This window comes from Pinus tabuliformis, chromosome 3_2 (assembly GCF_031772625.1).
Source record: "Pinus tabuliformis cultivar Carrire ecotype Pingquan chromosome 3_2, CPIR1, whole genome shotgun sequence".
Lineage (NCBI taxonomy): Eukaryota > Viridiplantae > Streptophyta > Pinopsida > Pinales > Pinaceae > Pinus > Pinus tabuliformis.
The window spans coordinates 1,069,266,798-1,069,338,886 of NC_142302.1; the positions used below are offsets into that span (position 1 = coordinate 1,069,266,798).

At 36.2% G+C, this 72,089-nt stretch overlaps 3 pseudogenes across 1 annotated transcript; 1 reads left to right on the forward strand and 2 right to left on the reverse strand.

Annotated features, from left to right (window-relative positions):
• Positions 1 to 24,625: 24,625 nt before the first annotated feature.
• Positions 24,626 to 25,543, reverse strand: LOC149184369 (mitochondrial carnitine/acylcarnitine carrier-like protein pseudogene; annotated as a pseudogene).
• A 4,579-nt stretch (positions 25,544 to 30,122) lies between these two features.
• Positions 30,123 to 31,016, reverse strand: LOC149184370 (putative pentatricopeptide repeat-containing protein At3g23330 pseudogene; annotated as a pseudogene).
• An 8,063-nt stretch (positions 31,017 to 39,079) lies between these two features.
• On the forward strand, positions 39,080 to 40,423 carry LOC149184371 (glucan endo-1,3-beta-glucosidase-like; annotated as a pseudogene). The gene is made up of 2 exons (XR_016257777.1): positions 39,080 to 39,200; positions 39,327 to 40,423. The product of XR_016257777.1 is annotated as a glucan endo-1,3-beta-glucosidase-like (transcript).
• The last annotated feature ends 31,666 nt before the right edge of the window (positions 40,424 to 72,089 follow it).

Below are 72,089 nucleotides of genomic sequence, written 5' to 3' on the forward strand. Positions count from 1 at the left end.
GACCACATTTCATAAATTTTCACACTGGATCCACCTGAACTAAAACATCAAATATGTATGCCATGTTTCATCAAAATTTCAGACTGGACCCACTACCATCATTTAAGCCCGATACCAAATATCAAAAATGAAATTGATCACTGCAATAAATTATTCAATCTTCGAACTAACTAAATCAACTAATCATTGAACCGACTGAAAGCCCTGATAAATAAAATGTTAGAATATATACGCTACTTTACTTTAGCAAATCTGCATGTATATGCAACTTCCTTGAGTCATACCTGCATACAAATATCAAAACAGTGAACCCTAAAACGTAATCACTGTTGTTCTGAAACAGACGTTGAGTTACGCCTTGAACCACTAAATTACTCCAAAATAATCACAGAACCATCACATATCTTCAATCACATACAGCTAGTAGCATCATCACTCTTCAATCAATTATTTCAACTTCAACCATCAATGTTAAACCCAAATCATCAAGTAAGACTTCATTGACAAACAACAAAAACACAACAATACTAATTATATTGATCAAACATCTTATTCAGAAAAATCCTAGCTTATATATAAGATTTCCAAAAAACATTTTCACGTGTATACGCACTTTTTAGGAATCAAACCCGCATACAGATCTGTCCAAATTGAAACATAGTTACCAACATTAAACCTACATGTGTACGTGCCATTCATGTTATCAAACCTGCGTATAGATCTGCAACTATTAACTTATAGCTTCATTGTACATCAAGCCTTCAGAATAAACCCATCTCTCGATATACATAATAAAAAAAGTGTCAGACAAAAACATTATAGATAAAATAAATCCATTATAAATATAGTCATTTCATATCTGTTGGATCTGATCCATCATCAAATTATCAGGTGCATACCTAGTTTCATATTAAACTATTCATTAATAACCCATTATATGCACGCTTGTTTCAGATATAACTACGAAATCTTCATTACTTGCACACACAAACACTTTGATCTTCATCTCCTTATATAGCTTAGCCCTTAGCTAATACCACAGGTAAAAACCACACTAATGTCAATGGTATTCTTTGATGGGATCAAATATTTGTTGTTGGGCTCAGTACTATGGGATCATACCATGGTAAAGACCAGTGGTATTTAGAATACCATGGTTCAGAAACTGTACGCACCTTTCTTTCTTCATACCCACATGTGTATGGGGCTTTGCTTCACAAAACCTACATGTATTTATCAAAACATTACATTCATCATTCTTCTGTATCTGGACTACTATGCCTTTGTCCAAACTCTATGTCACATGTGTCGTATCTTGTAAGAACATCGTGTTAGCATCATTATCAAGTAGCTTACCATCAAAAGACAACTTATCAAGTAGGTTTCCATCAATGACAACACATTATTCATAATGTGAACAATATCCCCCTTTGGAATTGATGGCAACCACTTTCGTGTTTGGTCACCACAACCTATAAGTAGTTGGAAAACACATCAAGATAAGCACCAAACTTTTCAAACACCAACTTACTCTCCCCATTTGAAATCAAGGGAAAAGGGCTAACAATGTTTAATGAAAGCTTCAATCCCTTTATTCACATAAGCGTTATAGATTTGATCTACTGAGAATGAATTTTGAGTGCTGAGCATGCTCCCCTTGAGCACATGTTCAATTTTCTGAAGATATACAAATAACTACATGACTTTATGACTCAACCAAACATGACCTTTCCTATCACCAGTGACTCATGCTTACATTGATCACCAAACACAGTGGGGTTATAAACTACATTTCATGACCAAAAAGATGAAATTACATGACTTGACCAACATAGTCCATACATGAATGAATTTTATAATGATTTATAACATAGGTCTTTACATGACCTTAACATCAAGAGACACATATGAAATTTATAACAAAAAAAAAAACTCAAAGAGTGAGGTAACAAGACCAAGATAGTCTTCAACAAACATCATATACTATGTAGGATATGCACCATAGATAACAACAAAAATAACTCATCATCAATATGCAAGATAAGACAATTTAGCTTGAATATCATCAACTCGTGACCAAGTATGTAGCATCAACATCATAATATGTTTCCATTGAGATCAACTATCAACTCATCCTCTTGACCTTATCAAGGTCAACTTTCTCTTTCCCTTTGTAAGAATAGCCTCAATCAATGTTCATCAAAGCAATATATATTTTCATGCATCAACCAAGAATATGCCATCAATAATCATACCTTCACGAAACCATTTGCATCATATCACGTACATGTAGCTCCTGTAACCACCATAGGCATCATCCATGAAAACACCATCATCATCAAATAATCATAGCAAGGTCTACATGTTCTTTCCACAACAATCCCCAACATATCATACATGTATCATCACTAACAAATTTCCTATCATCTCACATCTGATAAGAATAAACCGTAATTAGAAACTCATGCATCATTATCCAATAATTTCAGTGACATAAGCAACATCACCATTTATAAGCATAATTATATACGAAGGAATTCTAAAGCAAACATAATGCCAACAATGCATTATTAGAAGCATAGAAAATGCTCCCTCTGAACCTGTGCCAATTGTTCACTGTTAGATCTAATCATATAATCTCATATATTAGTAAGGATATCAAAGTATCATCACCAATCAGTTATCCATCAAGCCATCAACAACTTATAAAATCCAAAACCACTTCTAAATAGAATCAACATATTGTAACCATCAATCAATAGAACAAGAGAGCAAAATAATAATTGTATGAAGCATATCAGAGTCTTTTCCTAAGTATGTCCAACTATTTCTTCATCATAGAAAAATATACACGACTGTTTAGATCAAAACTCATGTATATACACGACTTGTCTTCATAGTATATGCGTACAGAAAGTAAAATATTGAAACTTCATAACGACATCACTCCCTTAACTTATATTGTTTGTACCTATTCATTGTTACTATATTAGATGCACTTTCTTTAATGTAACCAATATGAATATCAAAACAAACATAAGAGTCATCATCAAGACAATGTATGTATTACTCCCCCTGAGATTACACATCACTGATCCTGAGGACCTGATAATTATCTTCTGTTCTCATGAGGTCATGTACCTCACATCACTTCTGCATTCACTGTTAGAAGTATTCTTTTAAGAATAATGGACTGCAATGGGCACCAACTTCTTTTACTCTGAGTCTGAATCCTCCTCATATCTACGAGAATTTAGTTCTTTAAGGACATATAATTTGTTTGGGTTTCTATATCCTCCTGCTATGATCTTTCCAGATTCTTCATCTATAACTTTGCATTTGGTTGATGTAAACACAATTATGTTTCTCATATCTTCCACTTGACCTACGCTTAGAATATGTTTCTTTAGCCCTTAAACTAATAAAGTATCAATTGCTCCTCTATGTTTATTAATTCTCGCTCTACCTTTTCCCAGAACTTTTGGTGGAGCATTATTTCTAGGAATAACATTACCATATTGGTTTTTCTTTAAAGACTCCATCTTACTCTTATATCAAGTCATGTGATGAGAGCATCCGCTATCTATGAACCATTCATCTTGTTCTTCAAATGATAAGAGAGCAAGACCACACATTATATGTTCTTCTTATTTCTGCTTATTATGAGAAATGTTGGCAGATCCATCTTTTTTAGGTCTTTTGACATGAATATTCTTATCTGGTTTCTTTCCACCTTGTCTAAGGCAGTCCATAGGTTTGTTCCTGCATTATTTTGCTACATGCCCAAACTTGTTATAACCATAACATCTTATATGAGCAGAGGAATCATAATATTTTTGTTTCATATTCCTTCTATTTCAATCAATGGCTTTGTGACCAAATATATTCCAAGCAAAACAATATCCCTTAAATAAGCCCGAGTACCTAGAAGTTGATGATCTTTCTGTGAAGAAGTTATTTGCTTGTGATTGAAACAATCTACTTCTGCAATTAGCTGCAACTTGTCAATAATTATGGCCTATAAAAAGTTCAACATCATTACTCAGAGGAGAGAATCGATTAACATTTCTATGGTTAGGAGTAAATGATTTTGTTTGAACATTCACTTCCCTTGATTGTTGATCAATTTTCCTTCTTATCTCCTTGTTAATCATCTCAAGTTTTTCATTATTACCCTTTAAATTCCTTGCATCAGTTGGTGAACTAGATTCTCTTTGAATAGTTTCATGAAAACCAAGACCAAATTTGATGGTAAGAGACCTTTGACTACTAAGAATATTAGCTAAAATCTTTGTACTATTTTGAAATCTCAAATGTTTATCTTTTTCTTCTAATTTACCTTTTGGAATGTTTACCTAAACCTTCATTTTTTTATATTTCTTTTCCTTTTGTAGATTCTTCTTCTTCATACCTTCTTCAACCCTTCTTCCTTCTTCCACTTGGTCCTTTTACTTGAGAATCTCTTCTTTCAACCTATTTTTTTGTTCTTAAAATGCTTGAAGTAGCTCTTCATTCCACTTATCTGATTTTTCAAGATCTGCTCTTAGAGAGACGATCTCAACTTCAAGACCTTCACAATATGTTTTAGAGTCCACATCAACATTTATTGATTTAATATGATCCTTGTTATCATAAGCCTGCAACTTATCTTTAAGATTAACAATCTTTCTAAAAGAAAGATCAAGTTTGTTCTAAGATAAAAAAAATCTTCTAAATCAACAACTCCATCTGACATAACAAAGGTATTTTTTTTATCATGTTTGTTGTTAGGGATAAGATTACCTTGCAGTTCCCTTGATGAGGAATCTTCCTGTGGGATTTCTTCATGGATTTCTTATAGCTTATCCCACATTTGCTTTGCAGTTGTATAATGCATAACCTTATTTAATGTTAAATTAGGTATGATATAAAATATGTCACTCAAAGCCTTACTATTGTTTGGCACTTCTTCATATGATGGAGGAATCTTGGTGTAGCCATTGCATACTAGATACCAAACATCAAGATTCATTAGATTCGACTTCATCTTTTCTTTCCATTATTTTTTACTTACCTTGATCTTATGCTTCTAGAGACACTATTTTTTAATATGTTTTCTCTTTAGAGTGCTTAATTTCACTTTTACCCATAGATATGGAAATAGAACATAGTTAGAACAAAAGCCCATACCTAATAATTATATATTACTCTCTTCTTCATTCTTGATCAATAGAAAGCAGGGTGCTCCCAAACATGAATATTTGCTAACATATGTAACTATCATTGGATCTGATATGTCACTATCATAGTTTTTTGAGACCCTCCTTCGACCTATCTTCTTGTTTCCCATCATAATTATAGATCTCCTTCAAGCGATCAAGGTTCTTCTCAAGGACCTACTCTGATACCAATTATTGGGTAAAATGCTAAGGGGTAGGGAGGGGTGAATCACTATTTAAAACTCACTTATTTTTTTTTATTACTCATATTTATGTACGTGACTTGATTGAAAGAAACATATGTATGTACATGATTGTTATGTAGATAATTAGTGTATATCCAGTTAACTTAACTTTTCAGTTAATTCATCATGTGTTTAACTTGAACCAGTGCATCAATACTTCTTTAGAGATTAATTAAATAGTAACCATGTGCAGTAACAAAAAAATAAACTATCACACATAAGAAACACATTAACACACATGAAACAACAAGATTTTTAGGTAGAAACCCAATGTGAAAAAAAACCACTACTGTTGTCATCTATGTCTTCATATTTTATTATAATGAAAAAAATCTTACAATATCGTACTAGCACAGACTCATACCAGCATGTAGGAACCCACTTGCAGAAGGCTACAACCTACTCTCATTTTCCAGCACCCACTAGAAGGGAGCTTCAACCCCTTGAACCTATTTATCAACACCCATTGGAAGGGATCTCCAACCCCCTTATTGGATTTACCAACTACCACTGGAAGGAAGCTTCGACTTCCTCACTGAAGGCTCTAATGCTCAACACTTCTGTAGACCACGTTTTGTAAAATTTCACACTGGATCCACCAGAACCAAAACATCAAATATGTAGGACATATTTCATCAAATTTTCATCCCGGACCCACTACCATCATTTAATCCCAATACCAAATATTAAAACTAAAACTGATCACCACAATAAATCACTCAATAATTGAACCACTGAATCAACCAATCATTAAATCAACTGAAAACCTTGATCAACAAAATGTCAAAATATATACACTACTCAACTTTAGCGAATTCCCATGTATACGAGACTTCCTTGAAATATACATGCATACAGATCTTAAAACATTGAACCCTGTAACTAAATCGTTGTTGTTCTGAAACAGATACCTAGTTACACCCTTAACCATTGAATTACTCTAAAATAATCACAAAACCATCACAGATATTCAAGCACATACATCTAGCAACATCATCACTCTTCAATCAATCAATTCAACTTCAATCGTCACTGTTAAAGCCAGATCATCAAGTAAGACTTCATTGACAAACAATAGAAACACAACAATACTGATTAGACTGATCAAACATCTTATTCAGCAAAACCCTATATTATATACGTGCTTTCCACACAAAAAATCCATGTGTATACATGCTTTTTAGGAATCAAACTTGTGTATAGATCTGTCCAAAAGGATATGAAACTTAATAGCATTAAACCCGCATATGTACATCCCATTCAAGTTAGCAAACCCACATATAAATCTGCAACTATTAACTTATAGCTCTGATGTATATCAGACCTTCAAAACAAGCCCATCTCTCAACATACACAAAAAAAAAAATGTCAGACATAAATATTAGAGATCAAATCAATCCATTATTAATATAGTCATTTCAAATCTATTGGATCTTATCCATCATCAAATTCTCGGGTGCATGATTAGTTTGAGATGAAACTATTCATTAATAGCCCATTACATGCAAACTTGCTTTAGATCTAACTATGAGATCTTCATTACTTGCACACACAAACACTTTGATATTCATCCCCTTATATAACTTATCCCTTAGCCAATACCACAGGTAAAAACCACACTAATGTCGATGGTATTCTTTGACGAGATCAAATATCTGTCGTTAGGTTCAATACTATCGGTAAATACTATGGTAAAGACCATTGGTATTTAGAATACAATGGTGTGGAAACTATATGTGAATTTTCTTCTTCATATTCACGTGTGTACACAGCTTTGCTACAGAGAGCCCACATATATTTATCAAAAATTCACCTTCATCATTTTTCTCTCTCTAGACTGCTATGCCTTTATACAAACTCTTTATCACATGTGTACTCTCTTGTAAGAACATCCTATTAGCATCATTACTAAGTAGGTTTCCATGAATATAGAACCCAACAAGTAGATTGCCATCAAGGATAACACATTAGTCATAATGCCAACACCATTTTTGTATCTCGAGCTGCAAAACAAAACCCAAAAGGAGAAAAGGCAGTCTAAGAAGGTGCTAGAGGTGAGGCTTAGCCAATTCAACCCAAATCTTCCCCCAAAGCATGACTTCTCCAGGATTCAACTCACTCAAATGTTTCTACTTACTTGTCCCTTTGTTTTTCTAGTTTCTCTAGTTTTTGCAATGTTTATTCTGATTTTTGCTACCCCATGGTATATGTATTGCACTTGAACTCTTTGTGAGGCCATTTGATATCCCATTATTGGGAAAATAAATCTGCCTTCCGCTTTACTAAGTTTTTTTTGTATCTATGTTTACATTTAAACTCCAAGTTTTATGAGAGACCATTTTGTTTTCCTGTCATTGATAGAGGACCTCCACCTGGTTCCAATGTTCACATTTTGATGTTTCACAAATAGAACTCTAGTTTTTCAAGCCTGTAATCTATCTACATTCTTGATAATATAAAAAAAAATCTTACTTTCCTACAAAATAATAATAATGATAATAATAATAATATACTTAAATTTTACAATTTTTTTAATCTTGGCAATGTGAGATGTATCACGAGGGAAGTGTTTTAATGTCTATAATGCACCATTTAATTTATATAGGTGCACTAGTTTTAGTAATAAATAGGAATAAAGAGTTGAGATTTATCTCAAAGGTAGTTATACCCTTTTCTTTTTCAATTTAATATAATATATATGTTTTATATATATATATATATATATATATATGTTGGAATTTAGAAGCACAGCAAATCAATTAAACACACAACAAAAAATATCAAGCACATAAACACAGTTTTTAACGTGGTTCACCCAACCAATCTGGGCTACGTCCACCAAACATAGGCATCAGGAATTTATTAATCAAATTGGAGATTACATCAAGAAATCCTCACACTCTCTTAGCAAATATCCGAATGGTTGCCTGTTATATAGCCTAGAGAATCTAACAGCCTCATTAATTCCCTCACATCAAATATAGGAGGCATTAACTCCCTCCCAACAACCTGGAGTTAATCTAGGACCTGAATTCCTATTGTTGTCACCAGCTGAGATTTTTCCTATTTCATTACCAACAGAAAATCTCAACAATCTCCACCTTGACAACAATTCGCCTGATGCCCTGTTATTATTATTTTATCTTTTCTGCAAGCCAAGAGAAGCCAAACACCAGCGTAGCTTCTCCAACAAAACTGGTTTCGTGAACATGTCTGCACAGTTCTCCTTTGTATGCACCTTTTCAAGAGAAACTCCCCTTTCAGTGATAACCTGTCTTACAAAATGATACTTGATTGGAATATGCTTTGATTTACTATGATAGGCCGGATTCTTAGCCAAATGTATTGCACTTTGACTATCACAAAGTAACCTGATGTTGTCCTGTAACCTACCAAACTCACCAAGCAAACCTTTCAACCAAACCGCCTCTTTGCAAGCATGCGAAGCAGCAATGTATTCTGCTTCAGTAGTGGATAAAGCAACAATATTCTGTAGCTTTGACATCCAGCTTATAGCTCCACCTGCAAGAGTAAAGACGTACCCTGAAGTTGATCTTCTCTTATCCAAATCACCTGCAAAATCGGAATCAACATATCCGCAAACAAATTCACTACTCTTATTGTAAGAAATACAATAACTACTTGTGCCTCTCAAGTACCGAAGCACCCATTTTACTGTTGACCAGTGCTCTTTACCCGAATTTGCCATGTACCTGCTGACAACCCCAACTGCATGTGAAATATCTGGTTGCGTACACACCATCGCATACATCAAACATCCTACTACATTGGCATAAGGAATTTGAGACATATAATCCTTTTCTTCATCTGTATTAGGACATAAACTCGAAGAAAGCTTAAAATGGGAAGCTAAAGGGACTGACACGGGCTTCACATTATTCATACCAAACCTCAAAAGTATTTTCTCAACATACTTCTGTTGTGATAGCCACAGCTTACCATTACTCCTGTCTCTGAAAATCTCCATGCCCAAAATCTGTCTTGCGGCTCCTAGATCTTTCATATCAAACGTCCTTGCCATCTGAGTCTTCAACCTGTTGAGTTCTTCAATGCTTTTGCTTGCTAAAAGCATATCATCAACATATAACACTAAGATAATTAACATGCCATTATTTAACTGCTTAAAATAAACACAATGATCATATTCACTTCTTACATATTTCTGACTCAACATGAAAGAATCAAACTTCTTATACCACTGCCGAGGCGACTGCTTCAGGCCATATAATGACTTCTTGAGCCTGCAGACAAATTTCGCATTGCGATGTTGAACAAACCCTTCTGGTTGTTCCATATATATTTCCTCATCTAAATCACCATGTAGAAATGCAGTCTTAACATCTAACTACTGCAACTCCAAATCAAACAAAGCCACTAATGCTAACACAATTCTAATTGAAACAATTTTAACCACTGGTGAAAATATCTCATGAAAGTCTATGCCAGCTTTGTGAGAAAACCCTTTTGCAACCAGCCGAGCTTTGTACCTGTCTTCCGTATCATTCACACCCCGTTTCAGCTTGAAGACCCATTTGCATCGCACAGTTTTCCTGCCTTTGGGAAGTTCAACCAGATCCCACGTACCATTCTTACCTAAGGCCATCATTTCTTCCTTCATGGCTGCTTTCCATTTGTCACTATTCGAACCTTCTACAGCTTCTTGATAACACAAAGGTCCATCATCATTAGCGATCAAAGCAACTGAAGTAACATGATCATCATACCTTCTCGGAGGGCGTTTGATCCTTGTAGACCTCCTTAAGAATGTTTCTGGTGCTTCCACAATTGGTTGTCTATCAACTGTAGGAATTTCTTCATGATCGCCATCTGAGACCTGTTCATAACCTCCATCTGAACCCTGTTCATAATCTGATTCTGAAACCTGTTCATGACTAGAATCTGAACTATGGTCGTTATGACTATCATTAGAAATGCTGTCAAACTGAATATGCTGGAAATCAGATACATCATCCTGTTTCAATCTACTATTTACATCTAACTGTACAAGAGAGGATTCATCAAACTTTACATCTCTGTTGATGATGATTTTGCGGGTAGAAGGATCCTACAATCTATATCCCTTTGTTCCATCACCATACCCAACAAAGACATACCTTTTCGATTTCAGATCTAATTTAGTTCACTGATGTTTAGGCACTAGAGCATATGCATCACAACCAAACACTCTGAGTTTAGAATAGTCACAAGGGTGTCCTTTCCATACCTCTTGCGGAATCTTGCAGCCTATCGCCATTGATGGAGATCGGTTTATCACATAACAAGCTGTTGCCATCGCTTCCGTCCACAACTCCTTTTGCAGCCCGGCGTTACTCAGCATACACCTTGCTCTCTCTAGAAGAGTCCTGTTCATGCGTTCAGCAACTCCATTCTGCTGAGGAGTATAAACCGTGGTCTTATGTCTCTCGATCCCTGCATCCTTGCAATAGCTGTCAAACTCCTTGGAGGAAAACTCACCACCATTGTCAGTTCTTAAACATTTTATAGTTCTACCAGTGTTGTTTTCTACCAATGCTCTAAACTGCTTGAAAACTGTAAAAACATCAGACTTCTTTTTCAACATGTAGACCCATACTTTCCGAGAAAAGTCATCAATAAACGATACAAAATACGACGAGCCACCATATGACGCTGTAGGGGCTGGACCCCAAACATCTGAATGGATATAATCAAGTATGCCTTTACTAGTATGTTTGCCTGTTTTAAACTTTTGTTTACTTTGTTTACCAAACAGACAATGTTTACAGAAATCCAATTTTCCAGATCTTAGATTAGGAAGTAACTTTCGGTCAGCCAAAATTTTCAATCCTCTTTCACTCATATGCCCCAATCTTTGATGCCATAAGTGAATGGAACTACTGTCATGTTCAGACACTAACACATGATCTGACCCAGTTCTACCTTCTAACTGAAATAGATTTCCTACTTTCTTAGCCTTCATCACTAGTAAAATACCTTTATAGATTTTCATAACTCCACCTTGAATTACAGTTTTATATCCATTTGAATCAAGTGCTCCTAATGAAATCAAATTTTTTCTTAAATCTGGTACATGCCTCACATCAGTTAATATTTTTGTTGTCCCATCAAACATTTGCAGTTGTATGCTCCCAATTCCCACAATATTACATGTTACATCATTACCCATGTACATAACACCATCATCAATTGATCTATATGTTTTCAACCAATCTTTATGAATACACATGTGGTTAGATGCCCCGGAATCTAACAACCAATGTTGATCATGTTTTGAAATATTAACTAACAATACCTCATCACTCATACCTGAACCAGATACTGAACCTGTATCTGTGGTGTTGGCTTCCTTATTTTCTGTCGAAGAGCCTTCTTTAGCAGCCTGCTTTCGCTTCCAGCAATCCTTTTTCAGATGTCCAGCCTTGCCACAATGCCAGCACTTCACCTTGGGCTTCTTTCCTTTGGACTTCGAACGAGAGTCGCTATGCTTTCCCCCGGAGTGTCTCTCTCGTGAGCGACCTCTGGCCATCATTACCTCTGATGTAGAGGTGTCTGCATTCGACCTCTTCCTCGTCTCCTCAGCCAACAAGGCTCCAACAACATCGTCAAACTCAAGGACATCTGATGTACTAAAGCTTATGGAAGTAACAAAGTGATCCCAGGATTCAGGCAATGAACACAATAGAGTGATTGCCTTATCCTCTGAATCAAATTTCACATCTAGACTGTCTAATTGCACCAATAAGGTATTAAAAACATTCAGATGATCAGCAATTGAGGTACCTTCTTTCATTCGCAAACCGTAAAGCTGCCGTTTCAGGAGAATCCGATTTGTCAAAGATTTCGTCATATAGAGCTTCTCAAGCTTTGACCACAAGCCTGTGGCGGATTTCTCTGACACAATGTTGAACAGAACATCGTCCGCCAGACATAACCGAATTGCACTCAGAGCTCTATCGTCCATCTCATCCCATTCATCCTCCGTCATGGAAGGAGGCCTTTTGTTTTTCCCCAACAGTGCTTTTGCCACACCTTGTTGAACCAGTAGATCGTGCATCTTCACCTTCCAGATCTCAAAATTATTCTTGCCATTAAACTTCTCAATTTCAAAACGGGCACTTTGAGTTTTCGCCATTTGTATCAACAAAAAACACATTAATCTCCAATATCAACGTTTTAAATACCAGCAATTAAAAAAAAAATTGCCTATGCCTTTAAAACAAAATATCTTCCCTTCACACAAAAAAATTGTCTGCCAATGTCTTTGTACCTTTGCCTTTAAAAATTTTTATTTGCTGGGCAAGTTACATTTATTTCAGATCACCGCCAAAAAATAAAAACCAACAAACAAAATGTTTTGTTTTCTTAGCTTCTGGCTCACACAAATATTCATGCGCACAGGTAGAATGTTATCTTTGCTACAGCGTGCACCTACACCAGCGTAGTCAGCACGCAGGCGGTCTCCAAATTTCCTTGTTTAGAGAATAGATATTCTTTGATAAGGTTTATAAAACTTCCTCTGTAGATATATGCGCCCTGGACTTTTAATGCTGATCAGATTTAACACTTAACCCGTGAGGTTCAATGCCACTCACGCAGAAATTGGGTGGTTTTGTTAAAACGATAGTCCTCGGTTGCAATCAAAAGGACAATTCAATGAGTTACTCGATCCACTGAAAATTTTAACATTGCTAATTGTTCTTTGCCTGGCAGATATATAGACTAACGTTCAGTATTCATATGAATGACATTTGGGCTTTTTTTAAAAACACGCGCAGTACCAATATATATATCAAATCCGTTGGCTTTTAAAAAAACACGCGCAATACCAATATATATATCAAATCCGTTTTTCAATATATATCCATGTATATTCACACCGTCTCTGCACGATTTGGAAAAAACAATGCACCACAAAGTTTATAAAAAACATACCAGCAATCTATTTTCAAATGAATTTTCTGATTTTAATGAAGGGATGTTCACTTCCCTCACCAATTCCCTCTGGCTGCGGCTCCTATCATTTATAAACAACAGCCAAACGCCTTTAAGCCAATGCTCAGCCACGATATGCCTCCAACACAGCAATCAACAGCACCAGCGATGTTCATTTCAACGCTCCAGCAGGACCACGTTATGCAGAACCTCCTCCGCTGCGCCAGGCCTCCAACATGCTCTGATACCAATTGTTGGAATTCAGAAGCACAACAAATCAATTAAACACACAGCAAAATATCAAGCACATAAACACAGTTTTTAACGTGGTTCACCCAACCAATCTGGGCTACGTCCACCAAACATAGGCATCAGGAATTTATTAATCAAATTGGAGATTACATCAAGAAATCCTCACACTCTCTTAGCAAACATCCGAATGGTTGCCTGTTATATAGCCTAGAGAATCTAACAGCCTCATTAATTCCCTCACATCAAATATAGGAGGCATTAACTCCCTCCCAACAACCTGGAGTTAATCTAGGACCTGAATTCCTATTGTTGTCACCAGCTGAGATTTTTCCTATTTCATTACCAACAGAAAATCTCAACAATATATAAACTATAAAATTAGCTATATTTTTTTGGGGATGCATTATTAAAAATTCAGAATATTGTAACAAAGCCTATTTACAAATTAAAAATCTCTATGGTTAATAATCTTGTTACATATATTTTTAAAAGTTTATATGTTTAACATTTATATTACTTTTTTTTTAATTAATAATAGAAACAATTATTTAAAATAAACTTATAATTTAGTTAATTTGTGTCATTCTCTTAAATCTTGAAAATGTGTGATGTATCATGAAGTAAATGTACTCTTAAATATTATAAATTTATATTTATTTTTAATATATATATACACACATTGAATATTGAGTATGACATAATATTTCTTAAATGTAATCACCACCTTAAATCACAACTCCAAAAATCCTTTAAATGTTTAGAGTGTTATATACCATTAACAAAAAATAAAAAAAATAAAACCTACACTAAAAAAATCTTAATTGTTATTCACTACAAATCTCATATTTATGAGAAAAATAAAATAATTTAAATACATTCATGTAAAAAGTAAAATAGCTAAACCTAAGACATACTTAAAAGCCAAACAGAAGCTTAAAAAAAATACATATTTAATACAAATATTTAAAATAATATAAAAGAACAAACTTAGAAAAAAAAAAAACCAACAATAACAACATTGCCCGCAAAAGAAACAAACAACGCAACCTGAAACAAATTGAAAACATTGATTACAATATCTTTATTCGTCCTAAATAAATAGAACCTCACAAATATCCTCTTCATTTCGACTAATCTTGAAACAATACAGTCCTAAAATACCTCATCACATTAGAGTTTAAATAAATATTTTTCAAATCTATTTCTTAAAAACACAAAATATTTTATATAAAAAAGAATAATGGTATAATTTTTTTTGTTTATAAAGTGGTGTGAGTTTATTAGAGATTACATTAGTCTTGATTTGTGGCTTGAGAAACCATTTCAGAAACTATTTGAGAAACGACAACTAGGGTATCTAATTCGTCTAAATCACCACGGGATCACGCCTCGCTTGAGCCACACCAATCCTAAACATGACTATATTTTTTCCCATGAAGTTTCAAATCAGTGACGTTCACATCACGAAGTAACTTAACACTACCGCCAATCACTATCTATTCTACACCTCATGGGTCACAGATTTATATACTTATATAAATACTTAAGTGAAAGTCCCATGACAACTCAAAAAGACCTCGTTAATAATGTTATAATTGTAAAATGGATAATGAATAAATAATTATAATTGTAAATAAATAATGGATTAATATAGTTATTGTAAATATATAAATAACGTTATTTATTTTTATTATATTAAAAAAAATAAAAATATTATTTAAATTTGATTCAATAACTATTATTTTTTTAAATAAAAGTAGAACATTTGTTATCGAATATAAATAGAATTTAATTAACCAATTATATTTATAAGGTAAAAGAAATAAATTTTCATTCTTTCTTTAAACAAAATTGAATAAAATTAAAATTTGTTTATATATTACTGAGGAAATAAGATTAAATGAACAAATTATTCATATATGAACAAGAAGATATAAATGTGAAGTCGAAGATATTTTACAACTTCATCCTACATCGCAAAACTCACCATAATTTTCATAGCGATGATGAAGGGTCTGAGGAAGGTTTCAATTTCCTACCCTATCAAGGGTTTCAACCATTTTAGAGAACCCATGCCTCCCCGCACTGTGAAGAAGGCCACAGGAATAGTAGTTCCCAAAAAAGGTTGTGAAGAAGAGCCCAAAGAAGACTACTCAAATTTCCAAAATTACTCTGCTGCTGAAATGTGAGATTGAACTTGCTCAAAATGTTGAGATGATAGAACAAGCCACTCCTATTAAAGACACTAAGCCTCCCTCGATTTTAGTATAAGAGGAGAAAAATATTGAAGTTGTGAAGTTGAAAGAGCAGTCTTCCAAATATGCCACAATTGTAGAGGAGCCAATCCCTATGAGTGAATCTCAGCCTAAGAAAGGGGAAGTTTTTGGTGAGAAGGTCAAGCCTTCACGCATCTAATCTCATAAGTCCTTTTTTTATCTTGATCATATCAATTTTCAGGCATTCACTGCATTTTTGGGTGAGATCAATGGATTTGGTAAAATACTGAAAACTCTCACTATAACTCAAAACATGGATATCCTCTGGTTTTCATCATCTTCTTCTATAAGGTAATAAACTCAAAGATCTCTCTCCTCTCTTTGTTTATAATATATGTAGGGATGTCACAGGTTTCTTAGCACTTTGATTCCGTGGGTGAGCTTTGGGAAAAACCTTCCTCTTCCCAAGCCTTCTCTTATAAAGACGCGATCTAAAATGGATTCCCCCGAAGTGTAATGTCGCCTCAAGCATGTCACCAACCATCCGGCAAGGCGAATGAGGCCAAGGTTGCTCGAGGATCCTTTTTAGTAGACAAAGCTGAGGAAGTTCCTTTACTCAAAATCACTCATCTAGATCTAGAAGCAGTCTATGAGGTATTTACAAGAAATCGCCTCATCTTCCATTTCAATGGGTTGTGCCCATGCACAACAAACCTTTACCAATGGATTCATTCAACTTCTTGGACCAAGGACCGCAGGGTACTCTTCTGTTCCAAGGTTTTTTGCATCATTGTGTTTATCAATGACGAGGATGATCATAATGTTCTATACAAGGGGCGTTGATTCTAGGGAAACGTTGGGCTCTTCCTGACCCATTGGTTCCTAGATTTTAACCCCTCCACAACACTAATGGCATTCTTGAGTGTTTCAAGGTATCTGAAACACCTTGGGTCGTTTTCTCATCACATATCTCTCCCAAGGCCAGTGTGAGTCTACACCTATTACATGATTTTTGTAGAACTCGACATCATCAAAAGCTTGCATGAAAAAATCAATCTAAAAATAGGTGATTTTCACTAGACTCAGCTGCTAGATTATGAGAACACTGCTTTCTGATGTCGACTTTGCCATAAAACACGCCATACTCATAATTCTTGTTCCCAAAAAGCGATTCAAATGACAATCCAGGTCTAAGGCATGGAAACCTTGCAGCCTGCTTCTTTGAGAAGACAAGGATTCTTCTTCCCCACATCTGGAAAACGTTGAGTCTGATGATGGCATGCTCTCATCGGATGAGGCCCAAGCTTTAGATCTTCAAAGTTCCTGTGAAGAAGGTAAGTAGATCCATGTTTCGCCAATTAAGAGAGGATATGTTGTTAATAATGTGCCACCAAACACCATGAAACACGCCCATGAATAAACAACTCTTGTAAGGAAGCCTCCTTAGTTTTTGAGAACAATCTTCAAATAGCTTTGGTAGCCCCACCTTCAGAAGGTTGTGATAAAGTAGAAAAAAAGAAATGAAAGAAAAGATGCATCAATGATATGCCCCAAGTTGGGTGATCTCAATGTTTTTGTCTATCGGTTTCTTTTGTTCTTGTTAATAATGTGCCACCAAGCACCATGAAACAGACCCATGAATCAACGACTCTTGCAAGGATGCCTCCTTAGTTTCTGAGAACAATCTTGAAGTAGCATTGGTAACCCCACCTCAGGAAGCTTGTGACAAAGTAGAAGAAAACAAATGAAAAAAAAGCATGTGATGTGCTCCAAATTGGGTGATTTCAATGTTTTTGTTTTTCAATTTCTTTTGTTTTCTCTAAATAAACAAAATGGCTAGATACATACTCACTATAAAACTTAACTTTTTTAATAGAAATCTTTTGAACTAACTTTAAGAAAAAAGAAAATATAAATAAAGATTAAATAAACCATTCAAATACTATTAAAAATCTATTTAACTATTAGTATTTCTTTATTTAAATCAAGAAAATATAAATAAAGATTAGAGACCATTCAAATACTATTAAAAATCTATTTAAATATTCATATTTTTTATTTAAACCATGAAAACTATGGTAGGAAAAAAAACCATCAACTCTAAGCTATCATTCTTCTTTATTAAAACCATCAAAATTATTGTATGAAAATAAAAACCATCAAATTTAGCCTAATCTTTCATTACCAAATTTCCAATCCTGATTTACAAATAACTACGGAAAAATTTGTCATCCTTTGTTTAAACTATCAAATCGTCTATAAACAGCCAAAATCGTTAGATTTGAAATGCTCTTTCTTGTCAAATTCGAACCATGATTTACAAAGAAATATAAACTAGAATTTGCACCTTATGTTTCAAAGGAAACGTCGTAAGGCATAGAGTGGTGAAGAATAGGGACATGTATAGAGTGGGGAAGAATAGCATAGAGTGGGGAATAATAGGGACATGGGAATGGACATTGTTGAAAGCAAGGGTGGATGATAATGAGTTACAATTGCAATAGTTAGTTATGTGTATTCTGGAAATGGATATTTTGTAAATAATAATTGTTTGTGAAAGAATAGCGACATGTGAATGGACATTGTTGAAAGAAAGGGTGGATGATAATTTAGTTAGAGTTGAAAGTATTAGTTATGTGTATTTTGAATATGGACATTTTGTAAATAATAGTAGTGTGTGGAAAAATAGCAACATGTGAATGGACATTGTTGAAAGCTAGGGTGGATGATAATGAGTTATACCTGAAATGATTAGTTATGTGTATTCGAATATAGCTATTTGGTAAATAATAGTAATGTCATGTAGAGGTTATCCATTATCCATGTAGTTGTTTTTGTTTATGTGAACATGTTTTTGTACATTATTTTAAAGGTTTTTGTTTTCTTTTTTTTTTTTTGCGCGACAAGATTTAATTTTTCCATATCCTACCTATTTATGGTGTTATTAGAAAATACTATTATATTGTAATGGAAGAGGTGAAAGAAACAATACGACATTGTGAACAACATCATGGTCGTCGTTCCATATTTGAAAATGCATGAAAATTTGTTGGAGCCATCGTGATTAAAATGTTATAGAATGTTTAAGGTTTAGGGGTTTAAAATGTTACAAAACACTTGCTAAATTGTAATAAAATGCTTAGGGTTTAGGGTTTATAACAATCTAGTAAATTATTTAAATAAACACTTCAAAAAAAAGTTACAAATGCTTGTTAAAATGTTATAAAATACTTAGGGTTAAAATGACGCAAGCATAAAAGTTCAATGCAGTACTGCAAGCCCCCTGGTCTGGTTGAACTCATTATGTCAATTTGTGATTCTTATATAACATATAGTCTTTAAGGAAGCAACCAAGAAAACTTTAGTACAATCCCATAAGCCTCCAGCTTTAGTTGACATTCCATTCATTTACATTCCAAGGAAAATTGTAAAGTTATAACTAAAATTGTAAGTTGTTTTGGATGGCCTAAGACTTGACATATCGAATCAACAAAGGTAATTACTAAAATTCAGGTTATAAAGTCCCAAAGCCGTTGGCATTGCTCCACTATGAAAATTATTGATCTTAGTGAAACCGCATATTTATGATACAAAGAAAGTGTAGATACAATATGATCTTTGGATGATAAGCCTTCACCTAAAGGCTAAAGTGTCAACACATCCTTAACCTCAGATATCTCTAAATAGAATGGACACAATAAGCTTTAGAACATGACATTCACTAAACTCGTACTTTGAAACCAATTTCAAAGTATTCTCAGTTATTAACTTGCATATCTACAAGCTTACAATGCAACAGGGTAAGTATAAATAGGGCAGACCACAACAAAAAAGGTTTGCAGCTAATGCAGCTTCTCCTGGTTACAGAGCCTCTCTTCACTTTGTCCGTTGTATGATAAGTACATCTAGAAAAGCTGGAAGTCGAATAGTTTTGCTGGCACATCCTGGCACCCCAAGATGATGCTTGACCCACATCTCTAACATTAGCTATCTGCTTTAAATTGTATAGCTGGTCTTCCCATCTTGATCTCCATTCTTCTTTTGCAAGTTCCTTCCAGAGGACAAGTAAAATAGTCAAAACAAAATAGCAAGCATTGTATGTGTTAGCCACACATTTATCATGCTAAAGCAACCCCTAGTTAGCACATTATACGAGTCATGGATCACAACACAATACCAAACGACACCCACATCATGACATGCATAAAAAGAGGTGAATGAAGTTTTCTAGTCATTATTTATAATACAAACCTAACATAAGATAGTTCCAGATTTTGAGATCCAAAGATACACAAATTCAACATCAAACTAAGCCTCACCTGACAAATATTTCAAATGCAATCCAGCATACCATTACATTTCCTCGAAGAGCTATTTAATCATAATCCACATACAAAACCATTAACAACTCACAACCAATGCAACATAAATGTCTGCCAAATCATGGAAATACATGTAAACAAAGAAAACTACTATGCTAGGCATACTAAGCAACCTGATAGCCCCGTACATTTTCTTTAAAGTAAAAGAAAAAATGAAGTCCCGTCAATGACAAAAAGTTGACAACAATCTTTTGTAACATAGTGTGACATGCTGCTAGACGATGCTTAACAATATGAATTCCAATCAGTGTCCTAGACCTCCTCAAAATTTCAACGAGCATACAAATTTCAACACTTGTGCCATCAAATCTAGGAAGTTCCCTATCTTTGATTTCATCAGGTCCCATGAATAACATGACAAAATCGTGACAGTGTGTCCCTCAAAGAGGTATTCCAAATCATTTCCCAACATCAACATTGTTGATTGCATCAAATCCTTCTAGGTAACAATATTTTGATGCATTGATCACTCCAACAGGGCCCTGAACACGGTGGAGTCAAGAAAAAAAGCATAGAATTCCGAAGCAAGAAACCTATGCCTTACGGCATATGTAGAAACCAATGATGGATAATTGATCAAATTCACAAATGGTGTTTCCAATAATTGTAAAACTGCAATTGAGCCATCGACTCTCTGAAGCGGTATCTTAGGAAAAACAATGGAACTCTATAGTATTGCATATATCTCAATGTCTAAACAATTAGGTTCTCACAGATAACTAAAGAATTTGTCCTCACATGTGGGAAAGAATGTGTGTAGGAGATCAATTTCCTCCTCTTTAAATTTGAAAATTGCATCGAGACGTATATGCTCTTCTAATCCAACAAAGACAATGTTCCTCCTCTTTAAATTTGAAAATTGCAACGAGACGTATATGCTCTTCTAATCCAACAAAGACAGTGTACTCCCCACCTAGGCGCACTCCATTGGGGTGGGCTTTGAATATCTAGTCGAAAGCCTGACAAATCTCTAGTTGTCTTCCAACATATATAAAAATCAGCTTTCTGAGGTGACTTGATTCTGGTATGATTTCAACAATTGTTTTGTTGATAAGTGACTGAAGGCGTGGGATGCATGACTTAATTATAGTTTCAAGATGCTTCCATTTCAAGTCATTTTGAAAAACAACCTTGTTGATAGTGTGTAATATGTTGCAATTGATTATATCCCATAGTTCAACAATATGTCCAACTGGAGCAAGATGTAGAGTGTTTTTTATTCTTCTGCCATAAGCTCTTTGGAAAGATGTCTCATGGTGGAAAAGAGAACCCATTTACCAAATTCTTCACCATCCTCTTCACTGGTAATCTTTGTTATGTCAAATAATTCTTCCAAAATGTCACATATATTTCCAACACTTTTGTCATGTTTTAGATCAATTGCACCTTGGTCTATTCTTTTTTCACTCATATATTTTCTTCTTATACTCAACTTGATTGTATGAAATGGTGTTCATGCATCTGTAGAGACACTTTGTAGAGAATCAGACACAAGCCCTGCATGATTGTTTTTCAAAGCAATGCTAACATGTTCATTTTGCTGACTAATTTCTTTTTTCCATAACTTACTCATTCGATGGAATGGATTAGAACATTAATCAAGTCTTTTTAGAGATTATCCTTCTCACTCATCTACAAGGAGAAAAAGTGTGTGGAAAATATCCTATCTAAGGATGGACGTTGTGGATTATTGCGTATGATTAATTACTCTGCTTTTGATAATGAAACATTTCAAAGATCAGAAGTATAAAAATCTAAAGGATCTTCGTAGACAATTTCTATAAACAACTGTTTTATATTGTTGATACTTAAAAAGATTATTTTCTCTTTTTGTGAAGAAAACTTTTAGATATTTTAAATAGGATCAACCAAGGTAAGATAGATTAGGAAGATCAATAAAGATGGAAAGGTAGATCTTTTGAATTTATATATTATTTATATGTAATGATGAAATAAGATATAATTTTGAGGGGCATAATAAAGGGATCAAAGATGTATGGGGATGACATAAAAAATATTGAATATGTAACTAATTTTTGATAATGAAAATATGTGGGTTTTTTCTTATTGGAAAAAAAAAAGATGCACTCAGCAGCTCTAAAACCTGTGAATCAGCAATGTAGTTCACAAATCAACCCTATAAATTCAATAAACAACACATTGCACTAATGGGGTGTTGGATTCTAGGTGTGGTTTCAGCAAAACAGATTTATCAGTAGTCATATAGGCCACATTTATCTCTCAGGTTATGTTCTTGTGGAGACTACTGGTAATATTGAGTGAAGAGGATTAAGAATCACTGGAAAGAAAAAAATTGAAATGATGAGTGCATGTGACATAATTTAGTGGCCCTAGAATCTTCTTTCTTGTCATCCCCTAGAAGATATTTTCTTAGAAATGTATTTATCAAAACATCCAATTTATGGTGAAGTTTGAATATGAATGGTTGCAACTTCATCATTTCTCTTAATCCTCCACGAAAGATGGCTTGAACTCATGCATAAATTTGTTTTGGTCAATATCTCCAGAGATAAATTTATCCATTGATCCAATTATTGTTACTGAAATGTAACAACCAAGCTTTTCCCATGATATCTCATGTAACACATCTGAAGCAATTTTTGGACTATTTAGAAAAAGCTCGACTAGTCTTGGATGTTGTGAAATATCAACAATATTTTTCCAGTGGAAGGATGTCTTGGAACCCCTGATTAAATTGCCACAATATGAAAATCACTATCATGTGTATTTTTGTCTTTAATGGTAAGGAAAATTCCTTCAAAAGTAGTCTCAGTCGCATTATAGAATGCATCCACACGAACCTTATCATGTCATGCCTTTAAAGCCTTGATCCATCTCGAGTCTGAAATACAATTGATATTCCAAGGACAAAAATTCCAAAGCATTTACCATAGAATATTAACTTTGGTTCCTTGTGTTCCAAACTTTTATTTGAATTTATTTAAGGATTTTTCCTTTTTCACCCTCCTAGATAGTAAATTGGATTTTTTTAATTACATAATAATGGTTGAGAATTGGATTTTTTTCAATTATATATATATATTCTTGTTAGACTACTAATTTTTTTCCATATTGAATTTAATTTGAATTTGACTTGAAACTCACTTTGATTTCATAATTATGAAATAAAACAAAGTGTCTCATTCAAACCCAAACTCCTACCTACCTATAAAATAAAGCATAATGTCTTCTCCATCTAGCATGCACTATCGTGGGAGTCCAATGGTCATCACAGTTACTTAATTTACTTAATTTTGTAAAGGTCTTATTTTCAAGTAGTTGAGTATGAAAATTTAAGGTAGCACTATGTTTTAAAGTTTTGATAATTAAACAAAATTGTAATATCATTAAATTTCTTCATAAATATATGAGATATATGACTTCGGAATAATTGGTGAAATTTTGAACAAATAATAAAAATAAGAAAATGAAGTTGTTTATATAAAGCATTTAGACTATCCAATTTTATCTATTTTGTATATAGTTTTATTAAAAATAAATAAAAAAACATCACACACTTTTCACAACCCAACTTCAATTAAAGAAGTGAGCCTCTAAGTGTATCCTATATTCATGAATATTTTATTTTTGTTATTTTATTTTATTTTATTTTTATTTTTTAATAAAAAGAAATTATTGCATTACAATTTTGACATCCCAGTATTAGAGTACATAACTTGTAAAGAAATGATGGTGTATGCATTTGCATTTTCCATTAAATTGTCCAATTACAAGCTATAATATCTAGCCACACGGTAAAGTGATCTATTCTAACTTGTAGCCACACAGGAAAGTGAACTATTCTAACTTGTAGCTACGTGGGAAAGTGAACTATTCTAACTTGTAAAGAAGAAATGATGTCGCATGTGTTTGCATTTTCCATTAAATTGTCCAATTACAAGCTACTATATCTAACCACCTGGGAAAATGAACTTGCAAATATATAATAGATTATACTAATTCAAAGAGAAAAGCGAGCGATCTTATGGATACATACTTGATTAACCAGATGAACTTCGCTCTCAGAATTCCTCGCTTTTGAGAAGAAGGCCCCTCATGCTTTTTATTTTCGATTCAATCGTGTATAAACCGAATAGAGGTACGACTGTAAATTGTTCAGAGGCACCAAAGAGAACATTGAACGTCTAGCTATTATGCCTGATGAGAGAGGAAGATGGAAACCCGTTAGAAATTTACGCAGCAGAATAAAATCAAAGACGGCAGAGCTCACCCAAACCAAGAATGGAGAATCAAAAATGAGCCTTAAACAACTTTCAAATAAAGAACATGCCATTTCCCAATTTGCTTTGTTTCTTTTGAACTCCTGTAACTAGATGCAAGTTGACTTGAAGTTCCCATCATCCCAAGCTCGACCTGGTAATCTCATAAGCAAGGAAGCAGGCGACATTGGCAGGAACACTTCTGGCCATGGCTTTGACCAAGCCTTTTAGACAAGCCTTTAAGCCCTTCTAAAGCAACAAGTTTCTTGATGACATTAATTGTACCAACATAATTTGGATGGTGAAATTCATCAATCTAAATGACACTCTTCAACTCTTCAAAGCATCAGTTGGATATACAAGTGTCCAGCTAGAAGCGCTAGAAATTCCACCAGAAACAAGCAAGGTACCCATGCCCAATTGAGATGCATCATGTTGTCGTGCCATGAATGGCTTTAGAGCCTTATACACGCCATATGCAATGCCATTTACAGATACATCCCTTAATAAAGTAGGATAAAGCCCTTAAACAATTCTCTGGCTCCTTCGGATCTTAAGACATGCTTAGCTACATCAACTAGGCCATTGTGTTTAATAGAAGTTGTCACTCTTGTTACCCCTAAAGTTGCAACTGAAGCAGTAGCCAAAGCACTCTGAGCTTGCAATCTACATCTGACAAGCTTAGTTGGGTAAGTCAAGAAAGATAAGCAATCCCTGGCCCTTCTCCACACACCACCTGCTGCCCTATAGTGGCAAACCAGGCTCAACCCTAAATAGGGCTTCCATCTGACCTCTTGCACTAAGCACAACTGCATTGCAAGCTACGACAGTGGACAAAGGGGCTCCCATTCCTTTGTACATCCCTGTGAGGCCTTCTTTGGCAATGGTCTGCTTGACAACATCCATTGCACCGACATAGCGAAGATGCTAGCCAGGAAGAAGCAATGGTTGACTTTGGGGCTTCACCTCAATTGTGTCAAAGGGATGCCCAGATATCAGTTGTGTTGTTCCCCCAACAGTGCTAGAAATTAGATCCTTTGCTACAACAATTACCATAATTGGAAGCGACTAATCCTAAAACCTAATATCTACAACACACGGCTTTACTTTATGTGGAACTCTATCTGACATTTAATATCGATAAAATCTAGCCTTTTATTTAGTTTTCAATAAACAGAAGTATTCTAAATGCAGAAAGCTTCCTTAAAATGGGTGTTCAAGGTCACTCAAATTGTACATAGAACCTTAAAATGGGTGTTCAGGTCCACTCAAATTGTACAAAGAAGGCGGATGAATTGCTCACTTGATCATCATGCCTTGTCCAACAGTAAAAACAACTTAATGTAACCTAGCAGAAAACCTACAAGCAGAACCCTGCATGAGATGGACCAAGATTCAATAACTTGGAAGCAGCAGAACTTGGAAGTCAGTTGTTGCTTGGGGCACTCATCCTCAATAGCATTTGCGGCAAATAAAGTTGAGCTTAGAAGGAGTTGAGTACCCACCTATACAAATATCAAATCCATTAAAAACCCATATTAAGCTTAGAGGAATTAGAGGTTAGCAAATCGGAAAGGGCATTGAATTATGCCAGAGGACAACTTTCTCACCTGTGGTGGCTTGGAAACACAAGGCTTGACCTGCCATAACAGGAAAAATATTAGTTACCGTAAGTAGGCACAATGGACCTCTGTACATGTATAGAAATGGAAAGAAAAACCATTAGAAAGAACAAAAAAATATATATATACTCGCTCCTTAGTATTATTTTCGAATGCAGATAAGACAATACTTCTTTGGACATTTGGAACAATAGACCACTCTGCCTTTGTCATTTCTTTTACAGTGATGGAAATTCGTATTCACAGTGTTCTGTGATGTTGCCTTCATTTTATTCCCCTATGCTAGAATATTGTGATGTTGCCTTCATTTTATTCTCCTATGCTGGAATATACTATCCACCCCCATCTACATTTTTCTGACAAAATTCTTGGTATTCTTAACCTTGAAAACATCAGGAGTTGGGGTAATATTTAACCCCTCGTTGTTTAAATTCAGTGGTGCAGGTCATTTAGGCTCTGTCTTCGAAACCGATGCACTATACTCCAAGAAGCCATTGGTTGCTTCCTTATTGTGATCCTCGTCAATTAACATCATCTTCGTTACCCGCATTCATTAATTTCGAAACCCCAAATTCTCCCCCAATTTCTTCCTGCTCCTCTTTGACCTTGCGTTTCCGCCCTCTCTTCTTCACACCACCATCAATGCCCTCATGTAACACAGTCCGGGGCCTCCTGCCCCGCTTCTTACCCTGGCCTCTGGTGCTCGCAGTGGCCTTGGACTCTTGTTGCTACTGCATTTGATGTTTCTTGCATTCCAACATTGGTACATTAGTGGGTTTAAGCACTGCAATTCCACAGGCCACAGTGCGGGGCTTCCTGCCCCGCTTTCTGCCTTGGCATCTGGAGCTCCCAGTGGCCTTGGGTTGTTGCTGCAGCAATTTTCTTGCAATCCCCAGTCCTCGGCATGCCCCGCTTCCTACCCTGGCCTCTGATGCTCGCAGTGGCCTTGGACTGTTGTTGTTGCTGAAACTGATGTCTCTGGCATTCTGACATTGGTGGTTTGAAGCTCTGCAACACCACAGCCCTGGGCCTGCTCCCATTGACCTTAGGCCGCTAGCGCCACATTGCTCTGAGCTCCTTTCACTACAATTCTCTCCTTGTGAGCATTCTAGTGTCGTCATTGTTCATCGCCATAACCTCCATGAAGAATTCAAACGGAATCTACTTGGAACTCCTGTGTAAAAAGCGCACAGATGTGGAGCAGAGAGCATTGTTCATTGCCATAAACTCCACTAAGAATTCAAATGGACTGTACCTGTAACTCCTCTGTAAAAAGCGCACAGATGTCGAGCGGAGTTTTTTTAAGGGTATTTTAATGTTTTAAAACATTTTTTATTAAATTAGACGGCTAATTTTTGTTCAATCGTCTAACAAAAGATCTAACGGCTACGATTAAGATAGAAGGGCATTTGGAGGAGTTCATTTCAGATGGAAACGCCTTACGGCGTATATATATATAAAATAAGTTTTTATTTAATATAATAATAAAAATTTTATAAAATAAAAAATATTAAACATAAATTTTAAGAATGATTTATGAACTCCTTTGCACTATGTCCCTCAGTTTTGTGCATATGACTGATAATTCGAGTTGTATTCAAATATATTTGCATCCACATTCAAATATATTCAGTATTATATATTATATATTCAACTTACATAATATGTTCCTCGGTTTTGTGCAAATGACTGATAATTCAAATATATTTGCATCCACATTCAAATATATTCAGTATTATATATTTTGTATTATGCTTACATATTATTTTTTTGGTTATTTTTAGAGTAAATTTATTTATATTTTGTCTATTTTACAAATCAGAAAATTATAGTTTTATGATATAAATTTACAAAAAAGACACTAAATTCATTTTAGGATTAAAACATACAATTTAAATAAAAGCCCATCATTGTCTCATGAAAAAAATCACATCGCCAAATTACAAAGGGAAAAAAAAAACAAAATGTTTCTGCGTCCATCTTCTATCTATCAAAACATCAATTACCTACCAATATGGAAAGGTCAAACACACAATTCACGTTTTTACTTAGACAGACCCTGACATCTTGTAGATGAGGGTTGGTGTGGGCCTCTTAATCAACGAAAAGACTGTCCCACAAAGTGAAAGTTCCACCAAATGTATTGTAATGATGTACTCAACAACAATGAACATCTTATCTTTTTGGGTTTCCTGTGAACTAATGTACTTGATGATGTTCAATGAAACCAACCACTCAAATCAATAGAAATTACAAGTATATCAAGGTAAAATCGTTTATTAATCTCATCTATCGGGCTCCATAGACAACTTGTAGTTGGCCTTTCAGAGGGATGACATGGATTTACCATGGTGTATTGGTAGTCTGGTAAAGGTGCCCTCTAAGCAACAGAGTACTGCAATGATGTAATATTAATCTCCAACTTAGTTTGTGGAGGTTATCTCTGGAGCTAATCAAGTTATCGACAACAAATCATCTTTTTGGATCCCATCAACTAATATAATTGATGAGATCTAACGAAGCCAACACCTCATCAATAGAAATTACAAATTTGCCTCGGAGGGTCACAGGCAAAATTGTTTACTAATCTCGCCTATCGATTTCTATATACAACTTGTACATGGCCACTGTGGCCTCTCATAGGTGCTAGCGAAATGGTGCACGGGTTGGATTAATCCATGGTGTATTGCTAAATGCTTGTAAATGATTAAGAGAGGTTAAAAGTACTCAGGGGTTGATATTTCACATTTGCATAAACAAGCCCATACTTTGAAAGCATACTCAATATTTATTACAAGTACACTACAATGAATTCGTACCAATTTTAGAGATTTTAATTCATATTGATTCATTTACAGTAATTATTGAAGATAAATCTCATCTTGGTTGCAACTTTTCATTCTTCTCCAAGGGCTTCACTCTGAAGTTACAAAAGGAAAAAGTATTTAGATTCTTCTGAATAGCGCATCATTTATAATGCCATCTAATAGGAGTTAGAAAAGGGAAAAAATTCTTAGATTCTAGCGAATAGCACATCACTTAAAGTACATACATGGCAAAAATTTCCTAGCCTTTTGATTACTGCTTGTTATTTTGAATGCCCTTTAGTTCAAAAAGATATCATCCATGCTAAAAATGGTGGCCATCTTTTGCACGCAATGAACAATTTCATCTGTAGTGCAAATAAGGGAGCTCTCTTCCTTATTAGATCCCCAACATCATGTCCCCAAGTGTTGTTAGTTAAAACCCAGATATGCTTAAATCTCGCTGCAAAAAGAATTTGTTGATTTAGCTCCTCGAGGATTGAATTTGAAGACTTCAATAACCTCCAACTATCATTTCGCTCTTCATAGATCAATCATGAATATTTCCCCTCCATTAGAAAAGCTGCATTTGAATTTTACTCCAATTGGTAGGAGATATTGGTTTGATTTTCACTTTTTGGACCGTAAGTATTATTATTGATTTTTGGAGTTAACAGGTTAACTTCTTCCCAATGGCAAAGCCTTTTCCATAAAAAGGAATACCCTGCCCTTTAAACTTCATCTCTGATTCTCCACAGCATGTTGGACAAATCATGCTGCAATGATCTGCTTAAAATTATTTTGTGACCATGGATTAGTTCTAGCTTTTTATGTTATAGCGGGTGCAACCCATTTCGTGCAAGGAAAGCATGCACCTGCTTGTTGACTTCAATCCAACTGCATCCAGCCGTGGTTTAATCCCCCTATCTTTCATGGTTTTTCTCAGCTTTTCAATACCATCGCACCGGCCCACTGAAGCATAGATATTTGAGAGCACAACATAAGTTGCTGCATTTTTCCAATCCAACTCAAAAAGGTGTTTTGCAGCATATTCTCCTAACTCTGTATTTTTATGTATGACACAGGCACCAAGCAAACACCCCGAGACTGTAGCATCAGGGGTTATTGGCATTTTGCTTATCAAGTCTTTAACCTCTTCCAGGTGCCGAGCACGGCTAACAAGGTCAGCCATGCAGCCATAGTGTTCTATCACAGGTGTGATCTGTAACATTGACTCATAGAATTAAAGTACTTTTGGCCCTCATCCACTAGACCTGCATCATAGCATGCCAACAACACATTGACGAAGGTAACACTGTCCGGTTTCATACCAGATTGTTGCATTTCTTGAAATAGTTTCAGGGCCTCCTTTCCACATCCATGCATTGCATATCCTGCCATCATTGAATTCCATGAAACCACATTTTTTCCATGTATGTTGTCGAAAACTTCATTTGCCTTGTCTATGCTTCCACATTTTGCATACATGTCCAGAAGCGCATTACATAGAAATACATTGCACTTAAAACCACTTCTAATTATTTCTTCATGGATTTCCATTCCCTGTTCCAGAGCTGCCAAATTAGCGCATGCTGGGAGAACACTGGCAAATGTTTTCGAATCTGGCTGCACTGCTGCTTGTTGCATCTGCCGAAAAATCTCCAGAGCTTCCATGTTGTGCCCATTCTGTGCATAACCTGCAATAATGGCGGTCCAGGATGCAGCATTTTGTTGAGGCATTTTGTCAAACACTTTGCGTGCAATGTCTATTCTCTCACATTTTCCATACATGTCTACAAGGGCAGTTCCCACAAAGACATTAGATTCCAACCCACTTCTGATTACTTCTCCATGTATCTCTATACCCTGCTGCATAGTTCCCAAGTTCGCACACACTGGGAGAACACTGGCAAAAGTTTTTGCGTCCCGCTCAATGCCTGCCAGATGCATTTGCCTAAACATCTCCATGGCTTCCAAACTGAGTCCATTCTGCACATACCCAACAATCGTCACAGTCCAGGAGACTACATTACGTTGGGGTATTTCTCTGAAAATCTTCAATGCCTCATCTATGTATCCATTGTGCAGGTATCCCGTAATCATGGCGTTCCAGGAAACAATATTTCGTTCAGGCATTTATCGCGTGCTTTCTCAATAATACCACATTTTGCATACATGTCCAAGAGGGCAGTGCCTACAAAAACATCATACTGAAACCCTCGTCTGCTTATGGCCTCATGAACTTCCTTGAGGGTTTCCAAGGTGTTACATGCAGGAAGAACACCAATAAAGGTGAATTGATCGGTTTGAATTTCACTCTGTTTTTTCATTTGACGAAACAGAACCAAAGCTTCCTGGGAAAATCCATGTCTAGCATATGCTGAAATCATGGCATTCCATGAAAAAGCGTCTCGTGTTGTCATCTGGTCGAACACTCGCCGAGAATCCTCCGGGCTCCCGCACGTAGCATACATAGTGATAAGAGTGTTAAGTTAGAATCTATCTCCGACAAAACCCCTCTGATGCATTTGGGCATGGAATATTTTGCCGCCCAATAAGACCTTAAGCTTAACGCAGCCCTGCGGGAGAGAAACACATGCACTTCTATCTACAACGTTGTCGGTAGCATGCAAGAAGCCGAGGGCGTCTTTTAGCAGGCCCACTTCATGCAGTGTTACCCCATTCTGTACAGACGAAGTGTTTGTGTTTGCTCCTGTTTCAAGTACAGCAATGGCAGACTGCCTAACTTGAAGATTAATCACAAACCCAATGAGCATTACCGTCTTCTTCTTTTTCGGGTTTCTTAATGGCTGTCTCCTTAGCAACCTGTTCATCTAAATATGTTAAAGTTCAAATCTATGGCATCCCTGATCCATAAATTTGCCGAATATAGGCGGATTTATTTCAAATTCGAGAACGACGAAAACGACACTGATCAAATGAAAAATATGTTACTGTTGCGTAAAAAGCACACAGATGTGGAGCGGAGAGCATGGTGTTAAATGTGTAATTTCAACGCAGCCGAAAACCACCAAACAAAACCATCTATCTTGTTCGCACCGCCTTTTGGCAAAGGCTGTTTTTCCTTGGAGCCCTCCGAACACATTCACTTGCCGCCACGCGTCCCATGTACGAATGCCCAAAAACCACTTTCCTCGGACAGTAAAGTTCGTTTGAGTTGTGCGAGGTTGGTGTGCGAACCTCGTTGGATCAGCCAAGTGATCTGGGCACGAAATCTTCACCGTCGATCTCCGGAAAGTGCACAGGCCCACGTCAAATCGATTTTTACGTGGAGTAAAAAGTTTATGGGTTGACCGCCGCAGGAGGAATTCAATGTTTTTAATGTGTCTTCGTAGATATTAGGTGGAGGCGTTAATTTTAGTCATGGGCATAAGTCCCATATATCTTTTATATATGTTTTATATAGATTTAGGTGAGGCCCATTTAATATTGTTATGGGCATGTATTTAATATAGTTTTTTATATATGTTTTATGTATGTCGTAAAAATAGGTTTACGTGCAGTAGTTTTATTGTTGTTGTGACTGCGCACAGCAGTGTGTAAAAAAATATATGAACAGGTTGTAATGTTTTTTTTGGCTATTGTAAAACTGAGGTATAGCAAAAACCATGTGTGGTTTTGCACAGCAGTGCATAAAGGAAATGGTGGAGCGATTTTTGTAAGTCTGTGTGAATTTTGTTTACAGCAGTAAACTTATGTAAACTTTTATTACAACAGTAAGTTGTTTTTCACAGGCAGTGAATGTTAAAAAGATTTTACAGTGGTAAATCCCTCTTAGTAACAGAGGATGAATATGTATGAGGCAATATATTTTTGAATAGAAATGCTTTGTGTCAGTTTAATGGTGTCATCTGAGTCATTTTGTTTCTAAGAGGTTTTCTGTCAAAAGATCCTGGACAGAGTAAACAGAGCATTGTCTCTGTAGTGGTTATTTTATTTGGTTTTGGTATTTCTCCATTTAAAAATACCCAACAGTGGTATCAGAGCAAGGCTTAGGCTCTTTGTAGGAGACAAAGAAGCTGAAGGGAGAAGGTTGTTGCTGCAGCAAAACCTCTCAGGCAGACAGAAGACTCAGACAGCGAAGGATTCAGGTATTCCCCAAAAGCATTTCTCTTGTTATTGCTGAAGACAGTCAGTTTTTAAAAAAAATCACAGTCAAGGATTTAAAACCATAGTTCAAGATGCAAGGAATGGCAAGCACAAGCATGGGTATGTTCAACACCCAGCTCCCACACTTTAATGGGAAGAACTATGACTACTGGTCTATAACCATGAGAGCTTTGTTCATCGCTCAAGATATATGGGAACTAGTAGAATATGGGTTTGAGGAACCAGCAGATGAAATTGAGTTCAATGCATTAACTCAGGGAGAGAAGGATCAGCTGAAGCTCAATAGGAAGAAGGATGCAAAGGCCATTGTCTTGTTGTATCAAGCAGTGGACCAGAGTATATTCCCAAGGATAGCAGCAGCTACAACATCACATGAAGCATGGCAAACTCTCAAGACAGCCTATCAAGGCATGGAGAGAGTGAAGACAGCAAAATTGCAAATGCTGAGAAAGGATTTTGAAAACTTGAACATGAAGGAGTCAGATAACATTGACTCATTCTTCACTCATGTGATTGGTGTAATCACACAAATGAGAACTCATGGAGAAACAATTGAAGATAGAAGAATAGTGGAGAAAATATTGAGGGTCTTACCCTCAAGGTTCGATGCCATAGTCACCACCATTGAAGAGACAAAGGATCTCTCAAAATATTTAGTTGATGAGCTACATGCATCACTGATAACTCATGAGCAAAGGTTGAGTAGGAATGAAAACTCATCCCTTGAGCAAGCCTTCAAGACCCAGATGTCTTTTGGAAGAGGAAGAGGTCAAGGAAGAGGAAACCGAAGAGGAAGAGGCAGAAGCCAGAACAGAGGTGGAATGAACAGCCCAGCAAATGCACAAGGAAGAGGCAGCAATACAAATCAGAACCAAGGCCAAGGCAGCAGCCAACAAAGAGAAAAATATCGTGCTCAAGGACAAAGGTATGATAAATCTAATGTTCAATGCTATTATTGCAAAAAGTATGGACATTATGCTAGTGATTGTAGAAAGAAACAGCATGATATGAACAGCAGACAAAATGCAAATGTTACAAGAGAAAACAACAGTCAAGAAAATGTCCTGTTAGCTTGTAACATGGCTGAAACACATAGTGAAGACATATGGTTTTTAGACTCAGGTTGCAGCAACCATATGACAGGGAATATAGCCCTCTTTTCAGCCTTAAATCAGAATTTGAAATCAGAGGTCACACTAGGAACTGATAGTAAAGTGTCTGTTATGGGAAAAGGGGAGGTAAAAATACTTACAAAGCAGGGAGAAAGGAAAACCATAGCAGATGTCTACTATGTCCCCGGAATGAGATGTAACCTATTGAGTGTTGGACAGCTTATCCAAAAGGGTTACAATGTTTACTTTGTAAATGATGTGTGCACCATCATGGACATATCACCTAGCAAAAGATGCATTGCTGAAGTGAAGATGACAAGGAACAGAATGTTCCCTCTTAGAATAAGAGCAGACATGAAGAACAAAAGAGAAATGGCAGCAGTCACCCAAGAGGCCTTCCAAAGCGTGCCAAAGGATGAGAACTGGTTATGGCACTTGAGATTCGGGCATCTAAATTTTGGAGGTCTAAATTTGTTGAGCAGAAAAGGAATGGTAAAGGGATTACCATTGATAGAGAAGCCGGATAGCCTTTGTGAAGGCTGTATATTGGGCAAACAACATAGAGAGAGTTTTCCATCAGGGAAAAGCATAAGGGCAAAGGCACCCTTAGAGATTATCCACTCAGATTTGTGTGGACCAATGCAAGCTCCATCATTAGCTGGCAGCCTATATTTCTTGACATTCATTGATGATTTTACAAGAAAGACTTGGATATATTTCCTCAAGAACAAAAGTGAAGTCTTTGAGAAATTCCAAAACTTCAAAGCACTTGTCGAGAACCAAAGCGGGCTGCACATAAAAGTATTGAGAACTGATAGAGGAGGTGAGTATATCTCCAATGAATTCCTAAAGTTTTGTAGAGAAAATGGAATACATAAACAGTTCACAACTCGGTACACCCCACAGCAAAATGGAGTTGCTGAAAGGAAGAACAGAACCATCATGGAGATGGCAAGGAGCATGTTGAAGGCAAAGCATTTGCCAAATGAGTATTGGGCTGAAGCTGTACATTGTGCAGTGTATATTCTGAACAGGTGTCCTACAAAGGCAGTCATGAACAAAGTGCCAGAAGAGGCATGGAGTGGGAGAAAGCAAGTAGTCACCCACATGAGAGTTTTTGGGTGTGTGGCCTATGCACACATTCCAGATAAACTAAGGAGGAAGTTGGACAGCAAAGGGGAGAAATGCATCTTCATTGGATACAGTGAGGAATCCAAAGCCTACAGGCTGTACATTCCATCTACCAAGAAGTTCTTTGTCAGCAGGGATGTTCAATTCATTGAAGAGGAAGCTTGGAATGGAAGCATAGAGAAAATAGTGAACATTAAAAGCTGTTTGCCTCATGATGAAGATGAAGAGGAGGTGGCTGAAATGAATCCCCAAACAGCAGCACCAACACAAGAACAGCAAGGTACACCATTGAGGATCAATGAGAGTGCTTCTCCAAGCACACCACAAGGAGGAAACTCAAGTGCATCTTCAAGCACTTGCACACCAAGTGAAAGAGGTAAGAAGTTTAGAAATCTAAGTGAAATTTATGAAGAAGGAATGAATTCCTTATTTGCCTTGTTTTGTCATGTTGATGATCCTATCCATTTTGAAGAAGCTATTAAAGATAGGAAATGGATAGAAGCTATGGATGAGGAGATGAATGCCATAGAGAGAAACAAAACATGGGATTTGGTTGAATTACCAAAAGGCAAAGAAGTCATTGGTGTGAAATGGGTCTACAAGACCAAGAGCAATGCTGAAGGCAAGATTGAAAGGCATAAAGCAAGGCTGGTTGTCAAAGGGTACAAGCAGCAGTATGGGAGAGATTATGAAGAGACTTTTGCCCCGGTTGCAAGAATGGAAACCGTGAGAGCAGTGCTGTCCATAGCAGCTCAAAACAAATGGAAAGTCTACCAAATGGATGTGAAATCAGCATTCCTAAATGGAGTGTTAATGGAAGAGGTCTATGTGGAACAGCCTCTCGGATATGAGAAGAAAGGAGAAGAGCACAAAGTGTGCAAATTGAAGAAAGCTCTTTATGGGCTGAAGCAAGCGCCAAGAGCATGGTACAGCAGGATAGATTCATATCTATTGGAGAATGAATTTGACAAATGTGAAGGAGAACCCACAGTGTACATCAAGGAAAAGGATGGTAAAATTTTAATTGTTGTCTTGTATGTAGATGATGTTATTTTCACTGGAAATGATATGTATCTTATTGAGAATTTTAAATCAATCATGAAGAATGAATTTGAAATGACTGACATGGGTTTGTTGAGATACTTCTTAGGCATAGAAGTAGATCAAAATGAAAAAGGAAATTTTATATCTCAAGCAAGATATGTAAATCAAGTTTTGAGCAGATTTAAGATGGAAGAATGCAAGGCAGCAATCACTCCCACAGTGATGGGATTAAAACTCAGCAGAGAGGACAGCAGCAAGGATTTTGATCCTAGCTTGTATAAAAGCATTGTGGGCAGCCTTATGTATTTAACAGCAACTAGGCCTGATTTAATGTATGCTGTTAGTTTGATTTCCAGGTTCATGGAGAGGCCAAAGGAGGCACATTGGCAAGCAGCAAAGAGAATTTTGAGGTATGTCAAAGGCACTAAAATGTTTGGAATTTTATATCATGCCTCAGAACATTCAGATTTGGTTGGGTACACAGATAGTGATTGGGCTGGAAGTGTAGATGATCGGAAGAGCACTTCCGGTTATGTTTTTAACATGGGTTCAGGAGCCATTTCATGGGCTTCTAAGAAGCAGTCCATTGTAGCATTATCTACAGCAGAGGCAGAGTATGTGGCAGCGACAGCAGCAGCATGTCAGGCAGTATGGATGAGAAGGATGTTGAGAAGCTTAGGCCAAGAGCAGGCAAAAGCGACAGTGGTCTTTTGTGACAATAGCTCAGCTATTGCTTTGTCAAAGAATTCAGTGTTTCATAAGAGAACGAAACACATTGACACAAGGTTTCACTACATCAGAGAATTGGTGAGCAATGGAGAAATTGTCTTAGAACATTGCAGGACTCAGGAACAGGTAGCAGACATTTTGACAAAGCCACTGGACCAGAAAAGCTTTGAATTTTTGAGGAAGTGTCTGGGTATGACAGAATGCCCAGCTGTTGAAATTAAAGGGGAGTGTTAAATGTGTAATTTCAACGCAGCCGAAAACCACCAAACAAAACCATCTATCTTGTTCGCACCGCCTTTTGGCAAAGGCTGTTTTTCCTTGGAGCCCTCCGAACACATTCACTTGCCGCCACGCGTCCCATGTACGAACGCCCAAAAACCACTTTCCCCGGACAGTAAAGTTCGTTTGAGTTGTGCGAGGTTGGTGTGCGAACCTCGTTGGATCAGCCAAGTGATCTGGGCACGAAATCTTCACCGTCGATCTCCGGAAAGTGCACAGGCCCACGTCAAATCGATTTTTACGTGGAGTAAAAGGTTTATGGGTTGACCGCCGCAGGAGGAATTCAATGTTTTTAATGTGTCTTCGTAGATATTAGGTGGAGGCGTTAATTTTAGTCATGGGCATAAGTCCCATATATCTTTTATATATGTTTTATATAGATTTAGGTGAGGCCCATTTAATATTGTTATGGGCATGTATTTAATATAGTTTTTTATATATGTTTTATGTATGTCGTAAAAATAGGTTTACGTGCAGTAGTTTTATTGTTGTGGTGACTGCGCACAGCAGTGTGTAAAAAAATATATGAACAGGTTGTAATGTTTTAGTTTTTGGCTATTTTAAAACTGAGGTATAGCAAAAACCATGTGTGGTTTTGCACAGCAGTGCATAAAGGAAATGGTGGAGCGATTTTTGTAAGTCTGTGTGAATTTTGTTTACAGCAGTAAACTTATGTAAACTTTTATTACAATAGTAAGTTTTTTTTTTTCACAGGCAGTGAATGTTAAAAAGATTTTACAGTGGTAAATCCCTCTTAGTAACAGAGGATGAATATGTATGAGGCAATATATTTTTGAATAGAAATGCTTTGTGTCAGTTTAATGGTGTCATCTGAGTCATTTTGTTTCTAAGAGGTTTTCTGTCAAAAGATCCTGGACAGAGTAAACAGAGCATTGTCTCTGTAGTGGTTATTTTATTTGGTTTTGGTATTTCTCCATTTAAAAATACCCAACACATGGTTCATTGCCATAAACTCTACTAAGAATTCAAATGGACTCTACCTGTAACTCCTCTGTAAAAAGGGCAACACAGATGTCGAGCCGAGTTTTTTTAAGGGTATTTTAATGTTTTAAACATTTTTTTATTAAATTAGATGGCTGATTTTTGTTCAATCGTCTAACAAAAGATCTAACGGCTAGATTAGGACAGAAAAACATTTGGGGAGTTCATTTCAGAGGGAAACGCTTTATAGCCTAAAAATGTTTATGTTGCACGACACTGCGATAAAAGTCAAATAAAAAAGCCTTTAAAATGGTATGTAAGATATGTGAATTTTTTTTTTTTTTTACCTAGGTGGAAAAACCTATCAACTCAGGTGTCAAAACCAACAGTGAGGACAGCCATCTCTGGCTGCTACCGCGAATGTCGGTTTGACTCATCACAGTTAGATAGGAAAATGTCAGGTTGGAGTTTAATATTCATCAAATTGATGACAGTTTTTTTAATTGAAAAATAAATGAGTATATTGTGCATTCAACTCATTAATGAAACTCAGGTCAATGGAATGACAATATAGTACGAAAACTTCGATGGGTGGCTGCTGTATCAATGTGTTAAAAGCAATAAAATATATTCTATAGTCTGGTGGCAAAAACAAAGAGTTATACGATTCACCTGTTTATGTAATCATCCTCGTGGTCCTTAGTTGGACGGAGCCGTTACGCATTTGCTTTCCTTCTCTAAACACTGCACGGAATCTATCATTTCTCCTATATATACTGTAGAAAGGATCTTTCTCTCACAGTATCCCATAATCTCTAGCAATCCGTTTCAGGCCATAACTATCATTTTTAGTACGCCACTCTTCTTTTATTTGGAAGTAAATATACAGCCAACCGAGGAATGGCATCCAGCAACAGAGGTATCAAACATGATTCCTTTTAAGTTTCTAGGTTATTATCCAAATGTGAGTGTGTAATAATCATGAATGGTTTTTGGAATTGAAGGTCTGTGATAATCTGACTGAATTGTAAGAATATTATTGCAGTTGGAGTATGCTATGGAATGGTTGCAGACAATTTGCCACTTCCAGATCAGCTGGCAAATCTGATGAGGTCTCGCAACATCGGCAAAGTCAGGCTTCTTCAAGCACAGCACGAAGCCCTTCGAGCCTTGCAAAACAGCGAGGGAATCGAAGTGATTGTGTGAGTTGGGAATGACGAGCTCCAGAAGATCGCATCCGATGAGGCTGCAGCAAACGGGTGGGTCAACGACAACATTCGCCAATTCTATCCGGCCACCAACATCAAATACATCGCAGTCGGCAACGAAGTTTTGGCGATAGAAAATCGGCAGCATCTTCCCTGTCTCGTCGCTGCGATGATAAACATTCAAACCGCAGTGCGGGGTGCCAATCTGCAGAACTCTATCAAGGTTTCCACCACCCACGCCACGTCTGTTCTGGGAAAATCGTATCCTCCTTCTCAGGGAGAATTCGCTGATGAATTGAAGAGCAGCATGAGCGATGTACTCAACTTTCTGGCAGAGAATGAGTCTCCTTTCATGGCTAATGTGTATCCCTACTTTAGTTACAATTACAACAAGGCCCAGATCTCGTTAGACTATGCTCTGTTTAGATCCGCGGATCCGGTGGTGAATGATGGAGGTCGTCTCTATAAAAGCTTGTTCGATGCGCTGGTGGATTCTCTGGTTTCGGCTGTGGAGAAATCGGGACATCCCGATATTCCCATCGTCATAACTGAGAGCGGGTGGCCTTCGGCGGGCAATGAGGCGGCTACTGTTGAGAATGCGCAGACTTACAACAACAATCTCATCAAACATGTGCTTTCAAATGCTGGAACGCCAAAAAGACCTGGACAACATATTGATACATACATTTTCGCTCTTTTCAACGAGAATTTGAAGGGCGGGGACGAGCCAGAAAGACATTTTGGACTTTTCTATCCTGATCAAAACCTTGTTTACCCTGTCAACTTTTCTCCTTAATTGATCTGTCTTTACCATTCGAATATACAATACTATCCATTTTCTCACAATAAAATGAAGGCCTGAAATATTTGATTTCTTTCGCCTTCTACAAATGTAACGCCATGCATAGATTGAACCTGTACCTTGACATCCTTGTGCACACTTGGTTAATACCAGAATAATAAGAATATTATGATATGTTGAGAATATCTCATTCTTGTCACCTGCATTCTAAAAATGCCAAAATACGAGCACTCAAACCAACCAAATCAATAAGTCATTTTAATATCCATTTTGCATTTTGCATCCAATGAATTTGAATTTGACCGCAATAAATTATTTTAAAATCCACTTGACGTATCCTATCCATGGGAGATTTTGCTGACCTATAGCATATGCCATTTCAAATAATCATGTTTATAGTTCGATTAACTGGATGGACCATCTCTTAGTTTTTATATTCTAGTTTAATTTTCACTAAAAATATATTGATTTATTATTACTAGCATATATCAGCCTTAAATGCATATTGATCTAATATTATAGGGATTCAATTTTTTTAACTGTAAAGTTTTTTTAGTGGATATTATTTCAATATTTTGTATAGTTTTTTTTTTTCGAGTTTTATTTTTTATTTTTTATTTTATTTTAGTATTTATCAATAAAATTTCAATTTTGATGACAAACAGAGATCTTTACACATCATACTAAACTATAGAATAAGCCTCTGCAATCCAGTACAATGTGTAAATAAATTTTAAAATATATATATATATATCTATATATATATATATATATATTAAATTTTTATTAAATATATTTTTGAGTTATATTAATTAAAATCTGATTCATATTTTAATATAAAATTATTATTTTATATGTGTATCATTAAATTTTAATTTATATATATACAGATATAAAAGGGTTTAAAAAAATTATATATAATGGTTTAAAAAAAAATGCATACCTAATATTTTTAATTAAAAATCAAAATACACCTCCTATATGCTATGATTTCTCATTTTAAAATAAAAATAAATAATATTTTATTATTAAATTATATTCATAATTTATTTTAAAATCCTGCATATCACTACCACTGCAATCTTGTCATTACACTATCATGGGTGTCCTATTGCTAGTGATTCCCTTGTGGCACTATCACTGCGATGTGGTAACATTATCACTGCGTTGTCCTGTGGCACTATCACTGCGATGTGGTGACACTATCACTGTGATGTCGTGTGGCACTATCACTGCATTCACCTATGGCAGTTACCGTTTGCGATCCTGTGTCACTTCAACGATCTCATCATCTCTATGTGGGTTAATGTCACCTCTATGATCTTGTAGAATCGTTCAAGCAAGCAATCTCATGGCACCCTTCACTTTGGGATCTGGTTAAACACCTCCTTTGCGATGCCCCCCTCAGGTGGAAAATTATGTTTCTTTCTCATGTGGATCAACCGAACCTGGAATCAAAATAACAGACCAATTATTTTCACATCTTATTCCATCGGTAGTGCCCAGATGCCAAGATATGGCATTGTCATTTATTAATAAAAAAATAGGAAACCTGAACCAAAACTCCAAGATTTGTGTCAATTCATGAAATTGACTTTGGAATGCCAAGGCACAATGACGTTTGAACGGCCATAATCACTCGATGACATATCATCAAATGATTTTTGTGAAAGGCTGGTAGTGATTCTTCCAGATTTTTGTCATACTCATAAAATTGTAAATAAATAAAAGTATGTCAAAACTCCATGATATGTATCAATTCAACAAATTCCTTTTTGGAATGATGTTTGAACACACAATCACTATATGAAAAATCGTGTTGCTCACAATTTTTTAGGATTTTGGTTTTTTTTTTTTCTTAATAAAATTGTAAATAAATAAAAAATATCAGAGGACCCTTCTAATATGAAATGAAGGCCACTTCAATGTATATAGTTGACAAAATTTTAATAGAAATTAAGTAATATTAGTTATTTTATTTGACATGATATCAAAGCCAAGTTTAGGTACTTTTGCCACATTCAATCTAGCTTATTTTACCATTTACTTTGTATTTATTCTATATTTTACTATTTACTAGCTTCCTTCATAGTTATGAAGACCCTTTAGGTCACTATAATATCTAGTGTGATTTGACTTAATGAAAAATCTCTTACTCATTCTTTCTAAAATGATATTTCTACTTTGAAGGAGGCAATCTATAGTTTTTATGCGTGAGTTTTGGTAAAAATATACTTTCAATCTCAAGAGTCTCATTTCCAGTTGTGTCATTCCCAAGTACATGGACCTCATTTATTTATTAATAATTATTAATCTAAAAAAATATTCCAATACTTTTCATGGATTTTCCATGGATTTTCCAGACATTTTTTCTAACGTAGCTCATTCTAATCATTCTAACCATAATAGTATACAGTATTATAGAGATGAAGAAATATTACATTCTCCCCCATTTTATTCACACCATCCTCAGTATTCGTTATCTTCGTTATCTTGTTTCGTTTCCCTAAACCATGCTACATAACTTTTCTTCCTTGGATCATTTTGTTCTCACATAATTTCGTCAAAGGTAAGGTCTTCATTGTGCTTTTATCTCAAGCGAAGACTCGATTCCAGGACCGGATCTTATTCCGGTATAAGTTGCACAAGGTTCTGCCAGATTTTCTACCACAATATTTCATGTAGCTGTTTTCAATAAATTAGATGAAATCCATATGCACCTATTTCCTAAGTACGATATATGGAAAACATTAGAAACTAGAAATTACTAATTGATGTGCTAGAGCTCTAATTGTACTCGTCTGGTGCAACTTTAATATGTTGCAAAACCATTTATATTTTCTGAGAAATTTCATCTTCCTTATGACAGAGGGGAAAATGCTTCCTATATTTCACATTTTCAGCGTCATCCTTTTATCCCATTTGATATGATGGTGGCTCAACTCAGAAGCACACATACTCTTGCATTTATTCTTTTTTTTCTAACACGTGTGTACACTGAATATATTTTTTGTGACCTCCACCTACATTCAACATACTATGCACATGCATCTATGAAGGTCAGCAGTGTTAACATATCTTTATATCGGGAAAGGTAGCTATGCCTACCAATATGATTATTGTTTATTTATAAACATTAATATACAAAATTGTAAATGTCTTTCTCACATTTCTCTTATAGAAATAAAATAGTCAAGTGATTGTTCATAAAATTCTATTTTATAGTACAAATTTGAATACCATATATTATTTTAGCCATTCTCATAGTTGCTAAGTTATAATTAACACAAACTTCATGTGCACTTACCCATGTCTTTCTTGACTATTTTCTTATCTTTTCACAGCCACTTAAACTAGTTCACAAGTTTTTTATGAGTGAACCAACAGAATGTACTTCACAATGTTTTACACGGTTATTTCACTTCTTTGAGTTTTTTTATTTTTTTATTGCTGATTTCATCCCATGGTAGACTTAAGTAAGTACATTTTTATAATGTTGCCACCTAATTTCTTATGTACTTTTCCATGGAATAAACTTCTTACTCCTATTAACATGGGTATTCAGACATTCAAATTTATAATGTTACCTCACAAGGAATTATTCTCTAACTTCCCTAATTGACGCAATCACCTTGTTTCACTTGTACACTTTCTTAGTAACACATTCCATTTCATTAGAATCTTTATTAGTTGTTCAAAACCACTATATTCAAACATCCTTGGAAGTTTAATTCTTAACCTTAAAGGTGTAATATTTATAATGCTTATGCTTTAGCAATTATATTCCTTATTACCAATATTTTTGGTTGGATCCTTAAAAATACTAGCTAAGCCCAAGGACATCTATTTTCCATTTATGTTTATATACATCATCTCAACTCTGTATTTTACCACTACACTCTCTGCTCCTTTTTCTCTTACTCAAATTTTTCAACAAATTATTGGGTATTGTCCACTTCTAAATTAGGTTCTTACTTTATTTCACTGTGAGAACCTATAGTAGGTTTCTTGTGCTACACATAATCAAGCAAAATTTCTTATATACGATTATTATTTTCCATTTCCATTTATTATCTTGCTTTAGGTTCTCAGTGTTAAATACTATAGTTCATATCTACCTCTTCTTATAATTAATGATGGTTCATATATCTGGTGGAATTATTATGCATCCACAACCTATTCCAACTGTTGTTTCTTCTGCAAAAATGTATCCAATGCACTTTTCTCTTTAGCATATAGTTTCTCTGTAGCACGCATTGTTGTTTGAGTGACTTTATCCACTCTTCAACATTGTGTGCCTCATATTACTTGTCTCATCTGATCGTCTCAACACTACTCAAGGCTGCAGGTGTTAATACATTTAGCATTTCGCATATCCTTTTTGTCATTTTAGATCAAAATCCAGTAATTTATAATTACATGAACAGTGACACACAAATCCCTTAGCCTTAATACCTGGTAATAATGTTTCAATCATTGCTAGATCACCCTTTTTCACATGAGAAGTAGACCATATCATCATATTAGACACCTCATTAGTCAGGTCACAAAGATTAATGGTTATCCCCTTTGGGTTTTATATAAGACAATAAGAATTTGTTGTGACACCTCCCCAACTAATTCTATCAATTTGAGACATGTGTGAATCATCTTTCTCTCAAGTCTAACATGTATCTCCCTTTTGATTGTAGTTATATTCATATATTTTCAAATTTACCCCTATGAACCTCCTAAAAGATTCCATCTATCGATTTTCATCTAACTTTTGAGCTAAAACTAGCTTATTTCCTATAATATCTTTGGATCCTTAGTTACCTTTTCCTTCTAATAATGACATATAATAGTCAACGTGTAGTGAAAACATCCATACTTTGTGTAAATCTAGATTATCATTTTGTACCTTTTATACTTATTGTAATCATACAACATAAGGGGAGTACAAGTGATACTATGCATATGAGAAGAGCAATTTGGAAATAAAAGTATTATAGGTTCATGTCGTCTTTTATCATAATATATATATATATACATATATATATATATATATATATATATATATATATATATATATATATACATATATATATATATATACATATATATATATATATATACATATATATATATATATATATATATATATATATATATATATATATATATATATATATATATATAGATATATATATACGATTTACATTTTCAACTTCAATATTTCGATATAATTTTAAAGCCTTACACATAGGAGCGGTAATAATCTTGTAGGTTGTCATATCCACTTCTATAGAGGCTCAACCTACTTATAGAAATTTATATTCTTTGTTGTGTTTCCTTGGTCTAAATGTGGAATATTAGTTTTCTATGGTAAGATCCTCATCAAAATAAAAAAATGTGCTTGAGGTTTGTACTAAAAATAAAAAGTAAAAACATGAGCTTTTATGTGTGTTTTCTTATGTTAATTACATGAAAAAATTTAAACATGAAATTAAAACATTGAATGGAAGCATGCATCAATCAGTGGTACACCAGCCATTGTTAAAGGTGTTCACAATTCCTGGGGTACATCTCCTTGGATTAGCTCTAATGGCATGACCCCTTCTCATTATGCTCAATGTCTAGAAAAAGAAGAGTACATAGAGTGTTAAGAAATGGAATGGTTAGTTTCTCCTTCAAAGAAACAAACTTCTACAATAGTTATCACTCCATATACATGTAAACTTACAATCAAACATGTAAAATTTCAACAAACAAAGGCATGTTACAGCAAGACCCCATACACCAACTTCATAGAGCATCGACAGTACTACAATCCACTTGAAGTAAAAAAACAATTATCTTCTCCAAAACACATAGAGAAAACATGAATAAAAGCTACAACACTAATGTAATAGTTGTTGCGGAAAGTACGTGGAGGCTAGAAAACCCCTACAAGGTCATCAACATCTTTGAACTCCTCCATAAAATGATTCAACACTCTAGTTCACCATGACACCCATAGACTTCAACCTAGAAAAAGCCTATCTAGAAGTGCTCCTATGATTCTGAAACCTACTCCTATGGGTCCAGAATCTCCAAAAATGGCTACCTAACCTCCATTTTCACCCAATTTGGTCAAAAACTAGAGAAGTTATGACCTTTCCTAGTTTCTCCACTATTTTCTCTACAAATTAAACGAAATTGGGCATCAATGCTACAATTTCACCCCAAAAAGCGCTAACTGAGTGAAAATTTCACCGCACAGTCATAAAAAATGCTAATTAACCTTACTCACATGCGGTGGTTAGGCTAATGAGGCTCCAAGTGGTGGAATAAAATGGTTAAGTCTAGTGGCTTATCACTATTCACATGGGGTGGTTAGCCCTCGTGATTATAGGGAGGCAGTAGGCACTGGCGGTTAATGTTGGTCGTCACATAACTGTTGCCGAATGTGTTCACATGGGAGGTGGTTAAGTCCACTTGACCTCTCCAACTTTATCGTATGAACCTTAAATATATGCGGCACCCTTAGAGGTTAATTTCCGCGGTCATGTTGTGTTGGTAGAGTCTTTTTGTTAGCATGGGGATGTCACAGGTTCGATCCTTGCTGCCTCCGCCCTGTCTTCCATAACAATTTTTACCATGGCATGAGGAGGATATGTGGTGGCCTTACGCTTAGCCATGTGTCACCTCCTCGTTGGCCCCAAACAAAACACATGGACCAATAGAGTGATGCCAGCGAGCCTAAAGAATATTCCAAAAGAATATGATCGAGGAATATACCACAAGAATATACCAATAATATTCCTTTTTTTTACTAGACTTTACGGATGCCCAGTCAGCATCCTTATCAGCACCTGTATAAATCTTACCTGTTTGAGCAAACGATCAACACATGATATCTTGAGCATATGATATGAATTTTCTATGAAACGAGTTGCACTGGAATCAGGACGACAAGGTCTACGCGGTATTTTTGGTTCCACAAAATTATGACAACTTTGAAGTTTTGGCAAATTTTGAGTTCCGGGTCACTCTTTCCCACAGAAAAATTTTGGTTGCCAAAAGTTCACTTTCAATTGTTTAGGATTTGAAGGTACATTTCCTTCACTTTTATAAACTTGATTGAGTCAATGACTGTAGTGCCCTGAGTTGTAGTTGTCTTACCTCTCTCTCGGGATGAACTTGAAATATAACCCGACCAAAGAATTAAAGTTCAATGTTCTTCTCAGCTTGTCCATGTCGCTATGACAATCCAATGCAACATCCTTCCCAAGAATAATTCCCATGGAGATCTTCTGCAAAATCCTTATTAAGGATAAGATCCCTAAAAGACTTTGAAAAATGAACCAAAAAAAGTTTCACGTACTGAATACTTGTATAACTAAGTGCTTAACACATTTGTAATACACTAAATGTGTTGCAACTACTCATACAATAGTTTTAAAGTGCTTTCTCAAACTACAAATAGAAATGCATTTTACAAGATGGAATAAACTGGACTCCCAAATTTTCCATTCAAATTGACTATGAACAAGCCAAACTAGCATAACAATGCCAAACAAAACACTGTTGCATATAAGTGATTTGTTTTTGAACATCACTTTTACAAATTTCCCAACTATGGGGATATGAAACTAGTGCAAAACATATATTTACAAACTTCAGGTGGATAAATAGTCTACCAATTTCTTACCCTACCAGGTAAATGAACCCTCTATTTCAACTTTTTCTTCTTTTGGAGTTGCTTCAAGGATGGTCACATCTTGCAACACTTTTTCTTTTGTCTCTTCCTCTTCTGGTGCTTGCATAATTTTCTTTCCCTTGCTAGGATGAAGTTGTGGGAACAATTTCCAATAGTTCTCGACCAAATGCACACTAACATTGCAGTGAGCACAAAATTTCTTTTGAGCTTCTCTTGGCTCACATGTCTTTAACCTTGGATGAGATTTTCTGTTTGTAGTCTCAATTCCATTAGACATAAACATCATCTTGATGATTTCTTTCCTTTTATATCACTTATCTACATAATTGTTAAATGAAAAGTAAAAGGTGCATGGAATCACATTCCTCAACATGTTATTCAAATCAACTTGTTGTTCTCCATTATGAAAAGAATTTTACTTAATAGGACGATTATACCTCTTTTTGTTTTCCTTTGTCTTGCACTTCTTGTGTGAGGAACTTGCATAGCAAGAAAAACTTAGCTTCATTTATTATTCAACTTGCTCATCTCTCTTTAGAAATGTTTATCACTTCAAGTCCTCCTTATACTTGAGGAACCAAGTGGGTAACAATTTTGGATGCAAATCCCAACATCTTGTCTCCTCATGTCCTATTTTATGGCAAAAGGAACCCGATACCCATGAGGTATTGCTAGAAGATCATTCTTCTTTTGAAACATAGCCTAAGCCTTCAAATTTAGGACTCTCGTTTGCCTTGATTGTAGTTTTAATTCCTTGATAGTTCACTCCAAGGCCTCCTAGCTCATAACCCATCTTGGTCAAGATCTCGGAAGCGATGTCTTTACTATGTTTTTCAAAGGCTGCAAATGAATTTACATCAACACTTTCATGTAAATTCTTACCATTTTCCTCATCTTTTGATTGACATACAAATATATTTTCAAACTCTATTTTGATTCTGGATGTTTCCTCTTGGTATCTTTGGCTCTCTTCTTTTAGCTCCTTGAATTTGGGTGTTTATAGAGCCTCATCCTCGACATCATGTGGAGAAAAGGTACAAAATTATCAGTTTTCCTTCTTTGAGGGACTTTCTACAATAGCATCTTGCATAGTAGTTGTAGAAAATTGTGGAGAAGATGGTGGTTTATCACCATTCTTGTTACCTTTTTCCCTTAGATAACATTATCCTCTTGAATGTCTAGATCTTTCACCTCGCAATTTGGTATTCCTCTCTTCGTAGAGGACTTTCACCATTTCTATCATGTTTAAGAAATCCTTTCTCATAGCCTTCACATCCTCTAACATTCTTGTAGTCTCTCCTCCTTGGGACGGGATTTTCTTGAAGCTTCTACTACAACTTGGGGTAGAACTAGTGGTAGAGATTGTACCAATCTTGCTCCACTTTACAAAAACTTCTCCTCACTTGAGCTTCAAAACACATTCACTTGAAAACAACAGTCAATTCCTCCTTTCACAAAGAAAATGAGTGCTCTGATACCAACTTAATATGAATGTGTAATATTAGTTTTCTATGCTAAGATCCTCATCAGAATAAAGAAAATGTGCTTGAGGTTTGTACTAAAAAATAGCAAGTAAAAACATGAGCTTTTATGTTTGTTTTCTTATGTTAATTTCATGAAATACTTTAAACATGAAAATAAAACACTGAATGGCAGCATGCATCAATCAGTAATACACCAACCATTGCTAAAGGAGCTCACCCCTCCTGGGCTACATCTCCATGGATCAACTCTAATGGAATGACCCCTTCTCATTATGCTCAATGTTTAGAAAAAGAAGAGTACATAAAGTGATGAGAAAAGGAATGATTAGTTTCTACTTCAAAGGAACAAAATTCTATAAGGGTTATCACTCCATATACATGTAAATGTATAGTCAAACATGTAAACTTTCAACAAAAAAAGATATCTTACACCAAGACCCCATACTCCAACTTCATAGAGCATCAACAGTACTAAAATCCACTTGAAGTACATAAATAAGTCTCTTCTCCAAAACACATAGAGAAAATAGGAATAAAAGATACAACACTGATGTAATAGTTATTGCATAACGCACATGGAGGCTGGAAAACCCGTGCAAGGTCATCTCCATCTTCAAAGTCCTCCATAAACCGATTCAACACTCTAGTTGACGAAGGAAACCATAGACTTCAACCTGCAAAAAACCTATCTAGAAGTGCTTATCTGATTCTAATCCGTACTCCAATGTGTCCATAATCTCTAAAAATGGATACCTAGCCTCTTTTTGCACCCAATTTGGTTGAAATCTAGAGAAGTTATGACCTCTCCTAGTATCTCCACTATTCGCTCTATAAATTGCACAAAATCTAGCACCAATCCTACAAATTCATCCCAAAAAGCACTAATTGAGTGAAAATTTCACTGCGCACTGGGAAAAATTGTAGTCCAGTTAAAAATTCCTATAACCCCCACGTGGTCATAAAAAATGCTAAGTGACCTAGGTCACATGTGGTGGTTAGGCTAATGGGGCTCTGGGTAGTGGCATAAAATGGTTAAGTCCGGCGGGTTATCATTTTTCACATGGGGTGGTTAGCATTGACAGTTAAGCAATGGTAGTCAGTGTTGGAGGTTAATAATGGTGGTCACATAACTTCCACGAGATTTGCTCACATGGGGGTCGGTTAAGTCCACTTGACACCCCAAACTACACAACATGAACCTTAAATATATGTAGCACCCTTAGAGGTTAAGATCTATGGTCATGGTGTGTTGGTAGTGTCTTTGTGATAGCATGGGGAGGTCATGGGTTCAACCCCTGCTACCTCTGCCCTATCCACCATATTTTTTTTACTATGCCACGAGGAGGACACATGGTAGCCTCAGGCTTAGCCACATGTCACCTCCTCATTCACCCCAAACAAAACATGTGGACCAATAGAGAGATGCCACCAAGCCTCAAGAATATTCTAAAATAATATGCCAAAGGAATATACCAAGAATATTCCTTTTGCTGACTGGGCTATACGGATGCCCAGTCAGTATCCTTGTGAGCACATGCATAAAATTTACATGTTTGAGAAAATGATCAGCATGTGATATCTTGAGCATATGATATTGGTTTTCCACGAAATGAGTTGTGTCAGAATCAGGACAATGAGATCTATGTGGTCATTTAGGTTCCACAAAATTCTGACAATTTTGAATTTTTGGCAAATTTTGAGCTCCTAATCACTATTCCCCAATAAAAACTTTCAGTCCCTAGAAGTTCACTTTCAATTGTTCATCATTTTAAGGTACAACTCCTTCAATTTTCCAAGCTCAATCCAATAGATGATTGTAGTGCCTTGACTTGTACTTGTCTTGGATCTTTCTCAGGCTGAAGTTGAAATATAACTTGACCAAAGAATTCAAGTTCAATGTTCCTCTTGGATTTTCCATGTCACTATGACCATCAACAACAACATCCTTGCAAAGAAGAATTCCCATGGTGCTCTTCTACAAAATCTTTATCAAGGATAAGATCACAGAAAGACTTTGACAAATGAACCAAAACAAATTTCATAGAGTGAATACTTGTATAACTGAGTGCTTAACACATTTGTAATATACTAAATGTGCTACAACTACTCATACAACAGTTTTAAAATTCTTTCTTAAACTACAAATAGAAATGTGTTTTACAAGATGGAATAAACTTGACTCACAAATTTTCCATTCAAATCAACTATCAACAAGCAAAAATAGCACAACAATGCCAAAGAAATCAATGTTTCATATAAGTGATTTTTTTATGAACATCACTTTCACAAATTTCCCAACTATGGGGGTATGCAACTAGTGCAAAACAATTATTTAGAAACTTCATCTCGACAAATAGTCTACCCATTTATTACCCAACTAGGTAAATGAACCCTCTATTTGAACGTTTTCTTCTTTTGGAGTTGCTTTAGGGACGGTCGCATCTTGCGCCACTTTTCCTTTTGTCACTTCCTCTTTTGGTTCTTGCATAATTTTCTTTCCCTTTCCACGATGAAGTTGTGGAAATAATTTCCAACACCTCAAGACCCAATGCCCACTGATATTGCAATGAACAAAAAAAAAAATTTGAGCTTCTCTTGGCTCACATGTCTTTAACCTTGGATTAGATTCTCTCTTTTCACTCTCAATTCCATTAGACATAAACATCTTCTTGATGATTTCTTTCCTTTTATAGCACTTATCTACATGATGGTTAGATGAAAGGAAAAGGGTGCATGGAAACACATTCCCCAACATGTTATTCAAATCATCTTGTTGTTTTCGATTATGAATGTCATTTGAATTAACATGATGATTATTCCTCTTTTTGTTGTCCTTCGGCATACGCTTCTTGCATGAGGAACTTGCATGGAAAGAAGAACTTAGATTCGTTTATTCTTGAACTTGTTCATCTCTCTTTGGAGATGTTTCTCACTTCAAGTCCTCCTTATACTTGAGGAACCAAGTGGGTACCAATTTTGGATACAAATCCCAAAATCTTGTCGCCTCCTTTGCTATTTTATGGAAAAAGGGGCACAATACCCATGAGTTGTCGCTAGAAGACCATTCTTCTTTTGAAACATAGTCTAAGCCTTCATATTTAGGCCTCTCCTTTACCTCAATTGGCTTTTTAATGCCTTGATGTTTCACTCTAAGGCCTCCTCTCTGTTGATGCCTCTAAAATCATAGCACCAACATTGGGGGATAACCACCTAGTCCAGACCTTAGTGCAACTCCTTATCCATTTGGTATGGTGGCCTTGACTAGATATTATGAGACCAATTTTCTAGTAAAGTATGGTTTGATGAATGGGTGTTTTAAATATATAAAAAATAGATGATGGGTGGTTTAATCTATAAGCTCTAAAGTATACAGATATATCTATATAACCTGGGCAATTTCATAATAATGCGATTCTTGACAATCCCTAGCAGACAAATAATAATATAGATTATTTACTTATCTATAGAAAGAAGCATTTAAATAATGATTAATTTGTTTAAGAAATTAAACAAAGTAATATGAAAACATATCACATATTATACTAATATTTATGGCTGACATATGTATAAAATATAACAATTCTAAATCATTCAGAAATGAAATAATACAGAGTTGTTTGAAACCTGCGAGTACATCAACAATAGAAAATCAATGAAATGTTAATTGCATATAACAAGACAAAAGAATAGTGATAGTAGTACCAAATGCATTTAAGTCTCATTTATGCAAGTAACAATGTGATTCAATCTTCTTATTCTGGAAACTCCAAGGAGATACAAAAATGCGAGTATTTATGAAGCTCTTTTACAAAAAGTACAAACCTTGATCCATGGCTTATAAAAAATAAATTAAGAAGTGCAGAAGTCCAAACTTCTCAAGTCTAGTTTTACACAAATTGAGGACCCTTTCTAAAGTGACATGAAATGGTCTTTATAGTAAAATTAAAAACAAATTGTCCATAAAAATCACTGAGAGTTGTTGGAACTGCCTTTATCAAAATATGGGATTTGAATTTCAAAAATAGAATTGTGATAAGGTTTGCAGAGAGTCATCGCATCTAGGCTATCTCTCGCATCTTTAACTGACAAATTGGGAGCATGCTTTGGATCTCTGGAGGATGACTCATCCTGGAGTGTAACTATCCTGCATATGTGGCATCTGGGAGCTCGGGCATCATGCGATCAATGGCATCAACAAGGCACTTGATAGTCATCTGTTGGCTATGCGGCTTGACTAGAAAGGACCAATGTGTATCCCAGTTAATACCTTGTACTTTATTAAGCCACTCTTCCTTGGTGTCTAAATCTTGCTTCCATTGCTTCTCTAAAACTTTCGCCTTGGAAGTTTTCCTGGGGAACAATCAGAAATTAAATTGGCACTATATAAGTTATCGTTTACCAACTCAATAACATTATTCATTATAGTGTTGGCCCTGGAGGTGGCTCTTTCTTCTTTTATCAACTTTGTTTCCCATTCCGAAAACAATATTTCTTTATGAGACTCTTCAATTTTAGGTAAGTTAGCCGCTCTTCCATCTTCTGTGCTTTGCTAGGAGAGAAAATTTGTGACTTTATCATCCGCATCTTCAAATTCTAACCTGGTATTAACTACTTGGTCAATCAATGATGTCATTATGATGCATAATGGATCAATAAAAGATATTTTTTGGCAGAGTAGATTCAGCTGTTGAGATAAAGCCTTATTTGCTTCTAATACGTCCTTTTTGAACTCTTCAACCTTGGGATACTCTTTGAATTGTCCCAAGGAGAATTGTAGCTGTGTGATTTGCTCTTCTTCGGGCTACTCATTCTTCTGTTTCTCTGTTGTTAACTGTTCCTCAAGTCGATTAACCTTTTGCTACTCTGTTTCCAACTGTTCTTCAAGCTGATTAATCTTTTGACACTTTTCTTTGATCAATTGATTCACTTTAGTTGCCCTATCATTTGTAGGAGCTGTGTATGCGCCTGCAAATTGAGAAAACTTGGTCAAATCCTCGCAAGGATTGACCTTTGAATCTTTCCATATAAGATTCATAAAATCAAACTGGGGAGTTGTGGATGATGTTTGATCTATTTTCCTCCTTTTCCTCTGCCTCTTAACTACAACCTTGTGTTTTGGATTGTAAAGCACATCCATGGTTGGAATCTCCTCGATATTCAATGTAAAAATCCCTGAAGGATTTTTAGGGATTATTTCTATCTCTCTTTTAGCTGTTTCTTTGTTGGGTGTCTCTTCAATGACAATATTAGGAATAATGGGTTGTTCTGTTTCAGGAGGTGCAGATGTGATGATGTTCTGAGGATCATTCTAACTTTTGATCTGTTGATCAAAGTTCTCCCACTCTTTAATCAATATGGGATCAATGTGAACATCAGTGTTTAGTTGTTCATTGGCCTTATCAATTGTCTCAACTTCTTTAGAAACCTTCTCAATTACCTGCTCTCTGCTGTGTTCTACTTGCTGAATGATTGGTGTAGTAGTTAACAAATCCAGAGGTACTCTGAGTAACCTCTGTGTCATGTATTCAATGAATTTGCCCATTTTCTCAACACTCAATTTTAATTTTGCCAAATGACTTACAGTTGAGAATAATTATGATGAAGTAAACAAGTCATCAAACTCATATTGTTCATGCAAGAATTTATTAACTTTCATCTGAGTGGTGAAATTGAAAGCAACCTTATTTGGGTCATAATATCTTTTAGGGATAACAACTAGACTTAGATCCTTTCTCTTGGTTACTTCTTTCTCGTCGTGTTTAAAATCATGTAATGAGTAAGTGCCATAGTGAAGAGGAAAGGTAGGCCACAAATGTTTCTTGGAGTCTTTAAGTTTTCTAGTCATCCCTTTTTCTACTAGCTGGTAGGCTGCCTCCCTAGCTAAAAGCTTATCTGGAATGTAAAGTGGAAGGACATGAGGATCTGTAACACTGCCAAAAGCCCTAACATAGGTAAATGTTTCTTCCCCAAACCAGTTGTCAATTGAGGTCAAATCAATGCTAGCCTCATCAGACAGCCGAGGAGCAAGTTTATTAAAGATGTCTTGATGGACGGGTAAAATAAAACCATGGAAACTCTTGTATAAATGATTCTTGTATTCAAACTTCCATAAGGATTTATGGTAAATATGAACGGGGGTTGGGTCTTGAACAATCCATTTCCAACCTAGTATGGAAAGTCGGAATTAAAACAAATTGTGTCAACTATGTAAGAACTCATATGGAATGGGGGCACAAGTCAGGTAGTGACAAATTTGTTATTTCTGTAATCTAGTATTTGACTAGCTATTTTGTCTGATAGGATAGTTGCCCAATCCATCAAAAAGGATTTTATTGCTACTTCTATCAATGGAACCATCTCAATGGAAAATCTAGTAGAGTTGGGGCTTTCGAAGAGTCTACACATCATAGCAGCAGCATAAAAGTATGGAAATGCCAAGGAGTCCACAGAATACATACTAGATGATTCATGTTTGTGCTTATTAGGAAAATGTCTCCATTGCTTGATAGGGTCTGATTCAATGTCATTCTCCTTGGCGAAAGCTTCCAGGAATGCTTTTTTGTAGTGTCGTTGGGGATCTAGCAGGTGATACATTCTCTTGACATCTTTTGGTTTGAAGGATCCAAACATCCTTCCATCAGCTGTGAAGAAAGCTCTATCTATTATGTTAATGCTATCAATTAGCCATCTTACCATATCGTTATAGGGTAAAATCTTTGCGCGGGCTGCTATTTGATGGAGGAAAGAGCTGGTTAAATAATTGAGCATGTTTTCTGATTTATCAATTCCATCAGTTGTTGCTTCTTCCTCTATCTCTTTCGAATCTTCATTTTCAAGCGAACTATATATGCCTTCCCACGAGGTTTTCCCAAAGCCTAAACAGGTGGTATATGAGATTAATGCCAATTTTCCTTGTCCTTCTTCTACTGTAAGGGAAACCTTTGCCTTTAGAATTCTCTTAAACATCTTAATTGCCTACATGAATCTGGATTTACACTACAAAATGAGAAAGAGGAGCGTGATAGGTGAAAACTCTGAGAGGAACCAATACTACTAATTACAGACTAAAAGCAGTTATGCGCATTAAAAGATCTCATATAGTAAATAGTCACAAAGGATGAAATCCTTAAAGAATTGTAACCATAACTGCCTCTAAATGCATTACGATATCCTCATAATGTGAACTTTAATGCCAAATTAATATATGTCGCATCGCAAGTTTTCTGATGGTCCTTTTAGAAAAGGTGTCATAATTCTGCGATTTTGCGATTAGAGATTCTATTATTTTAATACGTGTAGAGCCATCACATATCACAAATAAGGAGTTACAAGCACTATGTCTGAAAGAATCCCTTGTATTTTTGCGATTGCGATGAGTAATGAGTTGGCATGTAGAGTTGGCGGGTTGGTTTCAAACTTGGAAAATCATGTTTTTTTATACTTGGTTTAGTATTATATCACGAGTGATCATAGTATATGGTATTATTTCTATTGGGAACGCAGTATGTGAAATGCGATCGTGATAGTCACATCACATTGCAAGGTTTCAACGAAATTGTTTCAAACTTTTCCATTGGATTAGCGTGATGCAATATGTGATAGCCATATCGCATCACAAGGTTTCAACAGAAAGCCCTAACTTATGACCTTAGAATTACCGCTATGGAAAATACGATAGTTATATCACATCACATATTTAACAATGGATTTTTCAATTAAAAACTTTGTGATGAGGCATTTGAGATGACTTTGATCGCATCTCAACTTTTTAAATGGACTTATATTGGTCTTAAGCAATTTTCGATTTGCAATGAGTGATTCCAATCACTCATAAAGAAACTTTTATATGAAAAGTATGGAAAATCTATTTTACTCAAAAGATTTGTATTCCTTTATTATAACCTAAAGGGGACCTATTTCTTATTTAGCATATTTATACTAAGATTAAAAATTTGAAATCGGGGGGTTGTTGTATAGCACAACAATTGGAGATTCACTGGAAGAACTAGTTATCTTTGAATAAAATAATGAAATTTCTAATACTTTATTAAGTATAATCAATTGAGGAAAAGGGAACTATCTTGGAATTGTTTAGATAAATTATTTTACTCTGAATAAAACAAAGAGATCAAATTTACAATTTCTTTTACAAACCCTTATCATAAATAAAAACATTTTTTGGTTTCTTCAAGATTTGATTGGTTGTTAAAGATAAAGTAGGGGACTCCTCCAACTTAGCTTTTAAATTTACTCTTGTCACAGGTAGCGCCACTGCTGCCAACAAACATCTATAGTCTCGATAGGGTTACCTTTTAACCATCAATTATTCATTGTCCCATCCATCTAAGAGTACGATCTTTTAAAGATAAATTCAGAAAGATATATATATATATATATATATATATATATATATATATATATATATATATATATATATATATATATATATATATTGTTTTATTATTTGATTAAAAGGAATTACCCTGGTTTGGTAGCCAGAAGATGACAATGCCATTCACTGGTTGTAATTAAACTGAACAAGTTGGCTCGTGATGAGACGCATTGTCTTTTGATGTAAGCCATTACCCTGTTTTGGTATGCAGTATTGGTAATGTCATCTTAAATAACTCCCTATGATCATGGTAAAACAGGCTCGTAATGAGACCTCTTATCTTTTAAATCAGATATATTTTAGAATTACACTATGAAAAATCATAAACCTAGTGGATGGGGTGAATGTTTGATTCCTTAAGAGTGTGTGGATGACAATCAAAGAGTTGTAGATGCTTAGTTGGAGAAATTCTTTACCTTTTTATAAATAACCTTTCTCAACTGATAAAACTCAAAATGATTTACTATGTTTTCAAGGTTTGAAAGATTTTACAAGTTAAAGAGGATTTTAGAGTTTTTTGTTTTTATCTAATTTCCAAAACTGTAATCATCTCCTTAAAAGTTTCTATTTTTAAAATTCAAGTAGTCACAATATTATTTCAAAGAGATTTTCAATAGTAGAAAACCAATGGTAGACTATTTGCAACCTTATTTCTAAAAGAAACCACAATTTGCATAAAGACTATGTACAGGTAAGAAGGGGTTACCTCCTTAGGAAAAGAATTTCTTTAGGATAAGCCCATTCATAGGAAGAGAATCTCTCTTTCCTGATAGGTCTTTAAGTAGAAATGTTGATGAGCATATCTTTTCAATGATATGGAATGGGCCAAGCCACATCTTCTGAAATTTGCTATGCTTACCTTTGTCTTCATGTGATTTGTCCCATTTCAAAACGAGATCACCAATTTGTAACATTTTTGAGCTGGCTGAACTTGAAAGAAGATTTAACAACTTGATAATGTTTAGCATGAGTAATTTTGGCCGTTTCCTTTTCCTCATCCAATTTAATAATTTGATCAAACCTTAATTGAATAGAGTAAGAAGGAGTTTCTTCAATGAATTGTACTAGGGCTAGAGATGGGAGGACTAAATTTGGTGGAATTACAGCTTCTTTCCCATACACTAAGTTAAAAGGAGAAGTACCTATTGAGGCCTTCTGAGTTATACGATCTGCCCATAATGCAAATATTAAAGATTTATGCCAATTCTTTTGGTTTTGATCAATAATTATTTTAATAATCCTGATGAGATTTTTGTTAGTTGACTCTGCTAAGCCATTTCCTTGAGGATAGTAATTTGCATAGTATTTTAACTTAAAACCTCTCTTAAGAGCAAATTCAACTATATTACCTCTAGATAAATAAGATGCATTGTCAAATATAAGTGTATTAGGTAAACCAAACCTTCTAATGATGAATTTATCAATAAATTTGATAATCGCATCAGAATTAGCTACCTTTAGTAGAATTGCTTCTACCCACTTTGTGAAGTAGTCCATGGCTGTGAGGATGTATTTGTGTTGCTTGGAATAATGTGGAATGATCTCTCCTATAATATCAAGCCCCCACTATTCATATGGTTATTCAATGTTAACTGGTTCTAAAGGAAAAGCTCGTTTACTTTGTCCTCTGCTATCAGTTTCGCATATCTTACATTTCCTCACGTAGTCATGGGCATCTTTGAACAAAGTCAGCCAATAATACCCAACATGTAGTATTTTTTGGGCTATAATGTCTCCTCCAAAATGTCCACCTGCTAGGCCATCATGTAGTTCCTGCAAAACCTTCTGCGCTTCAGATTTTTTAAGGCATCTTAATAGAACAAAATCATAATTTCTTCTGAATAACATATCAACAATGATTTCATATTGTTTTTCTTCTATCCTTAAGGAACGTTTGTTTTTTTAGCTGAATTCAGGGGGAGCATGTCCATTTCTTAAGTAAAAGATCATATCAACATATTGAGATTCATAATCAATGATACTTATCTCATTTATTTGTGCAGTACTATCTGAATCTTCATGATCTGGTATATTGGAAGCTCTTGCCAATAACCTGCAAAAACCTTGCCCTCTGACGATTTTCGTTGGTTTAATACCAATATCATACTCTTGTAGGGCTATTACCTAGTTTTCTCTTTTCTCTCCTACTTCTCTTTGAACTAGCAATTGTCTCACTACAAAGAATGGGACTATTACTTTAGTGTATGCTTCTAGGAGGAATGGTCTAAAATGTTTAACAGACTTAAACACAATGAATGCTTTTTTTTAACTTCAGAATAATTAAGATCAGCACCCTACAAATTAGAACTAAAGAAAGATATTGGTGCTTCTACTTGTTGTTCATTGATTTGTGTTAAAACAACAACATAATATGTTTCAATGGCAAAAGTATATAAAATAAAATGACTAGAAAAATTCGGAGTACTCAATGCAGGAGCATTAATGATCACTTGTTTGATCGAGTCAAAAGCCCCTTTTTCGTTATGTCCCCATTTGAAGACTGAATTTTTCTTAATCATGCATCACAAGGGTAAAACAATATGACAAAAATGAGGAACAAACCTTTTTACAAAATTTATTTGTCCCAAGAATGATTGCATAGACTTCTTATTATGTGGCAAAGGGATATCAGAAATTTCTTTTATCCTGTCGAGATTAATGTATATGCCATTTTTGGATACAATAAACCCTAAAGGTTTACCTTCATTAAGAGCAAAGAATGATTTCTTGGGATTTAACGAAATCCCATATTTTTTGCAACGTTCAAAGATCTGCTTTACATCATGTAGATGATTGCTCTTTTTCTTAGAATAGATAGTTATGTCATCTAAGTAAACAATGACTATCCTATTGATCAAACCTTTGAGAGCTATGTCCATAGCTCTTTGGAAAGTAGCTCCAACATTTATCAAACCAAAAGGCATTTTATGATAAGCTTATGTTCCCCATTTGGTTCTGAATGTACGAAGATCTGATTGTATCCTGAAAAACCATCAAGAAAAGACATTAACTCTCAGCCTGCTATTGATTGAAGTATCTGCTCCATTGTTGGTAATGGGGAATTATCTTTCTCACATGATTTGTTGAGATTTCTAAAACCTATGCAAATCCTAATATCACCATTCATTTTCCTTACAGGTACTAAATTTGAGACCCATTTGGAATATCTGACAAGAAATATTACTTTGGCTTTCAGTTTATTCAACTTTGCTTTGATTTGGCTTTCAAGATTTGGGTGAATATTCCTTAGTTTCTGTTGTACAGGTTTCTCATTAGAAATCATTGGAATTATGTGATGAATGATAGAGGTATCATAAGTTTTCAGATCTTCATAATTCCAAGCAAGAACATTTTTGTATTTCTTCAATAAACTGATGAAAGAAAATATTTCAGGTGATGAAAGTCTAAGTCCAAGATTGACATTTTGTGGTTTAGCATCAATGCCAAGATTTACTAATTCACACCTTAAAGTTGAACTTTGAAGTTTTGAATTAGTGACCTTTTTGAATCTATCCTTAATATCATAAAGATCTTGTAGCTTGACCACAGATTTAGGAATAGGGTTTTCATTGAGTCTCTTTTTTAATTGAAGATCATGATCACTTTCATCGATAATTTGATCATCACTAGATCCTTCATATGTCAAGAAATTTAAGATATCCTCATCATGATTGAACACACGCCAATTGGTAACATTATCTGGGACAGATGGTCAAAAAATTAATTTGATAGAAAATCTATCTGGGCTATAATCTTCGGATGGAAGGATTTTAGAAGCAACATTAGCCAGAAGATCTATCACTTCATTCTCTGATCTAGGAATAGGAGAAATGTCAAATGCCAGAAAATGAGTTGTGAGATCTTGAACAAGTGATTGCTAATGTTTCAGATGCCCCGAATGAAAATGGATAGTATTTCTCACTTGTTTAATGACAATTTCAGAAACACCAAATACTTTCAAATATTGGATATTCAGGCGTATTTCTTTATAGAGACCTTGAATCAATGCTTCATATTTTACAGTATTGTCGGCACATTCAAATTCTAATCTATATGATAACATCATTTTTTCTCCTTTAGGATTGACTAAAATACATATTTCTCTTGCACCGTCATTAGATTTAGATCCGTCAAAATACAAAGACCAAAATAAAGGATTATTTACAGGTTTATCTACAAGTTCATCTACATCACTAACACACTTAGAAGTATCAGAACTATAGAAATTTTTGACTTGTGATATCACACTATTAACAGGAAACAGGGATTGTTGAGCATTGAAATTCTCAAAAAATGATTTAGCTTAATAGTTTCCAAGAATGTTATTATTGAAGGCTACAGGTTTATTTTCTTCTTCAAAATCAGTTACTGTGTGAGTCAAATGTCTTTCACAATCAATTCTAATTTGATTTGGTTTCCCATTATAGGAAAGCCACATGTGAGACCAATTAGTTGAAATATAACCATGATGTTTTTCAGACCAATCTCTGCTCAGGATCAAACCATAAAACTCAGGGATGTCAATGATTAACATATCAATTCTTTGGAAAACCCTAGGATCAGCAAATAATCTGATAGTAACTGAATTTATTTCTCCTAAAACTTGAACCTTAGTTCAATCTAATTGAACAATATGAACTATAGATTTTTGAGGTTCAATATTTAATTTGGAGCAAACTGATGCTGGCAATATATTTGATGAAGCCCATGAATCAATCGAGCATTTATCAAAATTTATATTGTAGATCTCATAATTTAAGAGAAAAGGAGGAGCATGAGAATTTTACCTATCCCCAATCAAAACGGCATCAGTAGCATCTACCTTATGAGATGGTGGCTTACCTGATCCTCTAGCAGACTTTGATAATACACTAGTTGGAAGAGGAGAAGAAGGTACTACATTTAATTCTTTAAGCAAAAACTTTTGTTGATGTTTGAGCTTGCTAAGTTCATGCAAGGAAATATTTTCTCGAGTCTTCTTCATATCTTCCACGATGTTATAATCCATGGCATTTGAAACTACAAGTGTTTTAGATGATGAGGGAGACTTGGAGGATCATGGTTGATTGTGGGCAAAATACAACTGGAGCTTTCTTTGTGGGAACCTTATCTTTAGTAACAGGACTTGAGTTTTTCTTCTTTTGATTTGTTTGACTAGGCTCTGCTATACTTTTACTTTTGGTATGTACTGGAAGAGCTTCCTCCTCATTTTCATTATCAATGTTGGGTAAGATAAAGTCCCACATTCCATGACATTCAACTATTTCATCTTGTTCCGTTTCTTCAGCTGATAAAACTGTATCTTCTTCTTCATCATCATCCAGGTCAGAATCTGCGTTAGATATAGCATTGGGTGGTTTGGGATCATTAGGCTGATTGCCTTTAAAGTTGCTAAATGGTATTTTGATAGAAGTTTCAACTACTTTCTTTTTTAGTTCAACCATTTCATTATACATAGTTTTAAGAACTTTTTGTAAGCCTTCCATATCATATGGATCCTTGGTTGCCTTCCTCTTTGAATCATCTCTAAAGGTAACTTTCTTGGATTTCCTTTCTTCTAGAGCATTTCTCTTTTCCAAAGAAAGGATGCATTTTTCAACAGTATTGATTCCTTCATATTTCCTGCTAATGTTGGTTTGGCAGCCCTTTCAACGAAGATGGATATGTTTGAAGGAAGGGAAGAAATGTACCATTCATTTTAGACCTCTTCACTAGGCTTGGATGGCGTAGGTATTTTATTCAAAAACTTATTGAAGCGTGAGTTGAAGTCCTTAATGGGCTCTCTTGATTTGGATTTCAGGTTAGAGAGGTCTGTCGTGGCGGAAAAAGTCGTTTGTGCGGACACAACTGACCTCCCTAGGAGTCTAAACTCTCTAGCGACAAACAAGACAAAATGGAGTGATCTTTCTCTAAATATACCTTTTAAAACATGAAAACTACAAGTGTTTAGGCTTACCTTATTCCAAAACGCGGTTGTTGTAGTCCGTCCTTGCCGATCCGGATGAGCTCCTCCTTCAAGTCAATTCCTGCAACCACAAACAATCAAACAATTACCAAGCACTTGCATTTCATATAATAAAACATATATTCAACATGCAGACCAAGGAACACATGAAATAACTCATTAACACAAGCTATTGAGAAAAATAAACCAGTTTGTATTAATAACGAAACAAAGAAACTCTTACAACCTGGCCTTGGTGTTGTGCAAGTTCCTCCCAGGGTCCATCAAGGGTTTTCCTCTACTTTGACAAAGCTCACCCACTTCCAAGTAGAATCAAGCAAAGACAATCTCTCCTCACAAGGTTCTAAATGGGAGTCCTAATTCCTGCAGCATTTACCCAAAGAAAATGTATAGTTCCAACCTCTCCTCCCTCTGGCTCAATGTCTTTATTTATAGTGCTGTAAAGAGGTTATTCAGGTCCACCATCAATGGGATAATCCCCCTCTTTGGGTGGGATAGCTCCCTTATTGATGGGATAAGTTCCCCCTTAATAGAGATACATGAACCAACTGGAGGCGCATCCAATTCATCAAACCGACCTCTAGAAAGTTCTAGAAGTAACCACAAGTAACTTTTTTAAGATGAAACTCGCGCATTTTGCCTTTTACAGAAGGACGCACCTGTCCCTTAACATACAAAGCGTCCAAAGACGCACCTTTTGTGAACATGGTCAGCGTCCCCGCAGGTGAGGCTAGAGAGAACCTGCGACCCCAGAGATAAACATATTTTTTACAAGACTTTCTCTCTTTTTTGAGTTTGAGATGGATAACAGAGGCATAAGACTTGCCTAAGAGGGTAGCATGACTGTTGATTTGAGCCATACTAACTGTAAGTGGTCATGGTGACATTTTTTAGTGTAACAGATTGCCCCCTAAAGTGCGAAGCCTGGAATAGATTTAGGGTTTTGTAATTCTAGGAAGGGTGAAGCGCTTTATCATTTCAAGGATTGTCTTGTGGATGGCCTGGTTGGAACCTGCAATTTTCAACACAAAATACATGGATAAGATTATATCATCACTGAGGTAGGCATTCCCATACTCAGATTCAAAACTTTAACTAATGGACTAACTATTCTGATACAGGAATGATCTTGCAGTACATCATTTTATAGACTTTTGTAGACACAGTATGGACGCAGCCATCTGTTTATGATTAGTCTACATAGATAATGAATACAAAACTCCTCGCAGCCTGGATGGTAGAAACTAGATCCAGGGTCTTCACTTCTACTTCCCGAATTGGTACGATTCTAGCCATGTGATTAAATGATTCGATGTCGAACATGTTAGAAACCACTTGATTACCAGTCGATGATGTAAACTGTTAACAAGCGTGAGAGAAACCACCAGTAATGTCAATGGTTCTCAAAGTACCAAGCACAACCCGTGAAATGTGAATAGATGTTTTGATGTCGAACACTTCACGGAATCCTTTGATCGAAAGTCAATGATGTAAACTGACGTCAAAGGCGAGAAACCTGCCATTGATGCATGCAGACTTCAAGGTGCTGTCGATTCCTAAGTCATCTTTCTAGATAATGTGTCGATGTCGATAGAAAGCGACCCGTTGCAGGCAAGCCCGCAACACGAAATCATTGTTCAAGTTGAAGAAATGTTGCTGTAAGGACTGACTCAGGGATGGTCAAATGGATGACAAGTATTTTGCAGATGAAAGTTTTTGCTTGCAGACCTCTTGAACACATAACGACACGACAGATGGCTTGGTGACGAATAACTCAAAGTTAATCCCCGAAACCCGGTTAAAGACTTTCAAAGTGGTTTGGTCAACTGTGAGGTAAAAGATTTCCCAACCCAGGTGAATGAAAAGTGTCGTGTTCAAGAGTGGTAATAAAGTTTCTTTTGAGACAAAAGGTAACAAATAGGTTCATTCTTCTCTTTTTTCCCCCACCATTTCTGGCAAGTACCTCTTTATTTTTAACAAGCTTGAGGAGGATAACATATGCTTGATTATAAGCTCATCCTTCGGACGAGTCCAACCTAGTTTAAATTCGAACCCTAGGAAGGAGTGGTTCGTTCCTGTTTGTAATTGAACAGGTCCTTTACTGTAAAAGTTTAACGAGCCCAGTATAGGAGAAACTCGGCGTTTTTCATTTTTAGAGAGTCTGAAAAAACAAAAGGAAACTCCACGTTGAACTTTTTCGTAAATTTGTGTCCCTCAAGCCCGAAAAAGTATAAAATAATACCTGGGGGAACCGCTTGATCTTGCGACCAAGGAGTACTTTCATAATAGTGTCGTCGACCTGAAAAGTAAAAAGCGATCAAGGACACGTCGTTTTATTTCCTTATCGAGTTTGAAACGACAAAAACCCGGCAATCTTTTCCTGATTTTACGGTCAGAAAAGAGCTAAAAGGGGACCGTCTTTTAATTCCGTTTTAACGAGTGTAAAAGAAACGCTCGGCGATCTTTTCATTTTTTAGGAGTCAGAAAAGGGCTTAAAAGATGACTCTGATATTTTATTTGTGAAAAAATTACAATTTCCCTCGAAATCCCTTTGTCCTGCACAAAAGCGACACATTACTCATACCTGTTTAAAATAGGCAAAAATACATCGAAAAACATCTTTTCATGGTAAAAAATGAACTAATTCATCCAAAAAACCTATAAAAAGACCTTTTACCATGTCATTTTTACCGTTTGACTTTGAGGTTGAAAAAGGAGCTTTTGACAAAAAACTTCCCGTGGTCGCTGCGGAAAATCTGACCGTCGGAATCGAACGCCGTCTCATCCAGGTATTTTACACATCCTACTCTGCATTTCTATCCGTTTAGAATTAATTTTTAGGTCTTAGTTTCATTTTTTGGGGGGTTTTTGTTTTGGAATGCGCCTCTCGGCGGACGCGGGTGCCCTTCGGGTGACCCGCGTCCCCCGACTTTTTCTCATACGGGAAAATGGTCGGAAGACGCAGCCCGCCTTCAGGCCAGCCGCGTCCGGGCGCCCTGTGCTACAAAGCCGGGGTGCGTCTTCCGAGAAGTGCGCATTTCAAAACCCCAACTCCCTCAAAAAACCACCAAAAATTCCCAAATCAATTTCTAATTGCTATTTTTGATATGCAGGGTATTAATCATGTTAGACTGGAGAGAAAGAGAGCATGTAGAGGAAGATGAAGCTGCAATAAATCATCAACCTTCTCTGGATGCCCTAAGAGCATGCGGATTATACAAATATTGGACCATACCGGGCATGAGGGGCCAGGTAAGATTCTTGGAATGGCTGGTTGAGCGATGGAACGTTCAAGAACAATGCTTTTACATAGGAGGGCACCAGCTCGAGATAGAGCCCTCGGATGTATACTTTCTCACTGGCTTGCCGAACAGAGGTGAGCAACTCAGTCTTGCGGGGACTAGGCCGGGTGGCCAATCCCTTGATAGTCTCCGCGAGGATTGGTGCACACGTGGGGCTCACCATTCAAAAGGCATAGAGATAAAACACATCACTCTATCGGAACTCAAAGTCATAGCGTTCACGGTTACCAGAATTTGCGGCGCGGCCGCTTTACACATTGCTTCCGGATCCCAAATGCGGATGGCAATTGACTGTTACCAAGGCACCATTTTCAACTGGTGTGAAGCTGTGTCGGCTCATATGAAGAGCCAACTGACCAAGGCAAAGAACGGACGACTAAAGACTTTTGGATATGGGCCTATAGTCGTGAGCTTTGCCTTGGAGAGAGTTCCAATGCTGATCCCTCAGCAACTCACTGTTGATATCTTGGGTCCTCGGCAGCCAAAGCTGATACGATGGGTTGCGGTGATGGCCCGGCATCCTGACGAGGGCGCGACAGTGGTTCGATTCTCAGATAGTTACTTTCACTGGTTAGAGGACCAGGTTTTTTCGATACAGGACTTTCCGTATGCCGGAATGGATTTCAGAGGTGATCCGGACATGGTTCTTCCACAGGGAGAACAATGGGATGACAGAGGTACTTTATTTTTCACAAGTTTTCTAATTATGTATTTTTTATTTTTCATATATATCGTCTCAAACTAACAGTAAAAATTTTCAAAATGCAGATGTTGGTCCACAGCGTCCAGCCAACCTCCGGCCTTTTGATAGACTACATCCAGCTGCACCGGTACCGGCCCCACAGGACGCGGCTGCAGACGTACTAGCTGAGTTGGAGCATGATCTAGAGCGTCTCACGGCAGATATACCTGAGACTACTATGGACGACATTCCTATCAGGCTTCAGCGTTTTGTAGTCGCGGTCCCTGGACCGTTTAGGAGATTTTTGCGTAAGGTAGCCCGCGCAGTGGTGTCATACAGAGAGCACCACCAGTGATTGACTAGTCACTTTTGTAGTCACATGTGACATTTTGACTTTTTGTACTATCATTTTGCCGATCATAAGGTGTTTTTCAACCTATGATCGAAGACGATGTATATATTTTTTGACACACTTCTATCTATATATATCACTATTACCGGCTTATCTTGTTTAACATATGTGATGAAATGTTTTTAAATTTACTTGCATGATTATCGTAAATGTCTGTCCAACATTCGAGAAGCAATTGCATCTGCTAATGTATTCAAAGACCTTGGAATATGTTGATATTCAATGTAATCAAATTCACGTTCCAAGAGACGCACTCTCAAAAACAACCTTAATAACACAGGATTTCTAATGGCATAAACTCTATTAAGCTGTAATACAACAAGTTCAGAATCTAACCTCACTATCAAACGTCGAATTCCAAATGAAATAGATTCGGATAATAATTCAATCACTGCACTGTATTCTGCAATGTTGTTCGTTGTTTGACCGAGGCTTACCCCATGCATAGAAACTAACTCGTCAGAGGGCGAATAGATAACCCAAGCTGCGGAAGAGATGTTCCGTGTACTACGACAAGCACCATCAGCAAATCCAATGTATGTTTGGAGAGGCGTCGACATCTGCAATATCAAGAGTAAAACCAAGATAAGCCAGAATAACGACGAAAAACCACACTCTCTAAGCTAAGCACACTGACTAAACTAACACACTTGCTAGCTAGAAAGAAAATCTAACCTATCTAAAAATTTCTCCATTCCCATCATTTAAGCATAATACCTCTTTAGGTAAAGTCCATTTCTGGGTTTACCCAAAGAGTCCCCATCAAAGTCAACTAACTCATAAGCCCCTTTTGCTAGCTTTCGCTTTACAATGTAGGGCCCATGCCACATGGGAACGAATTTTCCGGCACCTAGCTTATCGTTAGCTTGATCATATAATAGTACTAGGTCTCCTTCCGAAAAACTTCGAGGGGTTACATTTCTATCATACTGAGCTTTCATTCGTTTCGCGTGAGTCTCGATTGCCAATGTAGCGTCACGTCGAGTCTCATCTAATTTAGCCAAGTACAATAAACGTTTCTCCTCTTCGGAAGTAGCTGGAAGTAATTCGACAGCCATTTGAAGTGATGGGATTTCGCATTCAATGGGTAACACAGCTTCTAAGCCATAAACTAGCTGGAAAGGAGTGAACCCTGTTGAATTTTTCACTGAGGTTCGGTATGCCCATAGCGCTGAAAATAACATGTTGTGCCAATTCGACCGATGAACACCAATGGTTCGTCGGATCATGATAACTAGAACTTTGTTGATAGACTCAACCAAACCGTTGGCTTGCGGATAATAAGGAGTAGAGCTATCGTGGCGCAAACCAAGCTGGCTTGTAAGCTCAGTCATCATGACATTTCGAAAATGGCTCCCATGGTCAGTAATGATTGCTTGTGGGACACCAAACCTAGTTATGATATGATTGAATACGAAAACTGCAGCTGTTTTGCCGCTTGCGTCGAATGTAGGCATCGCCTCGGCCCACTTAGTAAAATAATCAACCGCAAGGATGATATACGCATGCCCCCCGGCCGAGTGAGGGTTACAAGTAATAAAGTCGATACCCCATTTGGCGAATGGACCAACGGCAATTATAGGGTGGAGAGGAGCAGGTGGAGCGCGCATCTTGCGATCAAACACTTGACAGTTGTGGCACTTCCTGACTGCAATGATACAATCTTTAAACATAGACGGCCAGAAATAACCAGCGCGCAACACCTTCTGAGCTGTGGCATACCCAGACATATGACCGCCACATGCTCCAGAGTGACAATCATTCAAAACCCTCTCAGCCTCTTCGTGAGTTAAACAACGTCGAAAAACTAAGTCTGCCCCCCGGCGATAAAGTGTATCTCCAATAATTTTGTATGGCTGGGATTGAAACCGAATTTTTCGACGTTCCGCTTTGGAAGCTTCAGGCCGAAAGGTTTGGGTTTGGAGATAAATGATTATATCCCCGTACCACGGATCTAAAGTACTGATAAGAAACAAAGATTCGTCCGCAATGGACTCCTCTGCCACAGTCTCTGTGTCAGCACTCGGGAAATCACACATCAATTCCGCAAAAACTAAGGATTTCTTAGACTTGGACTTCTCGAACTCCAAGTCGAACTCTTGCAGGATAACAATCCATTTAGAGTACTTGCCCCCTAGCAGTTGTTTTGTCAAAATATAAATCATAGGGTTGCAATCCGAAATAACTGTAGTTTTGCGGAGAAGAATGTAGTGACGGAAACGCTGGACAGCTTGAACGGCTGCCAGGGCCAATTTCTCCACATGCGAATATTTTAGCTCAGTTGGATTCAAGGTCCTACTAAGATAATATATCACATGCTCCGCTCCGAATTCATCTTCTTGAACTAACACCATTCCAATGGTGGAATGCGAAGCTGCGAGGTATAAGAAGTAGTCCTGGTTGTAGTTGGGAGGATGCAATAACGGTGCATGGGTCAACGCGTGTTTAAGTGCATCAAAAGATTGTTGGGCAATCTCGTCCCAAAAGAATTGTGCGTTCTGTTTCAACAACCGTGTAAAACCTTTAGTGACCTCGGCGTAGTTTGGGATGAATCGGCGTAAAAAGTTCGCTTTCCCTTGCAAACTTTGGAGTTGGCGCAAACTCGAAGGAGGAGGCAATTTGATGATAGCCTCGACTTTCGAGGGATCGACGCGAATGCCGGCTTTTGAAACAACAAATCCCAGCAATCGACCTGTTTCTATACAGAAAACACACTTGTGGGGATTCAACCGAATTCGATAATGCCTACACCTCATAAAGATTGCTCGTAGGTGGACAAGGTGATCAGCTCGATGTAAAGAATGAGCAGGCAAATCATCGAGATAGGGTTGCACAATGTGCTTGATGTCATGAAATGCATAAGACATCGCCCGTTGAAAAGTGGCCCCGGCATTCTTAAGCCCAAAAGGTAATTTGCAATAAGCAAATGTCCCCCATGGACAAATGAATGCCGTTTTTGGTTGGTCGGCAGGTAGAATATTGATTTGATTATAGCCCGAAAAACCATCCATGAAGGAAAACATTTCACTTCCGGCACAATCATCAATAATTTGATCGATATAAGGCGTAGGATAGTTGTCTTTTGGACAAGCTCGATTTATATCCCTATAGTCGATACAGATTCTTATTGTTCCTTGTTTCTTGTTGACCGGAACAATATTCGATACCCAATCCGTTAACGGGATCGGATAAATGAAACCTGCTTTCAACAGCTTTTCGACTTCTGCTTTAATCGCAGCCGCTTTTCGAGGGTGAATTTGACGCAACCGTTGCCGGACGGGTTTAGCATCCGGGTAGGTCTTTATTTCATGAACAACAATGGCAGGATCAATTCCCGGCATTTCCTCGTAAGACCAGGCAAACACGTCGCGGAATTCTTGGAATAGGGCCTTGTAAGTTTGGATTTCTTCTTCAGTACATGCGGCACCTATATGAATGTTTTCCTCGATTCCGGGCTTCACTGAAATATCAATGGGAATAGTACGAGAAATATTCCCTAAATTCAGCTCTGAATCAGAATGTTTCGTTGGATCCTGAGCGTCTTTGACATATTCAGCGGTAAAGATAGATGAAAAATCATTTTCAAATGCATCATCCTTAGGTAAAAACGAAGATCTGTGATGGAGATCTTCCCATGGTAGATCGTCTACACTTAGGATTTCGCGAAGTTGTTCGTCAGATGACACGACTTCGGGAAACGTTATCCGTTCTAAGGGTGAGGTGAAAAGTGACTCTTCACTGACCACATTCATTTGGTCGACTTCGGTTGAATGAAAGTCAGTAAAAGACATGAGAGCTTCATAAGCAATTTCATATGGACTCAAAGGCATAACATCACCGAGTGAGTCTATCTCAGAGTCAGATGGGACGAACCAAGGAT